At 36.1% G+C, this 72,089-nt stretch overlaps 1 protein-coding gene across 1 annotated transcript; it reads left to right on the top strand.

Annotated features, from left to right (window-relative positions):
* Nucleotides 1–34,312: 34,312 nt before the first annotated feature.
* Nucleotides 34,313–36,706, top strand: SLITRK1 (SLIT and NTRK like family member 1). Its single transcript, XM_041471245.1, has one exon. The coding sequence runs from the start codon at nt 34,599–34,601 to the stop codon at nt 36,675–36,677; it is 2,079 nt and encodes a 692-aa protein (XP_041327179.1). The 5' UTR covers nt 34,313–34,598; the 3' UTR covers nt 36,678–36,706.
* Nucleotides 36,707–72,089: the final 35,383 nt, after the last annotated feature.

Raw genomic sequence — 72,089 nt, 5'->3', positions numbered from 1 at the left:
AAATCTAGACTGTCATACATTTAGAGGTATAGAAATACCTATTTAAGTCTGAATGAGTTATCTTAAGATTTCTATATAGTCAAAGAAATAGACACCTTCAAAACGCAGCTCATCTCATTCTATCTTTCTATGATAAAAGATGTGTTCCCAGGAGATGGAAATTTCTTTTTTAAACACAGCTGTTCTACTGCCTGAAGGTTCACAGAATTTAAAAAAAAATAGAAGAAACAAGTAAACTTTAGAAAAAGTTTATCTGTATTTCACATCCCTTTCCTTTTTGATTGATATCATCTTTACCAAACAAATAAAGACTTCAAGGATGATATTTCAATTTTAAAAATTCACACATCCAAAGATGCTTGAGATATAACTGAGTTTCCAAGTTACCTGTTTAGGATTTGTAGATATAACACAGCAACAAAAGGAGATTCATCCCCTTCCAAAATGATAACTAGAAAAGGAGGAACAACTTTGACTATATTAAATGACATTAGTTATCTATGATTAGGTATCTGGTGGGACTCTGCAGGCTGCAACTTCATGTGTCCACAATGCCTTTATATGAACTTAAAGGCATTAAAAAGGAGAAAGATCTCCTGCCCATTTTATTTCAGTTGAGGTCCCATGTGCTCAACAAAGAGTAAGGGAAGAAATCACCCATAAGCATTTAGCTTCCTTTTAGATGCGCTAGTACATGAAAGATATTCTTTGACTGGTGTGATATCTTGATGACACCAGTTTTGAGAGAAAATCAGAGTGCTTGCATATCCTAGGCCGAGGATACTTGAAATGGCACTGAAATGGTATGTCTTTTGTTTAAGTTATTAATGCATATGTACCATATACGTTTGTGTATACACTCACATATATGAAGAAACTCTCAAAAATAGCCTAATAATATTGTGTGGATTAGCATATAATATTTTATAGTTAAACAACTACAGGAAGAAAGAATGTAAAACATGCACTTATATAAAAAAATGTGTTAGTGTACATTGCTCTGTGTTTGCAGAAAAATGGGGGAAAATATATATGATGAAAAAAAGATAAAAAAGTAACATGGAGTGAAGTGAGAGATTGAAATGTTAATGGTTACTGACTCCAGCAACTGGCCATTTGCAAAAGCAGCAGGGTGCTTTGCTGAGGCCAGGTTTGTGCCACCCACCCCCCAGCCAAGGGGGAGGAAGAGTTTTATTGTGTGGTGATGAAACCTCTGATCCACAGAAGACAGAGGGGGTGAGTACCCACCACTGGAGGCTACAAGCTGGGATTTGAACCAGATAAGGGAGAAGGCTGATAAGAAGCAAACCCTGCAGAGGCTAGTGGTTTTTGTCATGCAATGTCCTCTCTTACTGCAATTGGCTCACTCACACAGCTGTTTATATATTTACAAACTGATCGTTTGGTTTTGTTTCACTCTAATCCGCCCCAAGGGATCTTTAAACGAGAACCTGACCTACCCTTGCCTACAGGACCGGTTGAAGGTTTAAATTTACATACGGGATTATTCTTATACTTTTTCCCTCCCTTTTTTTCCTCCTACATTTCAACCCATTTAGGAAATAATTTCTTTGGTGTAGTATCCGTGTTCGAGGAAATACTAATCATACCCATGGGTGGTATAAATCTAATAAATTACATTTCTCATGGACTTGTGCAGAAAACAGGTATACTGCTAAATATGTAATTCTCAAAGAATTTTGGAAAGCAAGACAGCTATCACCATAGAAATGCTGAAATACTTTGACACATTCACTAGGGACAAAAGGGGTTTATGTAAAAGAAAAAGAACAGAGATCCTTTTTGAGACTTGTAGACTGTTGATATGGTTTGAAATGCTCAGTGTGTCAAACTTATTGATCAAAACATCCTAAACAACTATTACATTCTTTGAAAATAACACAAAGACCTCAGTAAAATGTATTGACTGGCCTCTTTTACTTTGAAGTCACAGACTGCTTCCTCATGGTGCATTGGCTTGCTATTTATTTTTCCTTGTAAGATATATTGACAACAAACATTAACTCATCAGGACCAGGCCAGTGATACTGAAGTAGGAATGAAACATAATTTTTTTTTTTCCCACCAGCCTGTGAAATGTGTGTGTTTACGTGTACTCATGTATCTATCTATCTATCTATCTATCTATCTGTAACTATGTATTTTCACTTTTGAAATTAATTCTAGCAATAGTAACAATGCCAAATTCACTCCATGTGTGCCTTGTGCTATACATTCTACCCTCAGTTTCTGGGGACTGCTAAGATTTAACACATCTATTGGTCTTCTCAGAGACCTTTGTGATGATAAAAGCTCTTCTTGGTTTCTGCACAGCTGATCTGCTAAGCTGCTAAGAGCAGTTCTCTAGGTTCTCCCTGTAGTCACTAAAAATAGGCGAAGTCCTCTGAATTAGTCCCTCACCTGCTATATAAGCACATGACTGTGGTTTTTGGATAATGAGGTAAGATGAAAAGCACATATTAAAAAAGACATGAAATACAGAGAAGGGAAGGGTGGGGAAGAGAGACGGAAGGAAAGGAAAGGAAAGAAAAGAAAAGAAAAGAAAAGAAAAGAAAAGAAAAGAAAAGAAAAGAAAAGAAAAGAAAAGAGATGTGATTTGTATATTGGTTTCCCCACCCTGAAAATAGGTTTCTCTCTTTCTCTGCAAATTAGTTATAATGTGCAGTCTGTTCTTGCAAACATTTCTGGCAAATGGTTGGATGTCTTCAGAGGTCTTCGGTGATCTTGATCCCCTCCTACAGTCCCTGCTCACTTTTCAGCCTCATTCCTGCATTTGCACAGTACTGTATTGTGCTTATTTCCAGAAACAAAAGCAAAGACATTTGTCCAGGAAAAATGCTGCCTTTACCTCCACATGAACCCTTTCTTCAGCCACAACTTATTCTTTCTCAGAGTTGTTATTACCAATGATCCTTGGCTGGCTCCAGAGCCATCCAGCTATTGGCCCCTATGCTCTGAGATTCTACAAGATTGATCTTCATGCTGTCTCCTTCCAGTAGCTTTATTAAAACTTCCCTGTGGAAATTTATCAACAAAATGGTAGTAATATCTGTAACTTCTAATTAATGTGATAGCATTGTGAGGAGTACTTTAAAGACATTAGGCATTAAAATGCAGACCATGATATCTGCCGAGCTTTTCTGTCCTGGGAATCTAGACACAATGGAGCCATGTCTAGCTTTAACCACTCTTCAATTATTTCTTTCAAGGTTGAGAACAAAATATACTCATTTGAATTTTTAAATTTGTTTAAATTTCTTTTTACTTAAACAATCACCCATAGGATTTTTATCATTAATTTTTGCACAACAAATCGATACAAAAGATTGTTTCAAAGTTACTATGGCATTTTCAGGAAAGTCTAGATTTTCACTAGAGATTGCCTTGCCCATGGTTGTCTATTTACTTCTCATCACAACATTTATAGATAATCCATCTCTAGCATCATCAGTTTTGGGAAAGTCATTGTTTGTTGGTAGAAGATTGTTTATATTTGAACTGTGTCCAGGTAGCATGATTAAATAAACAGTTTGGACTTTTTTCTATGTCATAGATGCTTACACAGATTAAACTGCAGCTTGAAAAAATCAGCTTGTTTTTAAACTGAACCTACAGACACAAATTCTGCAAGACATTTAACTAAATGCTTTGCTTCTTTTCCATGTTAAATGCAAAAAGCCTAAATCCTTTTCTCTACTGGAAAAATGATGAAAGAGTTTATTTTGAAAAACACAATAGTGAAATACCCTTAACAGCAAAATACTAAAAGTAGAAATATCTTTTCTCTTTGTTAATCAGTTTATTTCTGAAATGTTGAGATTCTTCTTAAACCTAGTGTATCAATGCTAACCACATAAAAGCTGCAGAGATTTTTCTCTCTTTTTTTCCCTCTGTGTCATCTCCTCTCTTCCATGACAGAGCATATTTTTATAAATAGGACTTTTATAATGATTTTCGTTTGTGGTAGTTACATTTTTAAATATTACACAGTCAGCATTAACAGAAGAACATGCTTTTAGTGTACAGAACAAGTGAGAAATTACTTCAGAGTGAGAGGCACATGCAGCAATGAGTACATTGTCATCTTGCTCTGTAAAAGGTGTGTTTCCATGTAGAAAATAAATCTCTGCATAATAAGTCTAAAAAGATGTTCTGGGTTTGTGACAGTTGGGTGCAGCCAAGGTATTACTGTGTACAACTCAGTTCATGTAAGAATCTGATGGTTCTTATGTATTTTTAATTAGCAGATATATTTGGAAAATGATGAAAGGAACTCCTTTGAGGGAGGCTAAAGGTGTAGTATTTGTAAGATGCAGTTTTTGAGAGGGCTATTCTGCTATTACTTGTTTAGATTACCACACAAGCTGTAAGAACAAGGCAGAGAATTCAAACCAAGGGTCATCATTACACAGGTCACATAGCAGGAGATGTAGATAAATGTTTAAAGAAAAGGAGTAACAATAAAAGCAGATGTGATATTCCTCCTCATATTCTTCCATTTCCCTTTTCATATTCACTTAAGAGGATTTCCTGAGCCGGATCTTGTTTTTCACATTGTCTCCCTCAGTGCTGGGATGTTTTGGTCAAACATGAACTTTCTAAGTGTACATAGTTTGTTGCATCCACAAGGAATTCTTTGTAAAGAATTTACAGGATTATTATCTACTGAGTGAAGAAATAATTATTGGGGTTTTTTAAATTTATTTAAATGATAGTGTGCCTACCTGTAGAATTAAAAATATCTCTTTCGTATACCAATGTATAACATTCTGCTGTCTGACATCATGGAGCCATTTCTGAGAAAACTTTGGAATTAGTTGTGTGCTAACTGGTACAACTCAGTGTCAGTATTTGTCACTACTGCTCCAGGATCTGTATTGATTTCAGAATGTAGCTTAAATGTACATTTAAAATTCTTGTTCATTTTGTCAGGAATATTTCTATTTTAGTTTTTAATTATTCATTGGCTATGCACTTTTCATCAGTTTTGAAGAGAATATTTTAAGTCCTCAATATGAACATCAGCTGCTACCAAAGTGGTTATATTTTTCCTTCTGGGATGCTCTCACAGCTTTGGCTGGCAGAACTACTGTGAATATATCCTCCTATGCATTCTGAGTCAGAGTAAATTTTCTTACATGTGGCACAGTAAAGCCTTAATTTAAAAGGCAGTACAAAGCTACCAGTAGAGTGTAGTCAATAAGAAAACCTCAGTTCTCAAACAGATTGGAAAAATTATCTTTAGTGATCTTTAAAAGGAGCTGTTAGAGAACCTATTACTACAGACTTCCATTCAGGGGAAGCTTTGATAAGAATTGACCTCTGAGCTCAACACTAAAGAGATTGTCATTATTTGTTAACTTAATGTTCTCTTGTTCTAGGTTAACTTCCATTAAGTGCTTTCTATGCTCTTTTTTTACCTCATTAAAATAATGCATTTCCATGAAGCTCCAAAATTTGCAGTACAAATTCACAGATTTCTCAATCTGATTGTCTGTGTTTTGCTAAACACTTGATAAAAATAAATGATATCTCACTTCTGAAAGACTGAGCTTTCCTGTGGCAGAAAAATGTACCAATATTATTTGTGATTTCAATACTTGAAGCGCAGGTTGTTATGATTTTAATTTATTGGACTTAATTGGCTAAAAGAGATTCAGTGTTAGTTTTCAAGATGCACATTAAGACTTTGAGAAGTTTTAAAGGGGTAAATGAACTGTAAAATATGAATGACTGTTAGCCTTGGATTACACTGCTTGATTAAGCTGATAGTAACTGCTGGTCATTTTGAGGTAAAATCAGGATCATCACTTCAGGTGTATGGAATATCAAAAAATGGTGCTTAGTTTCTCTAGTGCACAGAAAGTATAATAAAGAATCTTAATTGATGGTAATTGTATTTAACTCTAAAAGACTTCTATAATTTTCATATTGGTTAAAAATATTTATTTTTCTTCCTGGACTATTGTGTTCATTTCTCTTAACTGATATGAACAATTATAGCAACAAATGTTCCTCTGTCACCGTGGCTTTCAACCTCCTTCAGCCTTCAGATCCTGACAGAATTTAAACAGGACCCTATATAAAAAAATTAACCTAACTTGGCTTAATTGTTTTTTTTTCTTATTTGTCCTTCACGTAACCTAACTTGGCTTAATTGTTTTTTTTTTTTCTTATTTGTCCTTCACAGACTCCATTTTTGTACTTCATAAGCCTTTTCAGTTCCATGTACTTTAAAAAACATTATTCATATTGTCCATAATCAGCTGAACCAAATAATTCAATCCAATTCTTTATCAAAATTTCAGCTGCTCTTTCCATGTCTAGGAGTGAATGAAATCTAATCCCTTTTGTCTGAGTGACAATGTGAAATTAAAGCCTGAATTCACCATCTGCACCTTCTATTATCTATTTATACATGTATCTCCCATCACCATCTAGGCTTTGGTCACAGCATTATTCTGCTTTAATTTCCCATAAGATACAATGTAATAAAAAAGTAGTCTTGGCAAAGAATTGCCTTTACATTAAGTGATAACTGTGTATGTTTTGTGTGATTTGACCAGTGCCAAGTGCAGCCCATGTCTGACAGATAAAAATTCTTGCCACACTTCCTGTTTTCCATTGCCTAATGGCCTCTATAGAGATGCTGTCCAAACTGCCAACCTCATTCAGAAGGAGGGTGTATGAAATGGCCCACAATGAGGCAATTAAATCCAGATACTTGTTTAGACTCAAAAGGTTGCAGCAGATAATAGGAGCACTGTCTGATGCGCTTGAGAGGGAAGATCATCAGGACCATCTTGGTATCTAGGGGCCTGGAAACATGCTTATGAGAAGACAAGATGTTCCTCTGATCATTTGGCATATTCTCACACAAGAAAATATTTCATTTATGTTTTATTCCATTGTATTAGGTTGTCTTCTATTATATTTTCTATCATTTTGCCTAGTTCTCCTCTTTCTATCTTTCCTCTTATTCTCATATTCACCCTCAAACCATAATTTACCTTCAGAGAAAACAGGAAGAGTTTCCTATAAAACTAATAAGATGTTGAATTGTTTGACAGCATTTGGTTGGGAGGCAGTATTTTATTATTAAAAAGGAGAAAAAAGGAAAATATAAAACCTAACACAATTCACAAGAAATACCTTAAACAAGAATACAGGTTTCATAAGCGTGAAGGTGTTATATCCAAAACTGCAATCTGAAAACCACACACTCACGTGCCATAGATTTTCACATTTTCCCTATTTACAGGTAAATAAACCTGGGATGAACACAAAATAGACATTTTAACATGTTTCAGTAGTCTGGAAGTATAAATCTTGATGTGCATTTCACTCTGTCAAAGTACTTTTCATGTTTTCAATGTGTCTCCATTTAACAATACAATATCCAAACCATTCTGGGAGCAGTGAAAAGAACTCACATTTAGCATTGTGCAATATATAATGCATGTTCATTGTAGGCCTGTGAACTTTTCAATGGGACAGATGCATGCTGGTTTATATTGTTTTCTGCAGCATGTGGAACACATCGGTGGCTCACCAACGGCCTGCTTCAGTGTCCTAAGATTAATCTATAAAAGCCTTTTTCTACTCCCTACTAAAAGATCCCATCCATACATTCAAATGAATAAATAAATAAATATAGGGATGAAATAAATATATCTTACAGGGATACGCTAGTCTTTGAAGGACAATTGAAGAAAATATTTCAACATTCTCTCTTAGTGCTGCTACACCTTTTCCCTAAGTGTCCTGGAATGTTTATAATATTCTCTCTTTATAATACCCACAATGCTACACTCTTTAAAATCTCTTCTGGATGACACCACTACAAGTGTACATTACAAAACATTACTCTGTGTACATTACAAAACATGTGGGTATACCTTACTCATCCTCTGGTTTCAACTCCTATGACAAGACATCTAGCTACTTAAAGTATAGCTATATTTCAATACCAAAATATTAATTGTCTCTTTCTAAGACAATTAGATGGATAAGAAACAGAACCCATTCAGAGACATTAACTTGTCTTTTGATTGCTGGTGAAATTTCCAGATATTCTATCATTTAACCGTACAATGCAGCTAATATGGCTTATTAATGTGCAAAATATTTGTTAAGCCCAGGTAACAGATTGTGGCCAGATTTGTTTCATTTAATGTTTTAAAAGTTTTTTAAAGTAGTAAGGAATTAGTGAGAAATTACCAGATTGTTGCATCTACATTATGTTGTGGCAATTATATGGGGGAAAATTGCCCTGGGATGCATATTTATCTTTTACTCTTACAGTTAAATGTACTTGTTATGCTGTTACATGCTCAGAAATCCTTTATATTGCTTCAAAGAATCATGACAGCTCAATAGTTTATTCATGTGCCAAAAGAAACATTTCAAGGATGTTTATCAGCTGCAGCTAAAAAGGATAGTGCATATTTTTTTCATGTCTACATGATTAATAAGAGAAAAGTCCAGGTAAGTGGTCACAAACAGGTGTCCATTAGTACCCATGCTGTAAACTGAGTTCTCCTTTATTGCAGCATTGCTGGCAAGCTAAACTTCAAGGCAGGAAAAGGAAAAGAAAAGGAAAAAAACCCAATTCTCTTTTTTCTAGTATTTTTTTCCATGTCAGGCTTTGGAAACCACATCTCATCTTGAAGGAACAACTAATAAATATTTGTTGTCCTTCCCCACAGAGAGCAAAAAACCAGGAGAGAGAAAAAAGAGAACCAAAAATCATGCCTCATATTTTTGGCCTAGTCCAAACACAAATTAATATGGTGAAGAAAAGGAAAGACTTCTAACCTCTCCTTTTGGGGATTAAGCTGTGTTCTTCACATGTTGTCTGTTCTTCTCTCTTTTAGATTCCCTTCTGCACTTGTTAGAAAGATGAAAGCAAAGGAACAATTTATGCTGGTTTAGAGCTCTTGTGTGATAACTTTTACTGCCCTTATTCTGTCCAGGCAGCATGTCCAAATTTACTCTATACAGACCTTGTGACTTTTAAAAAGTCAGAACAAGCCATGGAAACTAACAAAATCTGGGGTGCTCTATTCTGGAGCCTCTTTGCAGCGCTTTTGAAGAAATTGACTCTTTTTTTTTCCTTGGATTTGTAATAGATTTCTTAGGTGGTGGAATATTAATGTAGCATAAAGTCTTGAAAGAGCAAAACCAAAGTTATAATTTCATCACTAGAAGCATCTTGGAAATAGAATTGGATATAAATGCTTGGATAGAAAATACATCTTTAAGTAGTTAGCAGCTCAGAGATATCTAAGGATTTAGTAATTTTTTTTCTTTTTTTAAATTTTTTCCCTTTTTTCCATGCTATATGGTTACAACAAAATTATTATGAAGTCTTTTTATTCTAGCTTTAGTAATACTATAGGGACTAAATATTATGAAAAATTTTGGAGGCTGAACCATCTGATATTAGAATATTTATTTTAGGTTGTGTTTATCGTGGGGCAAATATGATTCCTGGTGCACCTTGAAGGCTTTTTCCCTGTTCCTCAGACAAAAGAATTAGTTAGATAATGTGTCAAAAAGGGTTTTGTTTCAATGGAAGTTAAAAAAAAAGAGCAAGGAGAGAGAATGTTTATTGTTCTCTTTTGAACTTCATGTTATCATTTTATGACCATGATCTACCTAGAAAAATGTACTTGCTTTTATCTTTTTTCTATTTCTAAATGAGGTTAAGGAAATTATTCCTGAAACAGTGACTTTTTAAGATTATTGCCTTTAAACCTTTATAAATTACAGAAGTTATTTATAGAAAGACTCTGTATTTTAGTGGGTTTTTTTTAATAAGTCTATTACTAATAGCAATTTCCTATTGCCTTAGCAATAAATTTTCTACCATGTTAAATATAAGGTAATTCACTGACCAGAGGATACTAAAGAGATTCCATAGTCCTCTTAAAATAGAAGCAATGGATTCCCAATTCCTGAACCTTGTAAAAGATATGAACGTTAAGAAAAGGCCACAGGTAAAAATAAATTACAAAGAGTATTTTATATACCAATATCTATATAATTAATTGCCATAGGTAATGTTATAGTAAAGGTAGTTATAAAATTTTTAGCATTCTGTCTTAATGGTAATGAACTCTTTCTTCTGCTTTGACTAGAGACATTATTCTGCTGCCACCTGAATCTTTTTTTTTTTATTTTTGTGACAAGCTGTTGTTTTTCTCTTCTGTTTAGACAAAGATCAGAGATGTAAACATTGAGGATATAACAGAGTTTTGAATCCTATTTCTTCTGAAAAAAGTGCCTGCACAAGGAAATATTGCTACTCTATTTATTGTTATAGTCAATGAATGAATGATCACTTTTTTTTCTAACTCTTAATCAATAGATTTTGGAGTCTCTGCCTTAGAAAGTCTACTTCTACTCCATAATTGTTGTAGGTCTTTGAATTGCACCTCTCCTAATTTATTTTAAACTATTTGAGCTGATAGCATTTGTACATATGTGGCATTAATCACTACTTCATTATAACTGATTTATTGAAAAGAATATTACCATCAATCCATTCAATTAGAAGTTTGCCAAATAAAATGCAAAATTATATGGTGTCCTGGTGAGGGCAGCAAAACATTCAACATACATGCTCTTAATAAGTCTGTTGCTGTTCTGTGCAAACTAATTCTGAAATTACAAATGAGAGGAATGTATGCCTTTGATTTAGCAATACAAGCTAAGAAGGTGCATTTTTCCTTTTTTTTTTTTTTAATCACTGTCTTTGTGTAATACTAATGATAAAACTTATATTTTTTAAAAAACTTTACATCCTAAATTATAATGTGTGTGCAGTTGAAAACAGATTTGGTATTAATCTCAAAGGACAGTGGAAAAGTTGGAAGGAACCTGAGTTTTTTTCCTTCTTATGTCTTGTCTAATACACTATTAAAAATATTTGAACTATGTTTGGCTGTCTCCTACAAAACCACATTATAATTTCTTGATTTATAATAACTGTTAAAGTAATTCTTTGAAAAATTATTCTCCTTGCCAGGAAAATATAAAATGAGGAAGTGTCCTGAAAACAAAATCTCAAGACATAAATAAGTAAAAAAGTAAGGAGACCTTTACTCATCTTCTTGCCTTTTTATGGATCCCTCCAGTAAACTCAAATCATACATTTTAATTTTAGGTAGAAACAACTATCCGAAATGGAAGTCAGCTACTAGTTGACAAATATGTAATATTATGCAAACTTTAATGACAGTCTTTTTTTTTTTTTTTTCCTCTTGAAATGGAAAGAAAATTGAGCTATATACCCAGAATTTGTATATCCACATCTATTCATTTTGCTTATATTTGCTAAATATGACTTCATTTTTGACTGATTTCTTTCAAAATCTGTAATACATATGCTGAAAAAAGAGGGTTTACATGATACCCTTTTGTTAAAAGGAAAAATAATATTATGTTTCATGCTGAGCAATAAACAAAGAACATTTTTAGAGAAAATATGGGGTGCAATTATTGTTAAACTTATTTGTTGGGCTTATATTTGCAATTATCTCCAACATTCAACCTCAGACTAATCTAAAATATAAATTGTACTTTATGTTTAAAAAGTTATTGTTAAACATATTTTTTTGGTTTATGTTTGGAATTATTTTAAAACATTTAAAACATTCAGCCTCAAACTAACTTAGAGTATGAATTTTCCTTTATGTTTCAAATCTGTCTGTAGCTCTGTGCAATGTAAATGTTTTGATTTTTATGAAGTGTGCTCTGTTTAGGAGGAAAAGAAAACAGTTCAGATTTTTTAAAGTTTTTTCTTTAAAAAGAAGAGAAAAAAATGTAAGCTTTGGTTTCAAAAATACAAAATAGTCAGCAATTTAAAATGATACACAGTTATTCAGCTCTTAAAATGTCACTGTAATAGAGGATTAGTTGAAAATCTATTGCAAGGTTACTTCTTTTTCCTCTTTTTTAAACTTTTTGTTGTTGTTATTTATCTAACATTGTACACATTATTATTAAATAGCTCTCCTGAGGCTATTATTTGTAAGGGTGAAGAAGAAGAACTGTAATATATTTTTAAAATGTGTACAGATGTGAAGGTGTAAATCTTGGTATGCTTTGCATTCTTTCAAAGTTATTTTTGAAGTACTGCACAACATACTTCTTAAAGAAAGAAATTAATATTATTTGAAAAATTAAGATATTAATATTATACCTATATAAGTAAATAGGTAATCTGACATATAAAAGATAAAGTCTTGACTCTTATGCACCAATCTGCTGTCTTTCAAAATAAGTGGTAGGTAAACTGCTGCAGATTATCTGCTTGCCATAAAACTTTTTTTTTTTGATTGTTTTTCTAATCACATAATATTTTTACTGAAATTTCTAGCTGTGTGGTTTTCAGAAAAAAAAAAAAAGAAAACTTATTAAATCTAGCTAACTTTTAATATTAAAAATTTATATTTCTTAAGGACATAAAAAAATTAAGAGATTTCATGAGTATAGTTGTATAATCACCACACAAGAGTAGAGTTCTCTCAGGGAGAGTCATTCATCCTCCTGTTTAGACTATTACCACTGATAGCTGTACTTGCTCTCATAAAATGAAGAGCAAAGGGGTAGATGGACTTTGGGATAGCCTGTGTGTTAGAACTTCTCTGTGGAAAAGCAGACAAAGACTGAGCAGACGTTTTTTTTTGACATGGTGCTGCTCTGTGTTCTTCAGTGAAGGGTTTCAGAGAGGTGAGGGTACTAGAGGGATCAAAGTGTGTTAAAAGAGGACAGAAACTTTGTTGTAGAGGGCTCATTTGCTTTTTGATTTTTTGCAGTTCATAGTCTTCAGAAAGAGGAAATGGAGAAAGAGAGAAATGTAAAGGAGAAATTCTGCCAATGGAATCACAGTTTCTGTTTGTGAGGAGTAAAAAAAAAAAAAAAAAATCACATTTCACCCTCCAGTCCTTTTTTTTCTTTTTGTTTTCCCTACTGAGGTCAGTGGTCAGGACTTCAAGCTAGGTTTGTGGCTCTGAGGAAGACTGAAAGAAAAGGATTAGGTAAAATAAGATCAGTCATTGTGAAACCTGAGGGGAAAAAGAATTTGATTATTTCTGTCCAAATGAAAGGATGGAGTGGAAAGTATAAAAAGCCATAAAAAGGTTTCTGAAACACAAAAAAGAAATAAAATTCCTCCTTCCTTCCTTCCTTCCTTCCTTCCTTCCTTCCTTCCTTCCTTCCTTCCTTCCTTCCTTCCTTCCTTCCTTCCTCCCTTCCTTCCTTCCTTCCTTCCTTCCTTCCTTCCTTCCTTCCTTCCTTCCTTCCTTCCTTCCTTCCTTCATCTCCTACTATTAATTGATCGTTCTGAAGGGACTTTAGGCAGGCCAAGCTGGGATCATGTTGGCACATACATCTTCACAGATTGGTGCAAGAAATATATTTACAGCCACTTACAGGCAGAGCTATCCTATTTTTTTCTTCCATAATGCAAATCTTTTTTTCAAGACTTGTGGAACTGCCTCAGGCTGGGATTTGTGGATGATACACAGTGATAGATGGCAGAGGTTGTGACTCTACCATTCATGCTGGGATTTTACTTTCTCTCTATGTCCTTCTTGAGATTAAATTGAGCATGATCAGCTGGACAAAATGGAGCTAAAAATTAGAGCATAGCCATTACTGTTCTGTGGCCCGTGATGGTAACTAACCTTGCTAATGACAATGGCACGTGCTCTTCTTGAGATCTACCTGACAGAATAGTTGTCATCCCAGGAAAATGAAAAGATATGGGTGCTCTAGATAGGTAAGTCATTTTATTAAAATAGTCTGCACACTTCTTTACTTCACAGTCACCAGGTATTATGATGATATTTAGGTTTTCATTAGCATCCTCAGGGAAGTAAATATTCCTCCAACTCAGATGATTAATCTCTGCTTGTTTTCAGCCTTCCTTCTGACTCTAGTTTTTAATAAAAAACCACCAGTTTTTTTTTGATCAAACTGCATACTTTACACTTCTTTACCTTGCTAATAAGAAGAAATGTCTGTCTGTCCCCCAGCCCTCCTATATTTGCATTGATGGTGGTGTTTTACAGATGTTTTTACTATCACTTGCACTGAAAGTCAAGCATTTTAGCTTCAAATCTAAATTGGTGTGAAATCAATTCCTTGCATTTTCTTAACTTTTAAAAATTTATTTTGTTATGTATATAAAATAAAGCAAAGGTATCCACACACTAGCATGTAAAAAAATATACAGGAGAAAGCGTAACTAAACGCTCAGAGTTGAGTACTATACTTAACACCTTTGCATTTAACAATACAAATATCCTGTCTGAAAATGACAAACAAGGAGTCCAAATTATTCTGGGTGAATATTTTTAGAAGGTCATAAGGGAGATGATTGCTAGATCTTATTCCTACAGGAAACAGATATATGCACAGATGTTTTGTTACCTAGCAACATAGGGCCCTATCTGTTATTTACTCAATTTCTCTGATCTTACTATAGTCAATGGGGGAAAACATGGCAGACTTTAGGGATACTGAGTCCTGAATCTCTGGTTCAGCAGGTCAAGAAAGGAATGGAAAATGTGTAGTTGTATATTTGGTTCTGGATAAACATTATGAAAGGCTTACCTCCCTGCAAGAACCAATCCCTTATTAGCTAGTATTTCACAGGAGTCAAAAATGTGTTAAAAGTCTTTACAGATTACATGAGTAAGAAGAAAACAGAAGTCAAAACAAAAATAATTTTACAACTTACAACCCCAACCGTTGTAATTAAAGCCAGTAATTTACAAAAGGTTCTACTGAAGTGACAACATAGGATAATAGTGTCCTTTTATAGTCTTACAATGCAGTGAGTATCATAAGCAATACACTTGTAACAAAAGCTAATAATGTTAGGAAGCTTGTCAGAGAGTCATAACAGTCACAATTAGGAAAAAATATGCCTACATTTTTACTTTCATAGATATGGGTATGCTTCTATAGTTCTGATATCACACAGTTTTCTTTCTAAGCAAAGATCAATCATTAACCTCTAAAAAGAGAGTACAAAAATGTTGTGATCCAAAATTTTTTCAAATAAAGCCTTTTCTGTGAATTGACTAGGGTATGCTTGGTGTAGAGTTCCAGGAAATTTTAATTTCTACATGTCCAGGTGCCTGTATTTGTGGGTATCTTCTGAATGTGGTGGTTTTTTTTTTGTTTTTTGGGGTTTTTTTCCACGATGGAAAAGAGCGTTAATCCCTCTGTTATTTTGGGTCTCCCAAGGATACTGATGTGGTTTTGTGGGTTTTCAGAGAATCTTGGAAGCTCTCTAATCTTTTGCAAACTGGAAAAGTCTCCACAAGCAAAGACTTCAGACTAACTGTAGAATCTATGTTTAGTGGAAAAATCTCAATGACTTTGTATGTATGGTGTGGGTTTAGGGCCTGATCTTCCATCCATGTGAATCTTCTGTTTAGGACCATTTTTTATTGCTACTGCTGGACAAAATAGTCTAGAGGGTTTGTTCCTCAGATATCAGTCAAGCAACATACTGACACATGTGTTTTTTGGGTCTTGTCTCAGGCGTGTTTAATCAGCAGAAGTGTTAAAACATAATGGCTACACTGGGTTATTTAGGGTCTTTAATCCTTTCAAAGGTACTATAATAAGCATTGATGAATTTTATGACATTTTGTACAAGTACAGCAAACCTGATCTGAACCTGGAAATACATTATGTGGTTCAGGTGCCTGAGAAAACATGAGGCCCACCGAAATCAAGGATTACCTGAAGGATAAGTCAGTATTCAGCCCTGAAAAAGGGCAACACCTACCTAGCACCAAAAGGTTTGCAGAAACTTCAATAGGAGGGCAGAGCAGGCTTGTCACGTTGGTAGATGATGATGAATACCAAGATAAAATGGGTTATTCTTGAAACCAGCAGAAGCATTGAACCAGATCCATAGCCAAAACTGGCTCCCTACCTCATGAAAACAAAGCATATGTTTATTTAAATAATTTCAATTCAGGGTAAAAAGCAAATATTTTGAATATTTCTTTTCCCAAAGAAGACAGAGTGCTTTTCTTTATTTGTAATCTTTTGTATTCATTTAATTTTTGTGAGTGTATCCACAATTCAAAGCAAAATAATTTTAGAATGAAATTTTGACCTTTTCATTGAGAAGTCTCACACTAGGATTTTAAGGTTTAGAAATTTGATCCTCAAACACCTTTGTATTTCATCTAAATTAAATACTGCATGAATCAAAATAGTTAATTATTTCTGTTGTTAATCTGGTGTTTTCTAATGGAAAATTCTTAGGAATTTTATTTCCCAAGTGGAACTATTCATGAGACTGAAATTCTGGCTCTGGCACACTGTTTCCAGGGGACTTCTGGAAGCAGTGATATCAGACTTCTATCACTGCTGCTCTCTTGTGAGTGTAAACCCTAAGTACTCAGTAAGCAAAACAATAAAACTACTGAAAATGGCTAATACCTGCATCACAGGCCTTCATTGCCTTGCCTTTTAACAGTAATGCCTTCCCTATTCCTTATCTTTCTTTCTTGTTACAACATCTTACCTCCCTCATCAGTGCAAAAACCAAGGAGGGAAATTCTGCCAGGTACAGAATGCCTTTGATTCATATTAAATTGAGGAGAACAAGATCACACAGCAAATCTGAACAGCTGCTGAAGTGACACGGAGGTCCTGTGTACTTTGGAGAGTCAAGCATTGATGTAGCTGTGGTTCCACAGCTCATTTTCTGACAAGCAAGTTTTCAGATCAGGAGAAACAGTGGCAATAAGACCTTGCTTTGCTGTATCTCTGCAGCTCCACCAATACCTGCAATCAGAGCAATTTATGAGTGCAAAACCTAAGGCCATGTGACAATGTTTTTGTTCTTCTTTCCTGCAGTGGAGTTATGCAGCCCCAAAGAGTGAGTCCCCTGGCAGTACAAAGTTCTCCTTGGAACCTTTGACCCCTTTTTTATTAGGAACTGTGTTTTATGTGTTTTATGCAGCACGTTTCCTTTTTTTAAGTGTTTTGGATTACTGTTGCAAAAATTCCTCCTGTAATATTGTCCTACTAATCGGTAGCCCAGGAGGAAATGAAAGAAGCAACCTAGCAAAAGCAATCAAAATTCCTATAATCTGGGAAATAGTAGGACAAAGAATCCAAAACAAATACACTTAAGGATACACAGTGGATCCTTAGAGAATATGGCAGTTAAAGACAAAAATTATGAATATCTGCATCACTGTAGTAGGTCTAAATTTTCATCAGCTGTCCTACTATATTTTTTTTTCAGTTAAACACTTTGTTAAATCCTTACTACATTAGGAGGATAAGACCTTTCAGAAGGTAATTTTTTTCTTAATTATTTTGCAAAGAGACTATTATGTAGAGTGGAGAGTTAATTAAAAATAATTGAAAATTTCATTTAATTCTCAAGAATCATGAAATTAAAAAGAAAATAAGCTCTGGTTATTCTGCAAATTGAGAAGCGTAACACTACCCTGAATTACAGTAATGCAGTAAATTTGTATGGTGTGATGAATTATGATTCAACGTTTCAGATAAAGATCAGCTGGTAAACTTTTTTAATTGTACAATTTTACTGAGCAACGTTTGCCGCAGTCCTGCAAATAAGATCAATATTCTTTGTGCAGTTAGTTGGTAAAAGTTGGGAGTAGATGAATCCGTGTTGAGCCCCAGCTAGTGAAGATAATATTTTGTGGATATTGGCTTCTTACTACTACTGTTACCAATATTGATCTTGGCTAACCACTGCAGTACACTGAAATCAATTCAGCTACATTCCTTGGAGTCACCTAAAACTAGAGCACTCCATTGTTGAATCAAGTCCATTGACTTGAAATAGCTTTATTTGCACTTGAATGTTAACAAGACACAGAGATAGCACTTGAATGCTAACAAAACAGAGATAAATAGGGGCATTCCCCCTTCTCGTGACTCAGAAGCACACACAAAAAGAATCTGGTGGGGCTTGCCCTTGAAATAACAGGATCTGAAAGAAAAGAAATGTTTTCCTCTATGTAGTTTCCTTTACACCCTAGAGGCAGAGAGTGTGGGAGAATGTGGGTCTACATATGAACTGATTTAACTGAAGAAGGGACATCATGATCCTGAACCAGCCCTGGCTGGTGTTAGGTGTGGTGTGACTTGGTGACAGAAATGTGCTCTTTTCCTTGAGGTGCCTCGTAACCAAAGAGAGAGCATTTTGTAGATAAAGATCTGAAACAACCAGTGTGTAAGCATCCAGTGAGTATGTGTTACCAGGTTAGAAGTCATCAAGTATGACCACCATATGCCCTGTCTCTGTTCATTACCACAGTGTAAATGTTTCTGCTGTTCCTGGGATTTAGCAGTAGTATGAGATTGTTAAGGAATCATTGAAAAATATTTGCTTTGGACTGTTTTAGCTCTGTCCTTAGACAGTTATGCATTTGAATGTTTGTATTGTCTTCTATACTTTGCAAGTAAATAAAGTTGCCAGATAAAGAGAGACAGAACTTAGTGCCAACTCATATGCCGGGAAGTTACCTCACATATTTATCCTAGTAAAGCAATAGAGATCTGTCTCCACTAAAATTTGATGGTGATAGAGTTAATACATATTTTTATAGAAAACATTGTTTTGGACAATTAGGGTTTAATCTAAGGTAGAGTTTAGGGATTATTATTTATGCTATTTTATTTTATTAACCTACATGTATTTGTATAATATTTTTCATTATTATTAATTTGCATACATCAGATGCTTGAAGCATAGATGTATTTAGCTATTTATATACACATACAAAAGAGAATCTGTGAGTTACTATGTGTCCCACTAACAAATATATTTGGTTGCTTTGTTCCTCAAATAACAGAGTTTCTTTTATTCTGCTGTGCTAAAATCCTTCCTTTATTCACTAATCCACCTTCAACTGTGTCTTAAATCCAGCAGGATGTAGAGAATATTGAGACTATTGTATTGGAAATAATGCAGAATGAAGATTTAAACCATCAAAAAAAAAAAAAAAACAAAACCCCAAAACAAACAAACAAACAAAAAAACCACAAAAAAACCTAACCAAAACAAAACAAAAAAAAATACCACCACCACAGCCCTCTTGGGTAAAACCAGCTTTCCTGGACAAATGTCTTTTTGTTGGTTTCTTTTTTTTTTTTTTTTTAATTGTCCCGCTTGAATGGCTGTTAAATATTTTTAGAGCATATCCTGTACCTTCTTCCTCTATGGTGTACATAAAAGAAGATTTCTTAGGATGGTTTTCACTGCAGCTTAAAGCAAGCTCCCTTTCTGCACAGAATCACATTAAACTGGTCTGCTGGTACAAATCTTTGTTTTAGCACCATTTCTTTCAGGCCTGAATTCATTCCACTCTTCTGTTCTAGCTCAGCAAGTTTCTCTTTCCAGGTTCTTTAGGTTAGGCCATGGCTATCATGGCACATCCATCCCCTGAGTCTTAAAGTGATTAGCTGTCTTCCTGACCTGGACTAGTTTGTGTCTTTTACTGTGTCCTGGGATGTTCACTGCCAGTAAACAGAATGGGATCTCAACACCAAAGTTGTCCTCGGAGTAGGGATCAAGTCTACAAGATATCACTGGGCAAAAATGTTAAACAAAACAAGTATTTTTAATTTCTAACTTGATACCATTGAGATGTAGTATTCTGCCTGTTTCTTGCAAGTGATAAACTGTAATTAACTTGTTTATTGATAACTGCCAAATTATTTTGATTACATCTGATGGGATAATGTTGTTTAGCTTTCTTATTTGCATATGTTTTTGAACCAGAGACATCAAAGTTACTTCACATCTGTTATCAAACTGAGAGGAATACACACTTCTATGCAGATAAATAGACAGGATTCCTATCCTTCTAGCAAGTATGTTTTGTTGTTGCAAACATCTGTATTATTCCCAGGCAATATTGTTACTAAGAAGTCATTTAAAAATACTTTCCTTTTATACATTTTAGTCTTGAAAAAATAATTACATTAGTTTTCCTGGACAGTAAAAGCAGTGGATTAATATCTGTGAAAAAAAAATTTAAAAAGCATCTAGTTCTTTCTGGTATTATCCCGCTAATCAATCTAATTCTTGATCTAAAGACATTCCCTAAGCTATATGTCAGTTTCTTTTTATATGGGTGAGAAACACAGGGCTTCATGTATTTAAAATCTTATTAGATTAATATTACTGTCTTAAACCATATTTTTTTATATATTGCTGTTGTTTTGGTTTTCCTTTCCTCCTTCCTCCTGTCTTCTTTCCTCTCTGGCTTTCTCTCTCTTTCACACACCTACTCACTTTCTCTCCTTAACAGACAGAAGGTCACAGGAAGAGGAAAAGTGACAAACAAAACTCCCACCCAGTCAGAGTCTGCACCCTGTGATTTGCTCATTAGTTTATTTTTCATATTCATTTAGGTTCATTTTTTATACTATCAATATTGTTTTAGCAATCAGTTATGCCAAATGCTTAAGAAGTTTCATAAATACAGTAAAAATATTTAATAGGCAGATTTTAGCAGTTTATGAAAAAAATACATAAAGATCAAATATTATTGTGCATTTCTGTCAGAAAAGAGATGTTCTAGCAATTATTCTTACTTTCATTTTCAAACTCCTGCCTGAACTGAAGATGGCATCACCAAGCCAAAAATGTCCTACAGGCCTTTCTTCACATGGTTCAGAAATTTAAAAAAAAAAAAAAAGAAAAATTCTCATGCCCCCCAGGACTTCATTTATCTTGGTATTACTTTGACTGCAAAGTACTGAACATCTCTGTTTTCCCAAGAATTCTCTGGGAATTGTGAATACTTTATGTGTTTTAGGATCAGCTTTCATATTAATTATGCTACAAAACCAACCTTACCAGACCCAAAAGAAAACCTCAGACCACCCAGAACCAAACACCAAAAATCCAGACAAAGATGTTTAAAGACTTGGAAACAGTTGCAAGAAACTACAGTGTTATTTGGGGGTTGTTTTTGCCATTTACAGAACCTGCATTTGTAAAAGGATGATTGTAATATAAAGTCTGTGCTTGTGTATCCTTATAATATTTACAATGGATAGATAAAATTACCAGGTTTAAACTTTTGTCAGTAGCACATCTATACTGTTTGTTGTTGTTGTTGTTGTTTTTTTGTGTTTTTTTTTTTTTTATCAAGAGAACTTGTTCAGTGATTTCCGAAGGCTACCAAGTGCTTTGCAAAGAAGATAAATATTATTGCCCTGAACTACATGCAAAGATCAAAATCACTTTTTAAACATCAATGAAATAAACATCACATATCTTCTCCTTATTTAATGACTAGGTTTTTGAGCATGTATGAGTAACTTATATAAATTCTTAGCTCTTTTTCAAGTTGTCTCTGACTTCCAGGTAAACATGTATGCTTGTTCTTTGGTTTCATTCTAGCATATGTAAATGTCAAATCTTTGGAGTAAGGGCACATGACAACAAACATTTTCATTTTAATGGTCTATTTTCTAGAAAATTCACATTAGTGTTGAAGTTAACTATAACTATGATGATGTGGACAAGCTTGAGTAGTGGGCCCCTGGGAATCTCATGAGGTAATGTGCAAAGTGCTGCACCTGGGCCAGGGCAACCCCTGGTACAAACACTGGCTGGGAATGAACAGCTGGAGAGCAGCCCTGCTGAGAAGGGCTTGGGGGTGCTGGTGGCTGAGAGGCTGGACATGACCCAGCCATGGGCACTCACAGCCCAGAAACCAAACGTGTCCTGGGCTGCATCCAAAGCAGTGTGGGCAGCAGCGACAGGAAGGGAATTCTGCCCCTCTGCTGTGCTCTGGTGAGAGCCCACCTGCAGGGCTGCATCCAGCACTGGGGTCCCCAGTAGAGGGGAGACATTTTCTCTCTTACGAGAAAATGTTGAATAAGTTGAAGTTATTCAGTCTGGAGAACAGAAGGCTCTGGGGTGACCTTACTGTGACCTTTCAGTACAGAGAGAAGGCTGACAAGAAAGCTGGAGGGGCACTTTTTACAAGGACATGTAGTGATAAGATATTACAAGGACTAATGTCTTTCAGCTGGAAGAGGGTAGATTCAGATTGGAAATTAGTAATAAGTTCTTTTGCTGGAAGAGTGTTAAAGCATTGAAACAGGTTGCCCAAAGAACCTGTGAATGTCTGGAAATGTTCAAGGACAGGTTGGATGGGGTCCTTGAACAGCCCAGTGTAATGGAAGATGTCCCTCATCACAGCAGGGGTGTTGGCATTAGGTGACCTTTAGGATCCCTTCCAACCCAACCCCTTCTGTGAGTCTATGATCTTACATGGTTTTGTAATAAATCCTAATTTTCAGGTTTCCTACACCTTTATCAAACTGAAACTATTATTTTTTATCTATATATTGAACTAGATATTTGGAAAATAAAAACACACTATTAAAAAAATGTCAAGAATTCCTAGTCTGCTGAAGAAAAACGTGAAACTTGTCGAGGAGGCCTTCCTGAGTGATGTTTTGCCTTTTAGCTTCTTTGTAAAACCTTGAGAGCTTCTAAGCCATAACAAAATCCCATTATATCTACTGAGCTAGGTGGTAATAGCTAAATTATAGTTCTGTATTACATGCAGACTGGACAGAGAGACCATAATAAACATTGTACTATACTGGATAAATTGTCCATCTAACTGTATATCCTTTTCTTCACAGTGACCAATATTAATTAAGGTGTTTTTTTGCAGCAGCACGGAGGTGTAGCTTGTCAGCTTAAAAGAACAATTGAAAGATTGGCCTATTTTTTGTCCCCTGTCCTTTGTGTGATTTTTCGTTGCTGCTGCTGCTTAAGCAGATTACACATTGGATGTTTCCACGCAAATTTACTAAAAGGTTGGCATTTTAGTGGTTTATCTATTTATTAATCATTTTTTAATTAAGAAAAAGAACACATTCATCTCTTAAGCAGTAGCTGGAATCTCCTAGCAACAGCAATGTCATTAAGATGTAATTTCTTTTTTTATTTTTAAACATTACTATTTTAAATATTCTTGACTCTTTAGACTGTATGAATTTAAATACTACTTTGCCATAAGATTGAGATCTTAAAAAAGATTGATTTCTTTGGTGTTAACAAGATTATGCTAACTTATAAAATAGATAATATTTTAAATGTTTGTAATAAATAGTGTATGGAAGAAAGTGCTCCTAAAGATTCACACAAAATCATAAATTGAGTTTTGTAATAATTAGGAAAATTGCTTTCCAAGCATAATTTTAATGAATCAAGATTCAGAATAATAAAGCTACTGATATACATAATATAATCAATAAAATTCATCTTCTATGACAGTCATCAACATAACACTCTTTCTTTTCACCCTTCATTTCTCTCTTATATGTTGGTAGAGCTGTAAAAGAGAAAATAAGTGAACAACCCTCTGCAATATTGAAAGGTAAGAAATAACAATGTAAGTCCTTTTGTATATTTATCCTTTCAAAGGAAATTTTGAAGGTACAACATAATGACTTGTTTATTCCACTTCAAAAAAATTTCTTATTTTTATATTGAACTACACCTGGATGATAACTTGCTGTTCAACTCTTCTTGAAAGACAGTAATGAGTGAAAATATTTCAATATTCTTTTTGTTCAAAAACAACTAAAAAACCCCCAGACTTAGAAAAAATAAAAAAGTTAAAGCATGACTATATTTTTTTCAATAAAATATTTTTTATAAACATCCTCTTTATGTCATTTAATATCTTGAATGACCTTGGCTGCATCTAGATATAGTCATCAAAAAGGAAGCTGGTTTTAGTGTAAATTGATGTAGACAGTTAAGGGTCTTTGAAATAAAGTGTCATGAATAATACTTTCCCAACACAATTCATTCTACATGTTCTGAACATATTTTAGTGCAACCTGAATGGTTAATTTCTCTCTATTGACTGTAAAGATGCCTTGGTGGATACCTCAGAATGCTAAAAGCTAAGGTCAGAATGCTAAGCTAAAATCACCAGACTGCTGAAGTGTTCCATCTTAGATTTACTTCAGTTTGACTTTTAAAAGCTAAGTTTAAAAACAGCAAAATATTTTATTTATTTAAATATGTAATTACTACAGAAAAATGTTGCAATCTCTCCTCACTTTGCTTCTGAAAAAAGGGGGTAGAAACTATAGTAATTAAGAAAAAAAGGTTTAATTGAAACTTGAATTTTTTTTCATATCCTGGCAATAATAGCTAAAAAGAAATTAATCAATTGTTCAAAGAAATGTATTTTTTACCCTTTAATCTCTTTAGATTCAGAAAACCACCAAAAGAAGGGGCTGTTAGTCTGAGTCCTCATAGAAAAAGCCTAATATTCTCATCTCTTTATCACTTTGCTTTGGTTTCGCTTTACCTTTACTTGACCTTCCATTGTTAGAATGAAAGTACACAAGTTATTGAGTCAGTCCTCAATAACTTGAACTTTTATGATGAGTGTCATGGGGAAGGAAAATGAAAAGGAGTGTCAGGGAGAAGGAAAGTGCATCTTTCAGCACCGACCCAGTGTGACCTCCTGCAGGTATTTTCCAGTTGTGACCCAGGAGTCCTTTAGCATGATGTTCCACATCCATAGAGAGGGCAGCACCACTACATTTTAGTGATGTGACTCACATCCAGATGCTGTAAAAATAAAAAAGTGCAGTGACTCTGTTGCTGGAGGAGTATGTTTGGACTGTGGGATGTCTGCCTTTGCAGAAGGGTTAGGCCTCTTAATCTCTCTTGGAATTAATATATCTTTGTGAAGGTTCCTGAGATGTCTGGTGGAGTGAACCACTCGTGTGTACAGCAGAGCAGGTTTATGATGCCTGCTGACTTGGCCAAGCCTCACTGATGTGGTTCTGCAGTGCAAATGCTGCACTCTGTGCACCAAACAAATTATCTGTTTGAGAGCCAAACATGGTCACATGCATCCTACTGGACCATATAATACAGACCTAGTCTAGAGCTTAGGATTTTTTTCCCAGTTATAAATACTGAAATTCTAGGGTGTAAATAAATATTCATGTGAATGAAAGTAAAACAGTAAAATTGAACGTTATTTCCATCATGAGATAAGTTATCCTGACTTTCCTCTACCTCTCAAGCAGAGAACATGCTAGAAAAGTCCTTGTATATCCAAGTAAGCAAGGAACTTCCTTTCAAAGGAGAGAGTACAAGACTACTTAATAGACAGTGGCCCAATTCTTACTGCAAGTATTGCAAGCAAGCATGAAAAAAGCTATTTTAAAGTAACTTCTGTAGAAGTTTTGACAGGTTTAAGAATTTTAAGTATCTATGTAGCTAATGGAGTAAGTATTTATGTCATTTAAATAAAAGTCTTGCTGACAAAACAGTGACCTATTACACCCATAAAACTGAAAAAGATTGAAGAGAACATATTTCGTATTTGTTTGCCTGGAATCTGACCATAAGCATAACCATTGTGAGATACTTCATTTTGTGATGTCACTAATGGCATAACCAGCAACAAAGTCTGAGCACTTGGACACAGGTACATAAACTGTACATTTAAATGCAATCTGTAACTGCAAGAGATAAAAGGAGACTTCTGTGATGTAACTATGCAAACAGGGTGCAATCAAATTCATGTATAAGGCATAAATTGAATAATATGAACAGTAGTTATGGAAAAGGCAGGAAACATGACTGGAAAAATGAAAAAGTTTTGCTCCTGGAAACAAGATAATCCATACTGGAAACAGACAATATTCACTCTTTCTTTTTTCAACCTCCCTCTTTTGGGGAGGTTGTGAGAATCATCAAAGTACCATGGACATATTAAAAAGGAAAGAAAGGTAGATGACTCTTGATTTTTTTTTCTGTGGACTAAACCCTGGACCTCAGTATGTAGTCATCCCTATTAGGTATATGGATCATTCATTGGCCATCTCAGCAGCAATGCTGACTTGACCCTCTCATCAACTCAGGAAGGACAGAACTGTTTGTAGCCTGCAATATGAATCAATAAAAATTATCATGGTTAAATAAAAAGCCTCAAGAATATAAAATTAGTGCCTAGAGGTTAGTGAAGGCAGTAAAGGATATCAGCTTTGCCCATGGAGAAAAAAAAATAACCAACTACACCCTGAAACACCCCTGCAATACCCTAGCTTTACATCAGAGTAATACATCCAAAATCATTTGGGATGCTGCGGTGTAAAATCCTGCACTACAATGATTAATCGGGTCACCAGCCTCTTTTCCCTTATGTCTCTAAAACGTTATTTAATTAAAACTAAAATGTCATGTGGGATTGGTCCCAGGGTATGGTTTCTAGGCATTGCATAAATAGGAAGAAGGTATTATTCTATTGTTAATGATGTTTCATCTACTCAGTCTTTCTCCAGTCTGCTGATGCACAGCAATTCTCTTTTGAATATGCAGACACCAGAGCATGCTGACTTAATAGATAATTTCAGAAAAGTTTTCAGAAAATTTCTATCATAAAATTCCAATTCACATTAATTGAAGGAAAAGGGAAAAAAATTTCAACAAAATATGATTATGGAAGGCCATAAAAGTTAAAAATTCTGGTTTCTGATATTCCATGCTAATGAAATAGACATTTCTTTTTTTTTTTTTTTTTAGACAAAACACAACAGATTAAAAAACAAATAAGATTCCCATCAGAACAAAACTTCTTATATTTTAATCAACCCAAATAGTTTATTTCAGGTTTCCGTTTTGAACCACACTGAAAAGTGTTACTTTGGTTTGCATCTTTACCTGGTTTTTTTTTTGTTTTTTTTTTTTATAACAGAATAAAGGAATTAATGTTTTGTGAAAACAAAACCACTTCTCCAGAGTTCTATGATTAAACAGGTTTGTAATTTTTTTTGCATGTTTTTTAGATGAGATGATGATTGTGTTTCACATGTTTTAGCATTCAGCTCTGAAATCCTTATTTTTTGAAATCTGAATTCTGAAGTAACTAAGTCAGGAAAGTATCCTGTTTCCTGAATTAAAATAATTGCATTACAGGGAATTAAGATGTGAACTAAGAAGAAAACCAAGGTTTGGTATTACTGTCACACCATATAACTACATAAGTCCTCCAGAAAGAAAATGACTGGCATATGAAACCTTTGATGCATAAAATCAAGTCTGAGAGAGAAGGAGAAGGATGCAAGAAACCTTTTGTTTAGTTTTGTTTTGTTTTGCTTTTTGAATAGGTTTTTTTCTATAAATCAGTAGTTCTGTGTCTATGAAATACTGGGGTAGAAGGCAGGGCTGAGCCTTTTGAGACTTGGGTCTATTCCTAGTGCTATCAACGGCTTGACATGTGACCTTCCCAAGGTCAGTGCTTCTGTTTTCCAATCTGTTGGGCAAATAAAATTATATAGTGCTCCCCTCGAAAAGCCTCTGAGATAGGTTGATAAAAAACGAAAGAACTGGGTACTACTCTTACATAAGATTTGACTTTTTTCAGTTATATCCCTGAGTAATGATGGTAGTCATTCAGCCACCATGTTTGTTCATCACAGATTTCAAAGCACCTTTGGGCTCCCACTTATAATATCTTCCACTTCCTCAAACTAGTTAACTGAGGCATGGGAAAGAGAAATGAGTTGCGCAGAGTCATGTCAGCAAACTATTGGTGGAGGCAGGTCTTTGCCTTAGTTCTTCATTCTGAGAAGCATTTTTCTTTTCATTATTAAACAATGAAAATAAGTAGTAGTTAGAGAGAGCAGAGACATAAGCTCTTATCTACTTTTTTCCATTTATATGATCCTTATGTTGCTCTGAGACTGTGCTATGAAAATGGCTAAGAAAATAATTAATTATTGAAACACGTTATAGATCTATTATTCAAGTTATTCAGTGGGATTACTTGTATAAGCAATAGATTGAAAGTTTGGACAGTTTTTTTCCTGCAGGATTTTTTTTTTTTTTTTTGGTTGAGAAAGGTACTTTTTTATATCTTGTCTATATCTAAATGACACTGATTTTTTTTGTCTAATGTCTCATCAGTAAAGTTTTTATAAAATGATGAAAGCAATTTTTAACTAACTTTAAATTGTATGAATGAGTGTTACTAAACTACCTCAGTCACTTGAATATGTTGCAAAGTAACCAGCTGTTTGAACTTTTTGCTTGTGTTCAGTCACATATGGGACACTCTTTGGGAAAGAATGAAATAAGCAAGCAATCAAAACACAAAGAGGTCATATAGCAAAACTGCAGTACTATATTGTGTATTGATCACGTTGCATGAAATTCATGTCTTGAAGGATGTTGGGAATTGTTGTAACAAGGTACTTAAAATGATAATGCTGGAATCTTAAGAAAAAGAATTTGCTGAGATTAGACTATGGTGCAAATGTTATCACTCCTTATTAAAGGCTGCAATGTTATACTAGTACATTTCCTGTTATAGCTGGCTAAAAGAACAAATATTTCTCACAGCTCCAGTTAATTTCATTGTAATGTTTTTCCCCAGCCTATGTCTTTTATCACATAGTGAAGAAAGAATTCTGTGTACTTCAGTGCTGCAGTGTCGAATGCTGCAATGCCAAACTTAGGAAGACAAAGCCTGGAGTGAAATCCCGGTCCCCAAGTCAGGCAACCAACCATCTCACGTATTGCTCTGGGAAAGGCAGAACTAGGCCTTCATGTCAGGACTGAGAGCATGGAAGATGCAGCTGGGAGGACATTTCAAGTGAAATGCTGCAGTGAAATCTCAGTTCACCTTCTGGGGTCAGGGCTGCAGCAAAACTATCTCTCTCCATCTGGGCTCTTCAACTTGAAATTCTCCACTGAAAACAGACAACCCACTTCTGTTGTGTCAAAGTTTTAAAGTGCGTGTGTGAGTCTTTGTGTGTATGTGTGAGAGTGAGTTTTGAGATGAGAGGAATAAAAGGGGGTGGGTGACTCAGCTCAGCTCCCTATCACTCTCCTTCTAACCAACAGCACAGTGGACAGAATATACTTTCCCAGAGAAGACACAGGGTCAAATCACTACTAATTCGGAAAGGGATTAATGCTACTCCTTTAGTAACCCTTACATTTGAACAAAAGGCCACTCTAGAAGACCACAGGCTACAGGAAAATAAAGAGAAAATGAAAAAGAAAAAATAAAGAGAGAGGAAAAAAAAAAAGAAAAATTAATGAGAGAGAAAAAAGAAAAATTAAAGACAGAAAGAAAGATAAAATATGTCTGTCTGAATTGACTCCTTTACCAAACACCTATTCTGTATATTCTCACTGACAAGTATAGTAGCTGTGGGTCTTGGTCCTTTTCTAAGAACTGCTAGAACTTCTGGTGCTTTAAGGACTTTAATGCAAGCAATCATAGTAGAAACTGGGTCAGAAACTCAGATCAATATATATAGTTTAAATAAAAAATTCTGGTCAGGACCTCGGCCTGGCCTGCTCGCTAAATACACCTCTTTCTTCCGCATCACCGGGATTTCAAAATGAAATGACTACACAGGTTTTATGGCAGACTACACACAAGATGGATGCAAAATCTGTCCATCTTTCTGACTCCTATTTCCTTTTCTGACACCTAAGGTTTTAACCTTTTAAGATTAACCCTGTGACCTATTCAGCCACTATTTCCAGCACAAAATTACCTCAAGGTCTGATGACAATGTATACTGGAGAAGAATGTTGATGGGTTTTGCTACCAGCTCCATAATCTAAACATCTGATATGTGAAGTATATTCTGTCAAGCTCAGTCTCACATGAAAGCACAAAGCAAGCAAGTCCTCCCAGGGCTGTGCACACCCTGGCAAGTGCTGTAACTCATGCTCCCTTACTGCCTTTCCATGGTTCAAGTGATCTCAAAATTATTTTTCCTGTAAAGTAGAACAGCTGCAGCAAGAGGGTTGGTAGCCCGGTGTTTGAGGGTATGAGCCAAGAAAGAAAAACATGTGGGCTGGCTCTTACACTGCAGAAGATACAGAATTTTTTATTTTCTCATCATGAGCCAGTCTCCTACTCACTAGATAGAAGTAGGCAAACCACTTCTCTAACTTTCTTTTCTTTTTTTTTTTTTTAGTCATCATCATACGCCACTGCATCATTTTGCAAAGCTCCGTCTGGTGAACATACCACAGGGAGACTTGGAACACACTCACATGCCATTACCCTTAGAAAAATGAAAAATGAAGGAGAAAATTATCTGGTTTTGGAAACCTCATTAGGTCTCATTGCAGTTTAGGTAGAAATCCAGTAGCTATGTCTGAAGAATGGCCTGTGAAATATACTGAGATAGAAAATTCTGTGAGGAGATCCTGATATTAGCTTAAACCCTTCTAACCTTAGTTAGAACTTGTTTATCTGAGCCTGTTTAAAGTCATTGTATACACTGAGAAGCATAGTTTCCTCAGGAGCTGCAGCATATGGCGGCATCTATGTTAACTACAAGCCTGAGTTAAATTCCGCTGTCAAACCCTGAACAGAAACATAATTTCAAATTAAGTAATGATCCTATAACTCTTTTATTTGCTGGTCTATCATGATTTGTAGTGCACAAATGTTTACATGCATATGTATATATATTGTGTGTGTGTATCCACACACAACATCATATCTACATTGTAGGATGTCTTTATACCTCCATAGAAGTAATGAAGCCAGTTTTACAGTACATAATAAAAACACTGAAATCAGGATATCTACCATAATAACTGCTTTCTTCTCTAGAACTTTTGCAGGTGGTCTGAGTTCTGCTTTGCAAGTTCCACAGTGTCAGATGAAGCAACTAGCTTTTTAACATGTTGCAAAGTAGCACAAATATACCCTTACCCAGTGTTACTTACATAGCCATAGCAACAGGGAGATGAGAGATTGCTGACTGGGAAAATGAAGAAGTATCCCACTACCTTTTCCTATTTCAAGTAAATTTCCATATTATGAGTAAACCCATTTCTATTCAAAATGGCTTAATTTGGCTTGTATGTGGTTAAATATGGACTTTACACCCAGAGGAAAGGTATAAGTAGTCAACTCATTGTTTTAGGCTTCTAGAATTTGCAGACAGAAACATGAGGTAAAAGATAACAGTCAAGGACAATATACTTGTATGCTCTTTCCCTTATCTGATCTTCTGGATAATTTAGAGAGGATTATGTGAGTTCTGTTTATACAACCTGTGTATGGGTTGTAAACTGGGATGCATATACTGAATTTTAAAGACTCAGACTAACTGGCACTTCAACGCGGTATGGTCTCTCACTTTACTACACTCTCTAAGTAACAGAGTAAAACCTTTCAGCTCCCAACCAACCTGACCCATTAACAGATATTTCCTTAAAACTCTTAAAGGCAGGTCTCTTATCCTTAGATACATGTTTCCAAACTTGATTCAACAAGATGAAAAAAATAGAAATTTGGGATTATGACACTGAGTAATGACAGATAAATTTTCTGGGTCTTTCTGTGTAGTTTGCCTCATAGAATAAAAACCTCCAGATATCAAATCTAAAATGGATAATGCCTTTTTTCTTTCACTCTGAATTGTCTCCTATATGTTAACTTTTCATAGCAGATGCTCTCTAAATACATATATTTTAAATATAAGACATCAATCTGCAAAGTATACAGTTGAAAATACAATGGCTTTCTTAGATAAATACTCCTTTGGAAGATACATAGAATCCATAAACACTCCTATTTCTTCTGGAATATTTTTTACTTTTTGGGTTTTAACCACTTTGAAATTCCAAGTCCCCAGATGGCTTCCACCAGCTCCCACATCTCAGCAGACCCCTCGTAAGAAGCAGGTATTCTGTCCTTCATGCTTTGACAACAGGTCATTGTCTCCTTCCATTCATTCAATTCATACTTATTTATTTAATATCTTCCTCATGTTCAGGTTCTCTGGTTTCATTTTGATTGTTTTTATGGTGCCTAAGCAATTTTAATAACATAAAGGTAAAGATGCTTGGAAGTTTTATTCTAAGGCAGGAGGAGAGCAAGTCCTCCTGCCCCACATCCCAGTGAGTCTTCACCAGGCTCCAGATATTCAGTCTTTCCTCTGCGAAGACTTTGTTCACAGTGATCTTGTCACTGCTGCTGACACCAAGTAAATGTGTCCTTGACCCCCGCCCTGATCCTTTTCCCTTCCTCTGACTGTCCTGCTTCACTCTGTGGATTGTTCTAGGACTTCCTTGCCTCCAGTTCCCCTTGCACTTTCAAGCTGCAATTTTTGATCAATAGAAGGTTTCCAGACAGCCTTGCACTCCCACCCTTCCACCCTGACATCACTGAGAGACAAAGTCAAAGAAACCACGAGGAGAAACTAATTAATGTGCCCCAATGTGGAGCCAAGTTTCCTTTTCTCTTTTTCTTTTCCAAGTGAAACCAACAATATGTTTCTTGTGGTGCTTTCTGTCTCAGTGGCATCTTATCTCTTCTAGCCCATTTGTAATTTACTGGATAAGCTTTTTCAGGGTCAGGATTTCTTTCTGTCTGTTTTGTTTCCTACTCCTGTCCCATTTCCTACCACATTTCCCCCTCCCTCCCTATTTGCTGCCCACCAGAACAAACCAAAAGACCAAATATTCATCCTGGGGACTTGAAATGGCCACGGTAACTGTTGTAACTTGTCTGTGGTCTAATCACATTAATTTGATAAGATCATCATCGGCAGGATGTCTAATTTATTTGCAAGCGGTAGCCAGGGAGAAGCTTTGACCAAATTAACATGCCGCCGGGACCAGGGGGTGCAGACTCCATATGGCTCTCTGAATTTTCCTATAAATAACCCTCCTCCAGCCCACTCCCGCGGTTACATCCCTACCAGTATGCCGCAAAGTTCACCAGCGGCGCCGGACTCGAGAGGCACAGCCCCGGGCTGCAGGAGGCACCAGGGGGCTGGGCTGTTTCTCCAGCCTTCGCGGGGGTGGGGGGGTGGAATGGAAATGGTGAGAAGGAAAGTGTCGAGAGAAGAAGGGGTTTTATTTCCACAGAGAGTATATAAGGAGCATCCCTAGAGAAATATCTATGCGTGGACATACACTCATCTCCTGATCTTTATAGAGATAAGAATAACCGTCAGTTTCTACCCTCCCCTGCCCTCCTTAAGGGAGACACTACACTCCGTGGGAACAGGTAGCGTGAACTGCTAACAGTGCAGCAATCCCCTCCCCCCTACCTACCCTCTTCTCTGTGATCATCTAAATTATGAAAAATAGAGAGTGCATTAATCCACGGTTCGACATTGCATAGAGAACACCAGCAAGAGACAAAATCCAGCATAAAACACTCTAGACTGCAGGGGAGGAAGAAACGCATTTAAAGCAACGATAAAAATGGCGTGCAGAGTAATTACCTCAAATTGCTATTCGCTTGACACCCTGACACTAATTCTGTTCAAGTCATTGGGAAATACAATAAGGCAAACGAGCTTTTCTCTCCTTCTTGTGCAGGTGTGAGTGTGTGCGAATGGGGGCAATAAGGAACCGGTCGGGAGGAGGGGAATGCTAAACTTTCCATTTTAAAAGAAAATAAATAAATTAAATAATCCATTTAGGAGAACGCATCTAAATAGATCTACAGCTTTTAATGCCAGCGTTTTTAACGCTTGCCCTGTACGTGGATTGATTTTTTTTTTCCTCTCCAGCATTCCCTCAGCAGATGGATTTTTGCCACTGCAGCTCAGCAGAGGGTGTCAGATCTTTCAGTGTGCACCAGGTTGAAACGAGCAGAGCCTCTTAGCAACTCTCCCTCTGCGTGCATGTGAGTGTGTGCGAGCGTGCGGCTCGGCAGCAGCGGAAGAAAAAGGAAAGAAGAACGAAGCGAGGGAGCGAGCGAGGGACCGAGGAGGGGAGGCAGCGCTGCCGGCAGGGCGAGGCGAGGCGCGGCGCGGGCGGACAGGCGGGCGGGCGGCCCCGGCCCCGGCCCCACGGCAGCTCCGGCCACCGGCGGGCATGGGCAGCCGCGCACCGCAGCAGCGGGGGCAGGCGCGGCGCAGCGCCGGCGGCTCGGGGGGGGGCGCCCGGGCGCTTTCAGCACCGCGGCGCTGGACAGCGCCCGGCGGGCGGCGGGCGAGGAGCGCGGCTCCGCCGCCGCGCGGCAAGGTCAGTCCGCGCGGAGCCGCGCACCGCGCAGCCTCCGCGGCCAGCGCCGCGCTCCCGCCCGCGCCTCCCTAACATGCAGCGGCGGCCGGGGGCCAGCAGCACCGTGCCGGTGAGCCAGCCCGGCCGGCAGACCTCCGCTTAGCTGCCCGGCAGGCGACAGGGAGGGCGAGCGAGGAGGGGGATTTTTTTTTTTCTTCTACTTTTTTTTTTTTTTTTTTTTTTTTTTTTTTTTTTTTTCGCCTGCCTTGCAGTACGTGCCTGGATAGTTTGTGGATATAATTACTGACTGGAATCTGGGCTGTTGCAGTTGTGCGTGGGGGGGAGAGAGGAGAAAAGAAAGCATCCCCCCCCCCCTCCGCCGACCCTCCCTGCTCCCCCCCACACATTTTTTTTTCCTCCCCCTTTGCTGGTGGTTCGGACATTTAATGTATTGAATGAACTGGAATTGCTTTCCGTGTGAGGAGGATGGTTGCTGTTACTTTGTGATGAGATCGGGAATGAATTGCTCGGTTTAAAAATGCTGCTTTGGATTCTGTTGCTGGAGACGTCTCTTTGTTTTGCTGCTGGAAACGTTACAGGGGACGTTTGCAAAGAGAAGATCTGTGCCTGCAACGAGATAGAAGGGGATTTGCACGTAGACTGTGAGAAAAAGGGATTTACCAGCCTGCAACATTTCACCGCCCCAACTTCCCAATTTTACCATTTATTCCTGCATGGCAATTCCCTGACTCGACTTTTCCCTAATGAGTTTGCTAACTTTTACAATGCGGTCAGTTTGCACATGGAAAACAACGGTTTGCATGAGATTGTTCCTGGGGCTTTCCTTGGGCTGCAGCTGGTGAAACGCTTGCACATAAACAACAACAAGATCAAATCGTTCAGGAAGCAGACTTTCCTGGGGCTGGACGATCTGGAATACCTCCAGGCAGATTTTAATCTGTTGCGGGATATTGACCCGGGAGCATTTAGGGACTTAAACAAGCTAGAGGTGCTGATTTTAAATGACAATCTCATCAGCACCTTGCCCCCCAACGTGTTTCAGTATGTGCCGATCACCCACCTCGACCTCCGGGGAAACCGTCTTAAAACCTTGCCTTATGAGGAGGTCCTGGAGCAGATCCCAGGCATTGCTGAAATCCTGCTAGAGGATAACCCCTGGGACTGCACTTGCGATCTGCTGTCGTTGAAAGAATGGCTGGAAAACATACCTAAAAACGCTTTGATCGGCAGAGTGATTTGTGAAGCTCCCACTAGGTTGCAGGGCAAAGATTTAAATGAGACCACAGAACAGGAGCTGTGTAAAAAGAACAGAGTAGATTCCAGCCTAGCTGCTCCCCCTGCCGAAGAAGAAACCTGCGATCCTGGTCCCATTCCAACCCCCTTTAAAATACATGGCAAAGAAGACCCTGCCACGCCAGGATCTGCTCCAAACGGAGGTACAAAGATTCCTGTCAACTGGCAAATCAAGACCAAACCCACTGCTGCCGTGTCGACAGTGAGTGCGAAGAGCAAACTACCAGCTACCTTTTCCTGCCCGCACATCTGCAGCTGTGATCAGATCCCTGGCTCAGGTTTAAAGGTTAATTGCAATGATAGGAATGTGAGCAGCTTGGTGGATTTGAAGCCCAAGCCCTCCAACGTGCAGGAGCTGTTTCTGAGAGACAACAAAATACACACCATCAGGAAATCCCACTTTCTGGATTACCGAAAACTTAATTTACTCGATCTGGGCAACAACAATATTGCCACCGTTGAGAACAACACCTTCAAGAACCTCTTTGATCTCCGATGGCTCTACATGGATAGCAATTACTTAGACACCCTCTCCCGGGAGAAATTTGCTGGGCTGCAAAACCTGGAGTATCTGAACGTGGAGTTTAATGGGATCCAGATGATCATGCCTGGCACCTTCAATGCGATGCCCAAACTGAGAGTCCTCATCCTCAACAACAATCTGCTGAGGTCTCTCCCAGTAGACGTGTTCGCCGGGGTCTCACTTTCCAAGCTGAGCATACACAACAATTATTTCATGTACCTCCCGGTGGCGGGGGTGCTGGACCAGCTCACCTCCATCACCCAGATCGACCTGCATGGCAACCCATGGGACTGTACTTGCCCTATCGTGCCTTTCAAACAGTGGGCAGAGATGCTGCGCCCCAAGGTGATTATGAGTGACCTGAGGTGTGAGTCCCCTGAAGATTTCTTCAAGGAGGATTTTGAGTCTCTCTCCAACGATGTGATTTGCCCTCAGTTAAAAATCTCTCCCACATTAACTTCTACTAACAAAAACAGCACCGGGTTGACAGAGACAGGTACTCACTCCAACTCCTACTTGGAGACCAGCCGGGTCTCTATTTCGGTGCTAGTGCCAGGGCTTCTGCTGGTTTTTGTGACCTCTGCCTTCACAGTGGTTGGCATGCTGGTTTTCATCCTGAGGAACAGAAAGCGGTCCAAGAGGAGGGACGCCAACTCCTCTGCATCTGAAATCAACTCCTTGCAGACGGTCTGCGACTCGTCCTACTGGCACAACGGGCCCTACAGCGCCGACGGGGCCCACAGGGTGTACGACTGCGGCTCCCACTCCCTGTCGGACTGAGGTTGCAGGCGCGGCGGGGACGGCCGCCCCCCGGAACGGGCCCTTCACGCGCCGGCCGGGGACAGCTCTGCACCTCCGCTGCCACCTTTTGTGAGAAGCGAAACACACAGACACACGCACGCCCTTCCTCACGACCCCCATAGCAAGCGCCGAGGCCCAGTGGGCGGCGGGGGGAGCCCGGCGCAGGAGCGCATCCCTGCAGCGCTGCGCAGCCCGGCGCGGTGCGCGCATCCCCCGCCCGTGCGCAGCCGGAGCAGCGGCAGACAGAGGAGGAACAGCTTCCTTCGGCTCCGGCAGGGCGAAACACGGCTCCTGGTTTTGTTGGGCTTTTGTTCAATTGTGTTGGGGTTTGATTTGCTTTTTTGCCCTCTTCCCTTGTGGGCCGACCCCTTTCCAAGAGGCCGGGAAAATTAGGGGAGCAGAGGACTGGTGTTGGCCTCCTCCTGACGGCAAGGCAGGAGTGGAAAGTTGCACGAAGGCATGAATGTAATGTAAATAAATGACTCCGACTCCGAAACAAACAGACAAATGAAGAAAAAAAAAAAAAAAAAAAAAAAAAAAAAGTGCTGCATGGCTCGCATGGATACAACGCACCCCAGGGACGCTCCAGCCCCCGACTGGAAGCAGCGTCTAGTTCACACCATCATCCCTCTTACCTGATAAGTCCCTTCGTATCAAACCTTCTATATACGAAATACAGTATAATAATAAAAAGTGCCATTTCGCCAGTTTTTTTTTGTGTGATCAATAGGCAGTAGAGATCGTACTTTTACTGTGGAAACAAATTGTAAAGATTTTATTTAAGACATAGTTGCATGAATATTCTCATTGGATTTTTTAAAATTTTTATTTTTATGTCTAGGTGGGAATTACTTTGCTGGGAGAGATTTGCTTTGTTGATAATGGGTTGTGTTTCATTTTTTCAGGGGAGGTGGGGAGGGTAGGCTTTGGTTTTGTTTTCTCTCTCTTCTTTTTAAATATACATAATCAATATTGCCTTTCCATCTGAATGTAAAAATTAGTACCCTTGATTTCTATTATAGTAACAGTGTAAACATACAAAAAAAAAAATTCCAAGGCAGTTAAGCATGACCAATTAATGTCACTCTAGCGCTTAGGCTGCAAAGTTTAATGGTAGAAAATTCTGTGCTGTTGTAAATCTTACTATAACTTGAGGAAAACAGAACTGAGGAAGCAAGTGAAACTTACTAATTCTATTCGAGGATTTTATAATGGCATATTTTTTCAGTATTAAAGTGAAAATGTTTTCAACTCCGGGTCCTTACCATTTTTCCAGCATCCAATTCTTGCAAACGGGTTACTTGGGTTTAGGGGACAGAGCCTCCTTTCAGTGCTCTGTGTGTGTGTCTCTCCCTCTCTCCCTCCCTCCCTCCCTCCCTTTCTTTCCCTCCCTTCCTCTTTCTCATTCATACACAGGCAGAGGCACAAACAGCCTTCCTTCTCCCCTTTCCCAATGTAAATAACACACAGAAGTTTCCTGCCTCCCTCCTCCCCTCTCCCTCCCCTTGCCTCTTTTTTTTTTTTTTTTTTTTTTTTTTCCCTTTTCCCTAACGAGGCGGTGAATCCCTTTATTAATACTGTGAATCTCATGCTGCTGCCGCTGCTGTCACCGCCTCTGCTGCACACACTGCAGATATATTAAGGATGTTAGTGGGAATTCGCTTTAAGTGCCTCTGCCCAGCTTGGTCTCATTAAGCTGGAGCCTAATTTCCGCGGCCAGAATTCCAGTCCGGGAGAAGCTTGCCCGGTGGGGACAGCTGCGGGCGGCCGGGCTCCAGCAGCTGCCGCCAGTGGGAAAAACGAATTAGCCCGCAGAGATTTTCCCGTTCTTGCACTGGGTACCTCCACTCTTTGATATTAAAAAAGCTAAAAAAACCACGGTGCAGTGCTGCAGTTGGACTTCAGGCAGCTCGCCTTTGATCCCCTTCCTGTACTGGAAAGTGCCCCTAAACTCAGTCAAACCTGTAAAGGCGAAAGTCTCTGCAAATCACTTGTAACTCACAGCTCAAGTCCCAGTGGAGATATGGAGAATTTCAGTCACGTTGCTCCTGGCTTTCTCCAGGCAGAGAATCCTTTTAAAGAGTAAAACACCGTAAGGGACTTGCTAAACTTCAAATGCTGATTTGGTTTGCTTTATAGAAAATGCCCACCTTTGGGATCTGTGAGGAGAAAATGGACAAACATACACGTTGCAATAGGTATGCGCTTGAAAGTGAGGCAGTTGCCTGATTCCAGGTATTCATGAAGAATTAAACACGGGGAATACATAATTCCTCCAGAATCTTTTATCACTGTAGAAAAATCTGCAGTCTCCTAGAAAATACCTTGAAGTTTGGTTGTGGAGCTCTGAAAATGGCATGGCCTGCTTAACTATACAAACCATTCTTATTTCAAGGTCCCTTCTTTATTCCACCTTGCTGCTTCATTAGACAGATTGCTCTGCCAGGACGCTCTGTGTAAGACAAAGTGATGACAGTAGAGGCACTACCTTGTCATTGTGAAATCCACTGTTGAATAGTTTGAGAAGAAAAAACAAAAGCACTTGCATGTGAGCCAGTAATTCTGTCCTTGGGAGGCCATCAAATTTAGCTTAGAAATAGTCCAAAATAACCTGTTTAGGTATGAGATTGTACACCCTTAGAAGACTACCTAAGTCTTGCTGCCTTCTTTGTGATATTGTAGTGACAAAATTGAGTAACTGAGAAAATTGAGAACACATCCCCTGCTAAAAAGAATAATAATTACATCAGAAGCACTGTAATGGAAGTTAAGATAAAATGCACAATAAATTAAAATGTCAAATCACTGCCTGAGATCAGACATGCATGCATTTCAGATAATAAAATGCTAAATATGCAATTTTAATTTGTCATCATTGAAAAGTAGCATAAAGTTGGAAATTTGTTCATTTAGCTTCCTAAAAGGGCTAGTTCATTGGCATACCTATATAGAAATGTCAATTAAATTGAAATGTTGAAGACATGTATTTATCACTCAGTTTCTAGGTTGTGGGTAAATGACAAAATAGAATTTTCTGTGTCATTTTCTGATTTTAACATTCACAGGATTCTTTCTTCCATCTTGCAGACACTTGCCCTTAAGAAACATAGATCACCCAACTCTCTGAGATGATGTAATAATTACCAGGCCTTGAATTACAATGCTTATCTTAGTTATGTGTTTAACACTTCCATGGTTATTTTTATCAAAAAAAAAAAAAAAAAAACCAACCAAAAAAACAAACCTCAACAAAAAAGAAACATAAGAGAAAGCAAAAAAGCAATGTTTTGAAGAGGAGTGAAGTTCTAATGTTCAGTTGTACTGCTTTAACAGCAATAACCAAAAAGTAAATATTTTATTTGCTGATAATGACTGTCATGATATTATTTCTAACACTGGAAGCCTATAAGATATCCATGCTGTGTCAAAATGGGCATTTTTTCCCTGCTGACTTATGAATCTTGTAACTTCAAGTACACTTCAAGTATATACCATTAAGTTACTTATCGCTTAAACATCACAGCAAAGGCATTTCTGCTCTTTCAGAAAAGGCAGAAAAGAAACAGATTTATTATTTAGTTAGTTAAAAAGGGTTGTTTGTGGTTTGTTTTTGTTTCTGCAAGCACTTCAACTAAGAATAGCTAGAATTTAAACTGTTGCCATAGAAATCCATGCCTTTATACATGGTAGCCTCCTGCATTCCATTGCAGAAGAGTGAACGGAATTCTAGAAGCAGCCTGAAAAATGTTAAATTCATACCCAGGGTGATGTGTGTCATTTTCAGAAAAAGTATGCTGTCGGAACTGCATAGAAATGTGTTATTATGTTGCTTTATTAAATGTATTGGCTGTGTCAGGTTATTTTATAACTTCAGTGCGGTTGCATTGAAATACAGTTTCAGATCTGATTGCAAACTAAGTGATGTAATCTTTGCGGGGGGGTTTGCTGTTTGGTTAGAGTTAGAGGGTTGTTTTTTTTTTTTTTTTTTCTTAGTGTTGTTTTTTATTTAGTTTTGGGAGTTTTTTTAGCAAGAGTGGGGGCAGATGTCATCTGATGTAGAAGAAAAGGCTTTGTGTACTAGTCTTTACTCAGGTAGAAAAGCTGTGAACTACGCAAAGTGAACAATTCACATTTTTTCAGGCTGGTGGCAAAAATCATTAGGGTGAAAATTAGGGTAGAAAGAGGCTTAAAAATGCTCATCCTTCCCAACAGAATAATTTCTACCTTCCATTATCCATGAAATGATTTTTAAGTCTCACAAATATGAACATTTCCCAAAGACAAGTAACTCAAAGTTACAAACTCTTTCCCTTTGTATTTTTGTCAGTGGTTTCTTAAGTTGCAAAAGACAGCAGGAATTTGTTTGAGATTAAATGAAAAACCTTTAAATCACTCTTTTCCTTTTCTGTGAAACCTTCTCCAAGGCTTCATCTGGGGTCTTTCTTGGAAAATGTTGCACAAGATATAGTCAGGTGTTCAACATCTTTGTTTTTTCTTATATTTGGAGTTTGAATTTGCATGGCAGTTGTTATGTTCTACACCAAACTCCATAATTTTTTAAACTATTTGAATAAGTCAGAGAGATTTTGGCTACATTTTTATACACACGTAGTCAAAAATGGGCACTCTTAGATGTTAAAGGATCTCATTGAGTAGATCCTTCTGTAAATGAAATCCTTAGTAAAGTTCCCACAGATGTATGCAAATAAGATGGGAAGTAGGACAATTTCTGTGGCTGAATAGTATTCAATGTGCATGTGCAGTCCAAATTTGTGGTACTTTTTGTGATTTATGGAACAGAAATTTCCAGGCATTGTGCAGGACTTCAGAGTATTTGACTACTGCACAAATGTGGGTTTTTTTTTTTTTTTTTTTGTATTTGGGAAGAAATAAGAGAGTGAAGAATTAAGAGCTTGTGTTGGTAAGATATGGTTGTCCTGATAACATGCAGATATTTCTGTTATCTGTTTAAAATTATCAATCTGTTTAAACTATATTAAAATTATGGACACGACCAATCAAAATCACAAGAATCATTTTATTTTACTCAGTTTTCCCCAAAGCAATGTTAGCTCTGGAAGAAATGGGGACTAAAAATGTTGCAAACATATTACATTACATTCATTATGATTATGTTTAGCAATGGTACCTTAATGGGTTAACTTGTAACAGAAGATGATATTTAACATAATATCTGTGAGTTCCAGAAATCTTTATAACTGTATCTTTTTGGGTAAAGAAATACAAATGAGATCCCTCAGTATTACTTCTCCAAGGTTAATTACCAGGTCAATGAACATATTGTCATGCTTAGTGATTCGATTTATTACTTAAAGTTTCTGAATCAATTTTTGTGAATACTTCCTATATACATTCTTGAGTCATGTGAGAGAGGAACAAAGTGACCAGAAAGTCCCCTAGAAGGAATTAGTGTCTTGCATCATACAATTGAAGATTGAGATCGAAAATTCACAGCAAAAAATGGACAGAAAAAGCCCATTGTAGAATACACTCGGTTGACTCTAGGTGAATGGCTGGTTAAACTACCATTATTTATTGGTATAAGTGGCACAAAGTGCCCTTGGCAGAAAGCACTGGCTCCACGGAAACATTGGTACCATCAGTACTAATACCTCAATACTTCTCCTGTTCTATTAGGTAGTCAGACTTATTCCCCTCAGCTACTTTCCAGCTAAGCCACTGGAACAAATTCCCTTAGCTATTAATGACTTTTGATGATGTCATGAGCATTCAGACAAACCCCTCAAGCTTTGGTCTCAAAGCATGTCTAACCATGGGTTGTCATATTTGGTTTGTGTTACTTTATTTCATTTCTGAATCAATTGCATCTCTTGCAAGTGGAATTTTAGCAAACAGGACTCACTAAAATGTGACTTGAGAAAAATAAAAGAAATCCTAAGATAATGGTTCTTTTTACTTTAAATGAGGATTCAAATAGTAAAGTTGGACTGGTACAATATAGAATTCTATGCAGAAGTTAAGAAGAGGTATTGTCTGGTGGAAAAAATTTAGGAATATGACTCATTTTCTAGATTACTATCTGACCTGGAATTAGGTGGTATATTTCTCACCTAGTTTGATGGGCTTGAATGAGTTGCCCTAACAGTCAGTAGCGCCCTAAGAGGTGCCCTGGAGTATCTGAGGTATGTGCACAAGACTGATAGACATAAAAAATGAACTAGAGCACACTAGAATATTTCTGGAGTGGCACCTGGACTCTAGGATACATTAGGGCATTTGAAATAAGAGTAGACATCTGTGTGGGAACAACTGAATTGAGTTCTTGATCTACCCTGAGAGCCTGGTGGGTTGGTTCTCTTGGTGCGCATAAGTATTTTGAAATATCGTGATTCAAATAGGTAATTTGAAATATCTTGGTGTCTGATGTGCTGACAGAAAAGACTCAAGGCTTGTAGGACACGTGATCAGCTGGGACCCAGGCAAGGTACTTTAAGACACCACAAAGGCACTGCGTGTCTATGGACAAGCAGAGGAGTAGCTCGATGAGTTAAAGGTAGCTCAGTTACATACACCTGTGCTGCAGATAATGAAATGCATTTGAGAATTAAACCAAACCCTTGAAACTACATTAAATAGGTTATATCAGAGATGATTTGCTGAGACATGACAATTTTTAAAGGATGACTGTTATTTTTTAGAGATTATCGCTAGATAACATGAGATAGATCCATGCGTACCTCATACTCTTTCCATCTGTTTTTCTAACTTGGATTTTATTTTTGTCTTTCCAAATTGCTAGCTCTTTGACTTTGGGATTACATCCTAACAGTTGCTTTTGGATGGGACACCTATTTTAACCAGTGCCATTAGAAATTGCTCTAGTATGTAATAGCTATAATAGTAACCTCTTAAAGTAATATAGGGTTCAGGAAGCAAAAGTATAACAACAGCAACACAAAAATCCTGACAGTTACTGCTGATATCATAATAATAAATAATGGGTTCTTGGGTCAAGCTTGAAATACAAATGAGGAATACAGTACTCCAGGGTTATAGTCATTATTGAAGTCATTAAGCTCATCATGATGAAAGATAAATGCTACAAATAGATGTGAAAATGCAGTGGAAAGTGTTTCAGAAAAAAGAAAGACTGGTTTATGAAAATAGAATGCAAAACTGTTAAGTGGATTGTCACAGGAGGTTTGAAAAGAGAAAAATATAATTTAATTATGGACACACAGTAACAACTTATTCACATGAGAGATCTTTAAGGGCAGACAGATGGTAGGCAAGTTTTAAGTGCAGGATGTAGAATATGTAGCTAGACTCTAGAGACTATTACTCAATTGCCCAGGATAAATATGGCACAACAAAGTTGGCAGCATTATGTACTGGGCACTTTGCAAGCAATAAGGACTTCTAGACAGAAGTGCCAAAATGTAGCTTGGGCACAAAAGGGGAGAATGAAAGTACAAAACAGTATGGGATTTTTTTCCACTGTTGCGGTTTGGGAAGCAAATGTTTTGAAAGGAGGTAGCTTGTTTATAAAGGTTGTTTTTTGAGGTGTCTTTATTGTGAAGTTGTCTCTATCTTAGCTGGCTTGTTAAGGAAATATTGACAAAAGGCGTGGTGAAAATCATGGTAGTTGAAAAAAAGTGTGTGTATGAAATTATTATCCTTGTCTGGAAGCATTCCTCAGAAAGCTAGGTCAATGGATAGATACAAACAATTTTCTAAATTTTGGGGTACATGTTCACTGTTGCAGTAACCTTAGACCCCTACCAAAAATTGTGTTCTGCCCAATGATATTATGTGTGGCAGGGAATAATAATATTATTAATAGTAAAAATAATTAATACATCTTTTATGTTTAAAGGTTTTCTCATTTGGGGTCTTGTTCATTCATTTGTTTTCTCTCTGCTTTTTTTTTAAATTTTTTTTTCTTCTGTTTTAATTTAGATATATGTATATATCTCAATGTAAGAATATGATTCAGAAACAAAGCATGACAGAATAAGAATGAACAAAAAGAATGCACTAAATACAGTGTTAGGCCCTGCAGATTTGCTGAAATTTTTCAGAAAGAAGAGCTGCTGATCTGAGCAACAGAGTGAAGGATGTTATTGACATTGGCTAAGAGCACCCATGGGAAAAAGAAGCATGCACATTTTTGAAAGGTCTTTCTATGGCTGTGCTGCTATTAATGAAAGATGATCTTAACTAACTAAAATTTTAGTGTAAGAAAATACTCCTCTGCAACTATATAAATCAGAATGTATGTTTAGACTAATGATTAGATTGTTGATTTGGCAATAAGGCAATATTAAAATTAAGCTGAGAAGGAAGTTGTTCTTATTACAGATCCATGAATTGCTGTCTGACCAAACTTATTAGCTCAGCTGCAGACATGTGTATTAAATTAAGCCCATTTTTCCTCTGAACAAATTAATAACATTAATAAATTCCAATTTGAATAATAAATTCAAGGATTCTTAGCTGCATTCTTACTGTACCTGAGCATATCAATTATGTTACATGGATGAATTAGGAATGAAACAAAAGGGAAGAAAAAATTTATTAATGAGGTTTAGAAATATGCTACATATTTTAAAGGACCAGTTCTGATTAGAAGTGTTACATCATTAGCAGAATTCTGGTCAGATAATGTAGTACAGTTGATTTACATGGAACTTATTTCTATAGGTGGGTTTGTGAAAGAAATACATTTCTCAATACAAAGCAAAAAACTTAAAGACATTTAGTAAAGAGTGATTATTTTAAGAGGGGTTGATACTACTAGTATTTATGGAACTGTAATCACATCTAATATGATACAGAAAGTAAATGGAAATTATCAAAATATGTGTTTCATCAGAACATATATTTTTGTAGACAAAATCCCATTCACTGCAAGTTTCTATACTTTTCAGTGAATTAATACTGTTTTTCCAAATGTCAGGATTTACTAAAATAGGAAAAATTGCTCTTGTAGGGAGAAAAAAGGCAGTTACAAATCTCTCTTCTGTCTGGATTTATGAGGAATCAATGCAGGATCATTTTTTCATACAGTAGTGAAAGAAGAAGAAAACTTAGAAAACGTAAGTGTGAGTCATAGGTCCTTTTGCATCAGACTGAGTGCCCCATAACAGTTTGACTGGAACAGAATCCTTTATTATGCTAAACTAGCAAAACCAGAATGTGAGTAAACTCACACAGTGGAGCTATAATCCATAATAGATAATCTATAGTGGAAAATTCTTAACTGTTCTTTCATAACTTAGCTCTTTTCCATAGCTCTCAACTAGCTCGGTCCAAGACAAAACTGCTACAGAAGGGACAAGCCCTTGGCAATGTGAACATGAGCCAATTTGTACTTGGATGTTGAGCCTATGATTCAATTCTTGTTCTTGCTCATTTAGAAGTGTGAATATCCACAGTCTATCTCCTGTGGTGTCAGCATTTGGGCCAGAGATTCATAGATGGGCTTAAAATTGTAGATTTTGTAGTTATTTTTATTGTTGTTTTCCTTTCTGCTTTCTTCAGTTTATTATGCAATTCCCTCTCAGAAATCCTATTGTATTTCTAGAACAGCCTTCAATCTCCCTGCCTATCCCTCTGACTGACATTGGACAAGTAGACTAGAATATAGCAACGAGAAATTTTATTTAATGAAATAAATTTTAAAAACATTTTTTTTCCTACGTGTACTAATATTCTTTGTTAGACTACTGGAATGGTTTTTGCTTTAATTTAAATTGCCAAAATTATGACCAACAGCATTCATATACAATCCTGTACTCTTTGAATTCAAGGCAGATTGGATTCTAAAAAGGGTTTCAATATCATTTGAGATGTGCATGCTTAGGTGGAATTCAAAGCACCCTGGGATACCTGAGGTGTCTGTCCATGGTTAATACATCTTCTATTCTGAACTGGCAGCTGGAATTCAGGCAAGATACTTTAGCATACCTTAAGTGTTACAGATGATTATGTTAAAGCCTTTTAAGTGTTCCCTAGCTGAAACGTAACAGCTGCATTGCGAGCACATGGATTTGCACATCGCAGCCTGTAACTGAATTGCAGCTTCTAAGGTTGGGTGAGTTAAATCACAGCTAAGCTATTTGACTTTTATATTGCTAGAGATAAGTGTGATGAATCTCACACTTGTGAATAACATTCTGAGGATGAAACTTTCAATTAAAAATAAGAACACACATATAAAAGAAGGCAACCAAAGAGTATCCTTCAAATATTTTTTCCATGGTCAAATCACATTTTATTAAAAGAAAACCAGAATTTTATAGACAATACACAAAATTGATTATTTTTGATAATGTTTGCTTTTATATTGGGACACAGATCTATATATTAACTTCTAAATTTTTACACCATTTTAATATTCAATCTTACATTACTTCAAATCAAAAAGTAGGATAATATCCTAATAACAACAATGGCAACAATAAAAATAAAGCTTTTTTTTCCTACTTCCCAAGAGCATTTCTCTGTTGGTTTCAGGGGAACATCCTCAATTTGGTATCATAGAAATAGATAACAATAAACCAAAATATATCAGCCAATTTACTTTCAATATATCATGGTACATTAACTATGAAATAAAATAAAAATATATGCACTATGGTCGCAAGTAAACATGTTTTTTTTTGTTGTTTTGTTTTACTAATGCCAGTCCAAAAACATCAGTGAATACAGGAGAAAGGTGAAAATAATCAAATCTAATTCCTTCCTTCTTGAAAAAGCAGCCTTATTAATTAATTCAGTTGCGACTGAAAATTAGAAGCCATGGACTTTGTTGTAGTATCCGCGTTTGTAGAATGAGTCTAGTTCTAGTTAGAATCCATAAAACACACAGATCAATATAACCACAATTGACACTAATTGACAAGTCAAATTGACAGTATTAAGGCAGAGGTCAAGAAACCAGATACTAACTCTTTTTTTCTTCTCCCTTCCCTCACTATTACGAATGGGTTCTGACAAAAGTTCTAACTTTCTGAAAACATGGGTTATATTAATCAGATAAATAGATATGCCTATTAAGATATTTTCTGCATTCAGTTGTGAAGATAAATTTCAGTGTACTCCTTCTGATGAAATTCCCACAGCTTTAGTGTAGAGTTCTCCTGCTGAGCAAGTCACCTTTGTCTTTCTGTACAGTCAGTGGGGAGAAATGGGAACTGTTCAGGTTCATGTGACATTTTGGGATGCAAAGAACATTTCACCTGTAGATATAGACACTAAATTTAGCTAACTAAATAATGTCATATGGGTGTAAACTGTTGTGTCTAAACTCTTACTACAGTCATCAAAGGAACAGACATTATAGAGAATCGAGAAAATAGAAAATAGAAAATAGAGAGTGTCTCAGATCAGTTTAAACAGAACGTAACACAAAACACAACTTTTAAATGTGGTATTATTTTGGGTTTCCTGGGATATCCAACATGGCCTTCCGCTGCCACTTGAGAAGCTTCCAGTTCTTTTACAGGTTCTGGTTGGTGTCTGTGAACCCCATGAGTGTCCTAGTTATCCAAGATATCCTGACAACTCAAACCTGCTGTTTATGCTTTGGCCAAGATTAAGTTTTTAATTGACTGTATGTGGAACTTAGATCCTTAGTTCACATTTGGACGCCTATGTTTGTAAGTCTGAATCTCTAAATAAGCCTTATCCATATTTAGAAAGAGATAAAGCATGTTTTAAAAATTTTATTTCTTTCCATTCACTCTAACAAGAATCTAGGGCACCTAGTCTAAATATATGACTACAACCATAAACAGCTGCATTTCCTCAAATTAATTCCACACTTTGAGTCTTTGGCTTGGACCATCTATTCATTTGCTGTAAAATAATGGAGTGTCAGTGACCTACCTGAATGGAGAGAAGAAGATTCAGGTGTCTGAAATCTCCTTTTTACCCCTTGCCCCGGCAGCATGGAATTCTGGAAAATACCAGCCTCATAACCATCTGAGTTCTCAGACCCCCAGGGAGTCTTTTCTCATTTCAAAGAGTCTGTCTCCATCAAGAAATTGCCCTAATGAGCACAGCTGTCCTTGCTCTGGATTAATCTTGGTGGAGAAGGGGGCAGGGTGGGAAGGAGGAATAATATAGAAGTTTTAGCTCTTAATATCTCTGAGATATAAAAAGAACAAATTAATACATGAAAATACCTGGAAGTCTTTTCCTGTCTTAGGAAGAGCTCATATATGCAGAAATATCATGTTAATTCTAAAGAAATCATGCCTATAGCTGATAATGAGAGCATTCTTTTGCTCCTTTATTGCATCTATGTAGTATTTATTGCACAAAATTGGATATTGTTACCCAAAATTCCATGCTGAAAAAAAGGTTGAAAATTCCTTCTGAAATTAATATTGAAATTATAAAAAGGATTAGTAGAGATCTCAGTAGACTTAAGCACAAATTGTTTAGAGGACTCAAAACTAATAAGAAAGTTCCTTTCAATGATTCAGAAACAAATTGTAAAACACATTTTTAAGTCAAAGTCACTAGAAATATCTTCAGATTTATAGTAATTGACCATATGCCCTGTTATCTTCTGTCAGATTTAAAAGATTGCAAGAATCAGAGTTAAAATGAGAATGAATTGGCTTAAGTTATTTAGCTTATGAATCCTAGTGATTGTTTTAAATAAATTTACTGTTGTCATTTGCCTTCTGTCTCTCATGAATAAGGCTGTACAACATAACCACTATATATAATTTATAGATAATGATTTGGAAAAAAAATCAACTCCCCAAAAGTCTACATTGAAATAGAATTTTCATTTGAAGAAATATCTGAGAAGGGTGAAGCAGAATGAGGAATTTCATGCTGGAATTTTCACTACGTTAGGCAGTCTGTGTGCAGCAAACAAAAACAGATCAAGATTTTATTCCTAATTGATTCTGATTCCTGGTAAATTATGCATATGAACATAGTTCTACGTTCTATGTTCATAGTTCATAGTTTAATTATTTTTCATGCTAATATAATACTTCCAACCAGATATTGTACGTGACTATTGTGTTTACCATGACACTATCTCATCAGATTCAGTGTGTTACTAGAATTTTCATTGACTTGCCCTGAAGAATGGCAGAACAGTTTCAATTTATTAATTTTACTCTTATTTAGCCATCTCTATCAAAGTAAAATTTCAAGCTTGAAACTTTATATTTTTGAAACCTTATTATCACATAATTTATGTAACAAGGTGTTTGTAAACTGGGTAAATCCTGATGCAGTTTTTTAAACCAAATGTTATATTTCTACCTGTTTCCCAGTATTTTCAAATAGTGATGTGGAAAACCAATTGGAACACATAGATGAGTTCTTCAAAAGTATGAAGGAACATTTTTGTTGTGTTAGTTCAACAGGCATTGAGATAATAATAATGCATTAGTGCCCAACCCAGGAGTTGCTTTACAAAATGGAAATTTTTATTTTGTACTCCAAGTTTGAGCAGTCTGCATTCTCAGACCACATGCATAGGCAAGGCTAATTCAAAAGCAGTGTCACTTCAGTACATCTATATGATAGAAAATCATCTCAAATAAATAGAGTTTCAACTCAAAAAGCAGTAATAAGATTGGTAATAGAATGGAGAAAGGTAAAAAAATGGCATAGCATTGAATTTTAAAAAAATTAAAATTAATACTCTTAAAATTGAACAGGATTTAACTTCTTCCATAATCCCTTTCTTCCTACTGGTTTTTACATAAGAATGTTGTTTGACATGCTGTTAGTGTATTACACACCCACCCACACATAAAATATGGTAATCTGATTTTACTTTGATGTATAGTTCTGTAAATTGGCATTCAAATCAAGGAGTGTGAGACTCACTAATAGTAGAATTGACTTATGCCTATCTATGGTATTTTACATTAATGGGAAAATCAGTATAAATGAGGTCTAATCAAAGTTAATGCTCCAGTTGATTGGCCACGTTAATACCACAGTCTGGTATCCATTGCATATTCAAAAATTCCATGTATTCAGTGCAAGAAATGCAGTAATTATGGGCAAATTTTTAACCAATAGATTCTGCTTTTAGTCAATTCCCATGGCTGAATTATACTAAAATAATATCTAGAGCGTATGTTTTGAATTAGTTCTGATAGTTATGAATATTTTGGCTAATGGAGAGAAGGGTGTGTTCAGAAACTAAGTTGCTTCTTCTTATTTTGTGAACTGAATAACTGTATACAGCTAAGAAATGTTATTTTTTCATGTCAGAATTGTGAAATAAAACAACTAAATTAGGACCCTAATGTATGTGCCTAGAACCATTGATGATATTTTAGGATAACTGAGAAATGTACATAGTGATGGCAGGTGTGCACAGGTCTGAAGAGAGCTTCATATCATTCTTATGAAAAAGATGGAGACCAGAGATCACATCCTAGGACACCTGAAATGTCACTGACGCCTATGTAAATGCACTTGAATGAAAAGTGCATTTACTTTACTGACACTATAATCAGTTTGTTCAAAATGCCTGTCTCAAGTCCCTGAACATTAAGATCAGGACTGGGGCTATCTCCTATGGTAGAATAAGGTCCAGTTTGAGACCACTTGAAGAACGCATATATATATGTATATATATATATATATATATATACACAGAGATCTGTTGTATCTGATGAGGTGCATCCCTCAGGTGGATGCTGAGGGAGCTGGCTGATGCAGTTGCCTAGACACATTGCTCCCATTTTTAAAAAGTTCACCAAAGAGGAGCTGATCAGTTGATCTCATTTCTGTGCCTGCTAAAATCATGAAGCACAAACCCCTGGAAGGTATGTAGAAAAACATGGAAAACAAGGAGAAGATTAGAGAAAGGGAAAATTGTCTTGACCAAGCGATTGGCCTTCTGTTGTGGAATGACTACATCAGTGGACAGAGAGAGTGCTACTGTTGTCATTCTGTCTGGACTTCTGTAAAGCCTTTGGTACCATCCTCCATAACATCATTGTCACTAAATGCAGAGGTGGACAGATGGACTATTAGATGGATAAGGAATTGGCTGGGTGGCCATGTCCAAAGAGTTACAATCAATGACTCTATGTCCCAGAGCAAAACCAAGCAGTGTCCTTGAAGGGTCCATACTGGGACCAATACAATTTGCTGTCTTTAGCAATTACATGGACACTGGGATTGAATACACCTTCAACAAATTTGCAGATGATATCAAGCTGACTGCTGCAGTTCATAGGCTTGAAGGAAGGGTTGCCATCCACAGAAACCTTGGAGAATAGGCTCATGTGAACCTCATGAAAGACGACCCTGATCATGGTAAGGCAGTTGAAGCAGTGATCTTTTAAGCTCCCTTCCAACAAAAACCATTGAATTCTACAACTCTATGCTCTAGGATTCCTACTCAGGACTTAATATTTTAATATTAATTAGTTTATTCATTAATCAATAACAAAATAAATGAGTGATTATTATAAAATAATAGAAATAAAAGTAATGAAAAGTAAACATTTTATGTAAGCATGCTATTTCTAACATGTTTCATTGAATCACAAAAACCAGCCTTCAGAAGGCAAGACAGCTAGATGCTTATACAGAAAATTAGTATACTTTTACATCATAAGAAAAATAAAATTTTTAAAAAGCATTAAAATTTATTGTTTAGCTTTTGCAAAGAAAAATTTCATTTAATCTAGTGAATTCTTTCTTGATTAAATGTTTGAGTCTGAGAATGAAAACAAGGTAATAGAGTTTTGGAAGAGCTTTTACAAAATCAGCAAGATTTGTGGCACAAGATTTGTGGCAAAAGAAACCAGCATGTATTCCTGGAGATGGAAGTGAATGGTTCTTAGCAATTCACCATCAATTCAGATGGAGTGTATCTGCCACAGCATGAATTTATTCCAGAAGACTGAGAGTTTACAGAAACGGTGTCTGTCTGTCCATCTACCTATCCTTTCCTGTTGGACACCACTAGGTGCAGAGGGCTAGTCTATGCTCTTATTGCTGTTCACTGGACATTACTCAATGCAATGTGCTGGTGTGTTCTAGGATGCCATAGGAGTTCTTGAAAGGGATGTTGGCAGTTCTTGAATACTAAAGGGGTAGAATGATGCTACATAAAAAAAAAAAATCACAAAAAAAAATCACATTGATAATTGTAGATATTGAAACCAGTTCTGCCAAGGTGCCAATCTAGTGCTGAATAAGTGAAAGAAGAAGTTAGAACAAATAATGTGTTTTAGTTTCGAACCTTTATTGGATGCATTTATGTTATTTTGTAGTTTGCATAAGTGAAAGAGTAAAATACTTAAAAAAAAATAAAGTGTGATAATTCTCGAGGCTGAATAAGTTCATCAACACAGATATTTAACATTTAATGTATTTTTCAAAATAATGATAGTTTTATTGTCTCAGATAGGCAGACAGATTTTTCACTTTAATTCAAAATGTCTGTCCCAGAAATCACTTCTCCAGGATAAACCATGGCATATGTCTCACTGCCAGGCAAAATTTTTAACACAGAAAAGCATTAATTTTTATTCTACAGACCTGCAAACATAAGGGAAGATTACATTTTCAGATGAATTTCTGAATTCAGCTAACCGAAGAGCTTCATTTTATAATACAGATTATAAATTGTGCTGGCAATTAATCTGTAATGTGACTAATCCTTTTTATTATCTTAATAAAAAATAAAATATGTTTCACATTCTCAGTGGAAAAGCATTTCAGGAGTTTTTAGCACAAGAACTCAGCATGCTCATGTGCATTCTCCTACACTCATCTACAAGTTAATACCCTGATCTTGCAATAAATGTCATGCAGGCAGAACATGGCTTTTAATCCCTCAGCACAACTAAAAAACTTATATCTATGAGGGCTTATTTTAAAGGCAAATGCTTTATTTGAGTGCTTTTACAACTAAGGAAATAAGACGAAACTTGCAGCCATGAAGTCTAGATTGATACCATCAATCTTTGGTTTTTGTTTGCAGGAAAGTCTGTCAAGAAAAGCAAGTGTGTTCTCTTGGTATTTTAATGACTAGTTAAGTAGAAAAGTAGGTCAAAGGTAGCCCTGTCCTTCTGGCACTTTCTTCACAACCATACAGCTGAAAGCCTACTGAAATGAATAAAGGCATGGGCTAATATTTGTTACTTGAGTTGGATAATTTTTTGATAATTATAATTATCAAAATATTAATATAATATTAACATTATATTAATATTATATTGTATTAATATGTGTTGGAATCCTGCATTTTTAACAGGTATTTAGCTGAATTGAAGTTAGATAATAATATAGGCCAAAATGATTAATAATTTATTGTTTTAAGAAAAGTAAATAGATATGTGATTATAAGTAGAAATGAGCAGACACTGGCTTTGCCAACTACTAGACATTCCTCTTTCAAAGGTTCCATGGTTAGAAACATACTTCCTCTTTCCAGGTGGACAAAGCTTACAAAGCTTACAGCTGAGTGCAGATGGCATTTCTACAAACATGCTAATAGCTAGGACAAGCAATGCAGATATGTTCTTATAGTAATCTATTCTTTTTCTATTTGAAAAATTCTGCACATTATATTATTTTTAAAATATTTTTGTTTGTATCTACATTTAAATTCTTTAGTAAGTAATTGAACAAATCTGTTTGCTTCTTTAGTTAAAGACTATCTCTACTGGGATGATACTTAAATAACAATTCACATACTAATTTATTGCCACACAAGAAGGATATGAGAAACTTTTTCAAGGACTGAATATTTTTATGCTTAAACTGAAACTTTTTGTTTTTTACTATGCAATACTATACAACTACGATCTGTTACTTAAGCATGAAGAGGTTTAATTTTGTGCAACTGATAGGAAGAGTTTACATGCTTGCTGAAATTTGTCATCTGTAGCTTAAAATCTTTCATATACCATCATTTGCTCTTCTACTGCCCACACCATTGGTAAATGTAATTTTCCTATTTTGTTCAGAGGATAAACTTGAAATATTTTGAATAAATATTGGTAGCTGATGATAAGTCAATGTTTCTCCAGCTACCTGGAGCTTGTATATCTTCTTCTGTGCAGCCAAGTTCCAAAAATTGAAGTAGATTAATCAAGGATTTTTCCCTATTAAAAATAATAGTACCATCTACTGAAAAAGCGTCAAGTTCCCTTTTCACCTGTACCATACTCACTTTCAGAGTGATTTTATAATTTGATGACTCCTTTATATGCTTAGTTGATTTTTTTGCCAGGACTTGGTTTCATATTCTCCTATAAAATTTTAATCCATATTTTAGATATACCATAAAATGGAACTTCTAGCTTTCAGCAGCTGATGCATTTTCCAGGACAGTGATAATGCTCTGTTATTTCCAACTTTTAATGTACTTATCTGTAAATATAATTTCTAAAATAGAAAAATATATCAATTTTGATTCAATTTGAGTGATGGTCATATGTGACATTTAGAAGGAAAAGACTGTGAAATTTTATAGGTGTTTTTCTGCAAACCTGGGGCATTCTATTTACGCAGGTGGAGAAGTATATATGCAGTAAAAGGCAAGATAGGCCCAGTGAGGAGTAAAACCACAGTTTGCCAAATATTAAGTTTTATTTGTATGGCATTTAACTTTTTTACAACTTCTCTGCTTCTCTTCAGTCATCTTAATGTATTGATTTTTACTCATACAATGTAGCTAATAGACTATCAGAACTTAATTTTGGTGAGTAGATGCATGTAAAACTGTGAAGTTCTGATAAAATAGAAACAATGAGATGAAATAGTACCTTCAAGAGAATGAATTTTGTGTTCCTAAGAAAAGTCAAATTTTGAGGAAAGCATTGATAAAATTAGCGAATATAGGGTCCAGAAATGAAGAGGCTTTTGAAACCTTGATTTTTTTTAAATTGGGAATCTACACAGAAATAATTATTTTCTGTGAAATTGTTGATCAATTAATTTTAAGGAATTACATAAGTCTCACAGCTCCACTCCTTTTCTAATTTCACCTTTAGCATCCTCTGTTCCCTGTATTAGATTTTTTCTTTATTATTTTTTTATCTTAGCTCCTACAAGTTTGTTCCAATCATCACTAATCATCTTAGTGATATTAAAACAGACATATTTTTGTCCTAAGTTGCATAATGTGTTTGGCTGAGAGAAAGGAAATATATGTTCCAGTCAAAGCATGACTGCCCCCATGACATGGAAAAGAGCAGCCTCTCTTTCTTGTTTAAGAGAGAGAAGCATTCAGTAGCCCACACCTAGGTAGGTCTGAAACAGCTCTTCAGGAGCCTCCAGCATGCCAAAGGACTTTGTGTGGTGTTGGATTCTTACTGGTGTGTGGCTGTTGCATTCCTAGATGTGTGACTGGGAAATATTAGGTACCTATTCAGTCTGTAGTCATTTTGTAATAACACCTAAATTTGTGTAATTTGAAAGGTGAATCTCATCCTGAGAGACCTAAGTCAAGATATTTAAGGCAAAAGCTATTTAATCATCTTCTCTACCTGAATTCTTGACATGAGGATACACACTCATGGGTTTTCAGTTGCTTTCAGAAAGATGAGGGATCATCCATTAGATGTTCTTGTCTAGAATCCCTTCTTCCTATGGAAATAAGGCTATTTTTAATATAAAGTTATCTGAATTTGAATTATAATTAAAGAAGCAAATATAAGGTACTTTGGTTAGTATTGGAGATAGGGAGTTATCTATCAAAAATAATGTATTTGAGGGTCTTTTTAGATCCATACAGAGTTGTTTGATGCTGAAAATAAAAATTAATATATGCAAAGAGTGAGGGCATTTTAAATACTTGATTTTGGGTGATTGCATTATTCATAGGAAACAAATACTCAAATAAAATGTGTCCTTAGTCCCTGTCACACCAAAGATTTTAGAACTATGTGATGAAAATTCACAGCTGGGGAGACAAAGGAAGAAAAAGTAGGATTTATCTAAAAATCCATGCATTGTTTTTGTTAAAATAGAAAAAAAAACACGTAGTTTTTATGTGTTCAGCATTAATAGATTCTCAGCTGGGTTAAAATATATTGTAAGTATATAGTAAGCTCAGTGACATGTATATAGAGGTACATTCGTGTTCTTATTTTTGTGGTTAAAATAAAAACAGAGTAGAGAGAAGCCATAAAGTGCCCAAGGCTCTCATATTGTTATAAGTCTGAGGAGAACAAAGTGGTCTGCTGAGGACACCTGTCTTTCTGTTTCTGTGCAGAACCATAAATCTTGCACTTAAACTTGGAAAAGAGAAGATGTTAACAAATCTCAAAAGAACTTAGTTCTGTAGTAGGAGAAAGGAAACATGTCCAAGTCATCTCATTGCAATTTACCACAGCAGAAATTATTTTACTCCTAATTGGCTTCCACTGCAATAACTTCACCTGTTACAATGGTCAGCCTAGTGCAGAGCCAGGACTGGAGAGCTCCTTTGTCAGTTTCAAAGGACTACAAAACAAATCTAATGATAGAGATTGATTATTTCCTATTTCTAGAGAAAGACCATGTTCTTAAATAATATTTTCTGTCTAACTTCTCAGGTTCTGTAGTGATGTCAAATGATTTTTTTTTTTTTTTTTTTTTTTTTTTGTATAAACACAATACAAAAATAGATGTCATTAAAATCATGGAAGGATGTGTGGATGTGTCATTAAGAAACCCTTTAAATGCTGACATCATGAACACTGATTTTTCAAAGACATTTGGAAGGTTTTGTTAAATATTTCCCTTAATGTCAGGAAACAAAAGAATCTGTGCAACATTTTGAAGTGTAAGTATTTGAAGTCCTGCCTGGCATGTCCAAGAATAAAAAAAAAGTGATTCATAGCTTAGCTCAAGTTTTGTTTCATCATCTGACTTTGCTATGTACAATATCTTCTCTTCAGTGTGTTAGGTGGCACCATACAAGTAGGAGAAATTATCTTTCTGAGACTTCAGGTAGAAATATTTTCTGATAGATGTCATTCTCACCATTTATTCTGTGTAGTTAGATAGACATGCCAGATGTGTGAAAGGGAGCTTTTGCTGTTGACAGTGAGGAGTGTGCCTCCCTCTATTGACAAAGTAACAAATGCTAAGTTTCACTGCCAATCTTCTGAAGACCGTGCATAAACTTTATTGCAGGTATACAATAGAGGCAAAAGTGTAACATGAGCCTGTGCCCCTATGCAGTGCATGGGGGTGTATGCAAAGAATTTTTCAGGTATAAGAAATACCAGAATTCAGAACATCTGAATTTAGTATGTGTTCTGTTACGATATACTTAAATTGCTAGATCAGAAGCCATTGACATTAGTAACAGTCTTTCCAATGTTTACAGTAGGTATACTATCAGGTCTACTATACATATGTACAGATTATATGTGTGTTATGTACAGAACTTAACTGACTCCCAAACCAAACCTATCTTTACACAAAGGTCAAACTTAGAGAATACAATGACCTCAGTCTGAAGACTCCCATCATTTCAATGAAAAACGAATGAGATCCTTTAATGGTAGAGACAGAATGGTATTCTATCAGAGAATAAAACAGTGACTAGAAAGACTGTACATGTATTTTGTATGTGTAAAGTATACTACCTACCACAGAAGTAGATTCTCAGAGTAATTAATATTGTTGATCAATAAATTACCTTTTGAATCACTTGGGCACCTGAGCAGTATGCTTTTTGTCTGTTTTCTGTGTATTTTATCTGCAATTTATACCGGTCTCATCAAAGTGACGTTAAATCTGTGCATATTTTTCATCACATAACTGAATTTTAAAGATATTCATTATTTATACATGAATACTAATATTACATGCTTTAATTTTATAGTGCTTACTAAGGAATGAATTGTTTTGTTGAAAAGATTTTATTTTTTTATTTGCATTATGGTAAATGTCCTAGGCAAATACTCTATTTATTCATTTGAATTTCATTAGCATACACATTCTAAAATATTTGCCATATACAACTATGCAGGTTTTTTGCATAACTTTAGTCCATAAATAAATATGGACAAATCAGTGTACAAATAATTTTTTTGGTGATAATTGCCAGGAAAACAAAAAACAAAACAAAGAAAAAAACACGACCATCTGCACAAAAAATAATTAGATGCTTAGAAAATTTTTGAAGTTATTTTTGAAATTTTCAAAGCATAAATAAAATATAATTAACAGTATATATATATTCTAACATTCCATTCCTTCCTGTAACCACTTATACCATTCTTTATAATAAACCATTCTTGGATGACAACCTGTGACACATGTAAGTTACCACTAAATGTAAATTGCATATCACTCTTAAGGGAAGGAAAAGCAAGTATAAAAGCATTGTCATTTCTAAAATATAGAAGGACAGAGAAATGAATTTTTAGATGTAGACAAACCATGTAAAAAATAACAATATAGAGAATTAAATGAGCATAGTTCAGTCTTTGTCTACAGATTTGTTTGAATGTGATGGCTATACAATTTAAATATCTATTGCAGATATATTAATGCAGAAGTATTAAATTTGCTTCTTTTATAAATTGTGTTTGTAAGTTTTAAAATTGTTTCTCTGCATAGTATTTTTTCACTCTGTGGTTTTTTAGCTATTTTTTCCTATCTCTTTTTACCATAAGAATGATGAAAAAAGAATATATGTTTTTTTATACCTGGTTTCCTGAGAGTAGGCACCATCAAACCATGTTTAGTTATTCAAGGAAGTGGCCTGATTTTCTGAAATGGTAATTCTAATGGACTTTTTAAACACTTCTTGAACAGTAATGATGGGGGGAGTTTGTGCATTGTTTAACTGTTGTGATAAAGAAGTATTTCTATATTAAATTTGTTTCTATGATTTTAGGATCAAACTCAGCATTCTGAAAGCAGTAGGTGCTTTTCCTGATCAATCTGGAAGTTGAGATCGTAATTTTAGTAAGGTAAAATGTTTGCTTGAAAGCTAGGGCTATCTGCCTTGTTTCTTCTCTTTCAAACTCCTCTTTCATTCTTGCACCATTTACAAGTTATTAAATTTTTCATTGTGCAGCTTGTGCATCTCCTGCCTGATCACTTGCCTTTCCTGGTGTCAGGTCAGCAGTTTCAAAAGCAAGGCCAGCTAAACAGCTTGTGTGTGTACCAGTTCTGTCCACAGTGGAACAGAGCTACTCAAACCCCATTTTTGCAGGTAACTTAGCAGAAGAGTTGACAGATCGTTAGACAGCTCTTGAGGCCAAAAAGTACCAACAGCACTGTTATCTTTTCATGAAGTAGAAGTATGATGGATCATAGTTGTTTAAAATGACCCCAGAGTACTTTTGTTTCAATGCAGCAACCTATGGTTGCTTGACATGCTCACAGCATGTACAAGTCCATGCTAAAGAGAAATTAATGATTTCTGTTAAGCTTTTGCTTTTCTATATATATTTTGTGTAGTAATAATAACTTAGTTGTTGAAATAATTCAGAAAAAATACTGCTAGCCTGTTAGACAGACTGCAGTGTCAATACCCATACACTCACAGAAATACCTACTTTGGACAGGTTTCCTAATATTCTTTGCTCTGAGATGTAGAAATCATATGTTACATAACGCCTTTTTTTTTTTGTTTCATGCATCTGTGGCAGCATTTCAAATGAATTTTGATATAATGCTCATCACAAATGGCACAGAGCCCCGCAGGTCAGCTTCTGCTGCTTCTGCAGAGCTCCATACAGGAGTAGCATAATTTTTAATGAACCTACACTGGCAAGATTATATAAATCTGATAAAATAATAAAACCAGCAATGTATGTGACACAACATCATTCTGCTTACTCAATCTTATCAATGTACAAAATGGACAGACATCATGAGAGTCATATAGATTTTAAAACTGGAACAATTTCACAGATATCTGACCTGACTTATTTCACATCAGCAGAACTTGACCCTTTCATTTGCGTATTATCTCTATAATGAAGTAAATCAATTAGACCAGAGAGTTTAGTATAACACCAAAAAAATCATAGCACAAAGAATATTATAGTTCCACAGTGTCATGTGGTTTATTATACAATACTGTCATAGTGCATGGCTGAAGAAAAGACAACAGTTTATTAGTTTATTAATAAAGTTAAAATATCAATAACATTTTGAAGCATAGAGTTTTTACTTTGCAAACCAGCCAAAAATGGTAAACATTTTAATGGGTATAAATCATGCCAAATCCATTGTGGGCCTTTCTCTCCCAACCAGATATGGAGAGAACTTACTAAATATCTGCTGAATACATCTGCAGATAAGACAAAGTATTCATTGTAATACTTCAATTAGAAAAGAAATTAACAAAGAACTTTAGGAATTCGTCACTATCTACCTGTTATAAAGATAATTCTCCATGATAAAGTATTTATCAGCTGATACATAAACCAAAACCTAATAATCTAAAATCACACTCAGCAGTGATTTAAGATAACCCTGTAACGCTGAACTGAAATGGATTTGAAGTGGTCACAGTGTTTATTTTGGGGTCACAACTGTCAGGACAGTACCTTTCAGCTGAGTGACATCTTCTTAAGTTTTTCAGGCTAAATTGCTGAGGCTATATTATGACTTTCCCTATCAGATGCCTCCTGCTGTATTTATTATGAAGACTGCCAGCCAAATAATGAAAAACAGTTAAGAATTTTCTGACAACATCTTTTTCCCAAGATATATGCAGTTTTTCCAAATTAGATTATCCCAAGAAACTTTTTACTCATAAACTCAAGGACTCTATGATCTAGTTTTGCATTTTTTCAGAAGTTCCCTAGGAGATGACTTAAAAAGATGTTCCTTTTTAGAGAAGCCCAGATGAATGGAAATTAACTTTCCTTCCTTGTGCTAAGCAAGGCTAGCAGAGGAACAGAAAGTCATGCATGGCTAACACTGAAGTGTAGTATGGATCTATTTTCTACATAATACATTGGTGACATTTTTCAGAAGCTGTTCATTCAGTTACTCCTGTAGTGCTGAGGTCTGTGGATCTTTTTATTTCCCCGCATGTCTTACAGTCATGTTCACAAGGATCATCCAGGTGCTGTCTTACCTTATACAGGCAGATGGTAAAATATTATGTAATTTATTATGGTTTTTAGAAATTGGATTTTATTTCCTTTCCCTAACCCTATATGGACTTTTATATCCGACTGTACAATTGTGACAAAAAAAATCTCTACCAATTTGGATAAGTAAATCAGTTTTTCCTTCCCATTTTCCCATTGAATTACCTGTAACTGCATTTTTGGAACTAAAGAGGCTACTATATACATATATATGCATATAGGTAGACATACAGATAGGTAAACAGACACTCTGTGTACATGTGGATGTCTGCATAGGCAAAATAAAAAAAAGATTAAAAAAGAGTAGGTTAATATTTAGCAAAGGAGAAAGAGTTTTTAGGGAGTTTAAATCCTCAAAAGGTTTAGATTTTAGGAGAAAAGCTGTGCTTTAGTGGTTTAATTTTCAGTACTTACAATGAAAATACTGTTCTTGAAAATATGCATCTCCACACTCTTTTGTGTTCAGTTATTTCCTGTCTGACTTCTGCAGAATTTGGGATTCAGAGCTGACCTCTCAACAAAGCTCTGTGGCAACCTGAGTTGTCATGTAAAGAATACTCCTTACAGTAAGGAAAAAACCCCAGAACTTATTTAGTTGTTATTATAAAAAGTACATAAAAAAAATAATACATAGCCATGAAGAGTGAAGCTTTTTAGAAAAAAAAAGAAATATATAATCCTTTGTATATAGAATACAAACACTAGTAAAAGCTAGCATGTGTATGGTCATGTTTCTACAGCAACATTTGCATTTGAAACAACTTATATTGGCACAGTAATTGTTTTGGGGTTTGGGTTTTTGTATCTTTTTTAACATTAAAGAATATGTATGCATGAAAGCTCACAGAGTATTTGATAATAAAAAAATTATGAAAATGGAAATTTTATGAACACAACTGCAAAACTATGGTGAATTCCTCCAAGTGGTACAGCAAGAAAGAGACTTTGAAATTTTACAGACTGCAGACCTGTGCCTATCAGGTAGAAAACAGATGCATCACAACCTAAATAGTCAGCTGCTGGAAATACAGTGTTTCTACCGATAACACTGATGTTGGTATATAAAAGAAAGATGTATCTGGTTTTTAATGATGTGCAAAACAGGTGCAAAATACTTTTTCTATGTGTAAGCCTGTCCAGATGGTACTCATTAGATGCAGCAACAGATAATACCCTTTCTGACACTTTCCTTCCTCATGTATCAGTTCGTGTCCCAAAACTGGAAATAATGGACTGTTTAAAAGGAGTCAGACTCAGAAGTTTCTGAGAATACACATTATTCCCCACTTGCATGCTGTGGATGACAATTACTGCAAATGTGCGAGGAGGTTCAGGGAAGATTCAGGACTGATTTTTCTCTTTCCAGCCTTTTTTTTGGTAGATATTCACTGAATTGAATGGTTGTGGAGGGAAAGAATTGTGCTAGGGGACAACATCTGATTGACTTAATTGGTTGTAATTTAACATGTGAAAGTTAGACATCTAAAATCTGAGCCAGGCCTTTTTGAATCCCTTTATAGTTAATGGAGAAAAATGGGTTCCTCCAGGGATATTCATCTGTTCTATCTTATGATGAGGCTAATGACTCTCTAGAGGTGCCTGTTCCTTTCCATTAGCTATAAAGGGAACAACCACAGTCATAGTACTCCCTAGGATATGGTGGGGATATTTTACTTTAACTGGGCATTCTCCTTGGGGAGAAAAACTTGCTATAATTTTTTTCTCAATGCTCAGTATACTCAAGATTATGTTCCAGCTTGTTGAGACAACACCCAATGAATCAGTTTGTGCAAGTGAAACTGAGAACAGTTTCACTGTTTCCAGGAATCTTTGTAGCATGAGAACAACTCTTGCATTCCAACATGCACACACACACACAAACATACACACACACACGCAAACATACACACATGTTTAGTGCTGGATTAAAATTCAGCTTTTACAAATATAAATGAGGGATAGCCAAGAGATAGAATTAGGATGCCATGTCGGTCTAAGGCATAATGGCCTGGCTGCTTCTTGCTCGCTGAGATTTCACACAGTTCAAATGAGCAGGATTTTTATAGGGGCCAGCAGCCGTACTCAGCATGAATATATTTACATGATTTGGCATCAGAAAACATAGACATACCATCTCCATACTTTTTATTATTCTGTACTCTGCTTTTGTTCAGTAGCAATGTGTCTGAGCTATTGCAACACTGTCTGTGAACTGAATATGTCTTAAATTCCAGAGGGCTCCTGCAGAGCTGTGCCATGGCTCAGGCAGGGTGATGCACTGATGAACCTACCTGGCTGCAAGATCTCTCAGGCCAATACACAGATCAGGCAAGCCTGTCGCTGCCTGTGGCCAGCCATAATCACATCTCTCATCTACTACTGACTCACAATCAGCTGCTACTTCTAAATGTGAAATTGAATTCCTGAATTTACCATGTTGTAGCCTAAGAACAGAATAAATAGCCATTTATTAGACCTTATGTTTTCCCTAGCAGCCCCAGTTTATGCCTACAGAGTATCTTCCTTCTTGACAGGACTGAGCAACTCAAACCTGTCCAAAAGTGCTCAGTGTCTGGTGTGATCTCCATCATTTTCTAAAACAGAGATGATCCCTCTTTTTAACAAAGTAGCCTAATGCTTAGAATTAAGAACTCTGGAAGATAAAGGCAAAACCGAGCCAAACAAAACCATGTATTTCCTTCAGCATCTGAGGGATCCAAGGTCTTATAGCTCACCTGCAGATAGAGCTTTCTGGACACAATTCTACTGACTTGTCTACTAGTCTGAGATTCAAAAGGGCTGTGATTCAGGCACCAAGGACTAGACTTATAATGCAGTCTCCATCTCCTTCCTGATGCCCTTCTTTCTGAGGACATCCAAGTCTCCCCAAGGAGTGGACTCTGGTGGGTGGATTGTGAGCAGCAGCTCACAGCCAGCTCCCTGGGGCTCTTTATGCTCAGGGCTCCCTTCTTGTCTCATAGCAGAAGAAATCCAAGGCTAAAGTAGGGACAAGTTTTGTCACTCGACTGGCAACTTCCAGCTTTTTCATGGGAATGTGTGTGGCTCCCTAGGCCTCAAAGGCTTTTCTAGCTGGAATACTAGAAATATCTAGGAAATATCTAGTCTAGTCAATGTAAAATTCTCCTCACAGACACTGAGTAAAAATTTCAAAATCTTTAGCACAATACAGCTAAGACTGTAGGGGAAACATTGAAATTCAGATACTTCTACCGATCCCTGGTACTTACCTTTTTTTTTAATAGTTTTCATGTAGCTTTTTATAACTTTCACATAAACATTCCTGCAATTAAAATATGAACAAGTAGGTAATGTAGGATATTGTGAAAGAAATAAGCATTTAATAATTTTAATATTGTGTCTCCATCACAGGGTAATAATCAAAGTATATTCCAAAATCTTGATGATTAGTGCATGTTTCTTAGTGGTGCAATTAGGGCCGATTGTATTCGTAAAGAAAAGAAAATACTATGTATTTTGATTGTGGATCACTATCTAAAAAATTTTGTTAACATGTAGGTCATTAAGTTCCTGCTAATCTGCTAATCTATGGCAAAGATAAACTGACAAAGTCAGGCTCAGAAAGTTGGGGTTCAGCCAGGAGAAGACAAGGTTGTGTGGAGATTTCACAGCAACATTTCAGTAAGTGAAGGGCACCTGCAGGGATGATGGAGAGGGACTCTTTGCAGACAAAGAGTACTGTAGGGATGGGACAAGGAGTAATGGAGTCAAATTGAAAGAGGGAAAATTTAGGTTAGATATTGGGAAGAAATTCTTTACTTTGAGGGTGGTGAGACACTGGAACAGGTTGCCCAGGGAGGTTGTGGCTGCCCTAGCCCTGGCATTGTTTGAAGCCAGTGTGGATAAGGCCTTGAGGAGGCATCCCTGCCCTTGGCTAAGTGGGTTGTGACTAGGTGATCTTTAAGGTGCATTCCAACCCTTTAACATTCTATGATTTGACAGGATCTATCAAGGTGAAATAAAATAGGAATCTTAGTCTAATATACTAGACAGAAATGATAAACATTCTCTGCAAGATGGTAAAGTGGTAAAGCTAACTAAATTAACAGTTCATTTGAGAAAGCACACTGCTAGATATGCTTGAATGATAAACTAGAGTCTTATTATCTGAATTTAACAATGCTGGAAAATCCTTTAAATACTTTGCTTTATTAAGGTTTTAAAATATAATTTTAATTGAATCAGCCATGTTTGTATTGCAGAAAGACAAAATTTTATTGGTGAAAGGGCCAAAAGTGACCTGTAGTGAAGAGATACACTGATCCAGACAATCCCTTTTTCATGCTGCTACTACTGGCAGCAGCATGTTGAGAACGTGCTTTTATTTTGAATTTATCTGAATTAGTGAGAGTCCAGATTGCTCCAATTTATTTAGAAGAAGCTTAGTTCCATTATAATGGTTTATCGCTCATACAGCAGGGTCTGTAGATGTCAAATCTAGTAATTATCACACTATCTTGCTTGGCCTCTGTTAATAAAACCAGAGCCAGTTTTCAAAAGGGGATGAAGCAAGAAACATTGTTTTTAATCTGCCTGATCTGAATTTTCCACTCTGGAGGGCAAAGCAGAGGGGTGGGGAAGGGGGGCTGGGGGAGAGAGAGTGAAAGAGAGAGAGAGAGAGAGAGAGAGAGAGAAGGGAAGGCAGGAAAAAGGGGAAAAAAGAAAAGGAAAAAATAGGGTCTTGTTTCATTTTTTCATGGAGCAATTCCTTGAGAGTTTTTGAACATACTTTGCAATATTAGAAGCTTATTTTATCACATAGAATGGCTTTTTAGCACTAATTCAGTATTTCCACTATTACGGCAGTGAATAGTCACAAAACATTTTGCTCTTTCTGGCACCTGAGTGAAGCTGTGACTTATGAATATGCTAATGAGTCTGCAACCAGAACTGGCTGGGGTTCAACACTTGCACACAATTAACGCTCAGGCTACCAGAACTGCTGGGAGGCTGACTGCAGAAAGTAATATTTAGATTGATCAATTCAACATAATGCACTTTGTATACAACAGAGGGTTTAAAAATAACAGCTGAAAGTTATCCTTTGAGAACACAGAGAAATTTTTACCTTTAAGTCCTTTTCATTAAAATTCTGGATGGTAATTACCCAGTTTAAATCCTTGGCATCACAAAAGATGGTCCTTGTAGCACATTACATATTTGAATGCAGGAAAATAGAAGCATATACTAATAATGAATACTATTTATTAATGTTTAGGCTGCATTTCCCTCACAACATCCACGTGTCTGTTAGCCTTGAATGCCGAAAAGCAGTTCCTTTCAGTGCATACAGAAATGCCTTCTATATAACATCTGGAATTTATGCTTTTAATATTAGGAGAAGCAATACTGCTTATGGGCAGGATATATGAACTAGGCATCAAGCATACAGGCAACTGTTTCCACTTACAGCCCATTTCTGGAGTTAAAACATAAAAAACCATATCCTTAGAATTAGAAATCTGAACATCAGTATCAAAAATTTAACTTACCATGATTCACTGTGACAATATAGGGTTAGAGAGTAAACACATACATTTTCAGAAATGAGCACTCCTAGATTCTTATGCTCTTAAATGAGAGGTGAAAATATTCTGTATTTATTATTTTAGTAACTGACAGATATTGCAGAAATTTGAAATTGACTCAGTTTCCATATCTGGACAACCCCTAAGACCCAGAGTATTTAGAAAACAATTAATATATATTTTTAAACTTATGGTATAGCTTTGGATGAAAGAGCATACCTATTTTTAAGTTCATTCACAAATAATTCTTTGTTTTATTTGATTTTGATATTAATAGGTTAAAAAAGAATATGGTTTTACCTGGACAATGAGAATTGATATCGAAATATCCTCTAGATGCCATATATTTTTGACAGGCAACTCATAATTAGAAAAAATACAGCCGTAAATAATTTCTAACAATTCCTATAGTTTTGAGTTTTGCAAATTCTTTGCTCCCAAGCAAGCATTTTATCAGAAATGAATGATATGCCATGCTCAAAGGGCACCCATATGAGCTTTCAGTTTCACAGAAAATGTATCAGAAAGAAGAATTATTTTTACAGGGCAGTGTAATTCCAGACACAGTGAGAGGCCATGCTAGTGCTTCTACTTTGGTATTTTTCTGAGTTACAGACAGCAGCAATTTTTAGTCTTGCATTTCTTAATGTAACTAGCTTAAATCTCTTATGATATATATTCTTCCTAAAACCTGATCTTCTTTTTTTTTTTTTTTTTTTGGTTTTACTTATCATATTCCATGGCAGATGGTTTACTTCTTCTTGTGCAAACCCAAAAAAAAAAGGTACTTCTGAGAAATCCTTTGAGACAAACATACAAACATTACTGTGTAGGCTTACACATGATCATCACAAACAAGCAAAAACTTATGTCAGAGAAACAGAAATTTGCACCTGTGTCCTAACAATAACTGTTTATTCACCAGTCTAGTCTCCTCAGTTTTATTTTTGAAAATATGTTGCATGTGTAAAAGAGCAGCGCATTCCATTAATTTCTTTCAGAAGCTGCAAGTCAGTCAGCCTTACCAGAAAACGCTCTCCAAAACACCTTGTAAGTTGCTGGCTTTCCAGTTCAAATGTGTCTGCACAATACAGCTGTTACTTTGTGACTATTGAAGTAAATTTTAGTACTTTAGAATAAGAAAACAAATTTTTTTTCTGACTGTCCTGAGAATGTATTGTTCCAGTAGTTATTATTTTACTGTGGTATGTCCGTGAAACATACATTTGACATTTGCAGGTTCAGGTTGCGAGGATGTTACCTTGTTAGTTGTATTATAAGCAAGATATGTAGCTTTAATACCTTCCACTAATACATAATAATATGTGAAAAATAAATTTTGAATTGAGTATGGAAAATGAGGAGTTACAGGGAACAATATCACACTCATTTGCAAAACCTTAAGTATTTTTTCCCAAAGAGTAACATTTAAAAAATAACAAGAAAACAACAGGAAACTTCTCTGTGTTTTCCATCAGTAGGATTACTGCTAAGCTAAGAATACCCCTGCTCCTTTATGCCTTTGTGTGCAAGAGGAGCAGTATGTGTTTTAAGAATTGTCTTTAGGAGAAACACTGTTGTGTTCATGCTTTTATTTTTTTTCCCTTGAATTGAGAAGTTTGATAACTTGGTTTGTCAGATTGGTGTCTTCCAGATCTCTGATGTCATCAGGAGAATAAGTTTTAAAAGGGTTGAACATCTCAATTGCATTAACAGTAGTCATAAAAAACCACTTTAGGGAACGACAGACAGCACAAATATAACTGCATGTAACTATAACCCTGTGAGAAAGAGTTTAATTCAAATATCTACATACATAAAGGTGCATATGATAGATATGCCTTAAATATACAGTCTCAGGACTGACATCTGAACTAAAGAAGAAAAATGCCTCATGGTTGTTCCATGTACTTCAATTTTTTGTTTCCTGTGCTTTAATATTCACTACTGCAATGGTGTGGAGAGCTCAAAGGTAACTTACACACTCACAATTGTAAGAACAAAGGAGGTGAATCAAAGACAGCAGCAAGATGCCTTTCAGCCTCAAATATATCTCTCAGAACAAGTATAACCTTCAGCTCAGCCAAAAGATCTAAGCCTTCACCCGGTTTAGCTTTCTCAGATGTGTTTCATTTAGGTGTTCTTGGCTTTTGTTTTCTTTACTCACAAATCCAAGCAGTATTTTTTTCCCCATTATACCACAGATGGAAATAAACGTCATTAAAGGGGATTAAAAAAAAAAAAGAGTAAAAGGATCCAGTTCTCATGGTAGATCCATGTGTGTTTCTATGTGTGATATACAGATATATAGTAAGGGTTAGTAAAGATAAGATTTCACAGACTGTCACAAAAAAACCCCAAAGACTCTGGTGGGAAAAGAAAGTGATTTTTTTTCAAGTTGTCTCACAGACAAAGATCAAAAATTTTCTTTCATTGAGAGATGAGAAAAAAAAAAATAAAACAAAGAAGCAATGGTACACCTGTCTTCTACAGCTTAATTGAGGGGTAGCTAATTATATAATGGCTTCTCAGAAAAAAAATCAAAATTTTATATAACTCCCAGATCAAGGTCACACCTTAAAAACGTAAGTAATTGAAACATCTCTACTTAGCTCTCAAATTCTAGTTTGTAAAGAATTTTAAAATCATTTTGTAATCTCTTATTCCAGAATTATAATTCCCCCAAAAAATTAAAATCAAAGTTCAAAAATTAGTTAGGAATGTACATCTCAGTGAATTTAAGAGTACTCTTAAGGTATTAACTTTATTATATGTGAAATTATTTATTTCAGGCTGCTTGGACAGTTAACACTATTTCTTTGAAGTAGAATAATGATCATGTACTGTGCAAGATAAGAAAAAATTTCTTGGTGATCTAGTGCTACAATTCTTCTCTGCCTTTATTACAACAAACAAAAAAATTACATTACAAAAAACTGGTTAGTAAGAGAAAATTCTCCCTCCCCATTAAGTTGATACAATACCTGAGCCATAAAACTTCCACTGGTGTGGTATACTTGCACTTTTTTATTTTACTGTTGTTTAATTATTTGAGCACTGTGCCATAAGACATGAAGCTAGAGATAATAATTTTCTACCTGACTGTCAAAAAGATTCTTAGAGGTTGTGTAAAATTAAGGAAGTAACTCACCTTTCAATAGACTGAACAGGTTCTTTGAGAGGAGGTTTCCCCATCTGTCAGGCTGCCTGTTTGCCATTTGGCTGTAGGCAGAGGCCTTAACTCTGTACTTACAATGTCTTCTCACAATACTTACAATAATAAGGTCAAAAAATAAAATTGTGTAGCTTATAATATACATATATTTGAAAATGCTTTTTTCTCCTTTTTTTAAAGTTGACCCAGTGCTTTTTTGATGTTTTGAATTTTGTGATTATACAACAATTTTGATAGAAATTTTCTGTGGGAAGACTGAGGATAAAATACTTTCTTGTGTACCTCACTTTAAATTCATGTATATTTAGATAAGATGCCTGCAATAGAGACCTTTTAGTTTGCTTATGTAATAATAAGAACATGGTTAAAGATTTCTTGTATTTTCTGTCAATGATTTCAATAGTAATGGAATGTAGGTATTTCAATATTACACTGTCTTGATATTTAATATTAAACATCATTGTATAAAAGACAGAGGAATTTCTATCAAGAACAATTTTAATAACAAATTTTAAAAACAGATAGTTTGCAAATGTACCTTAATCACTTTGGTTTCATGTAGTTCAGCCATTAAAACTACTCAGCAATAGCAACTGTTGAAGAATTGGTTAACAAACACCAGAAGTCTACACTGAAGAACTGGTTGCCACTAGGGTCTACTGGGAAGACAAAAGAGGCATCATTCAAAACCCCTGAAAACAGACCACCACACTACCCTGTGTTCATGGGAAAAGGTATGACTGTATGGAAACAGAAGGTAAAAAAGTAAAATTCCTGCCCAATTATACTTGTCTTGCTGATGTCACCTTAATTTAATGAAGAATGTTTGTCACTGGTTAATAGCCAATATGGTCTCTCCCAGCATGCAAAATCCTGTAATACTTCCCCAGAAGTCTCTGAATCCTTCCACAATCAAAGTAGAGCCCAAATTATGCAATGTATACACTACATATCATGCTGCAAAAATATACCAGTCTTCATGTTGTTATTCACTCTGTGAACTGTAAAACCACATCTATTTTGTCATTCATTCGCAGGACTCAGAGGAGACCCAGGACAGAATAATATGCAAGAGGAATGCACCTTGCCTTCCCAGACCAGCATGTGTGATCCACTCCTCCTTTTCTGGTCTTTTTAATTCTCAGTTGAGCACTACTAATGTAGCCAGCATGAGTGCTGATTCAGTCTTGCCTAAATCACAGATCTCCCCTCTAATGAACTGCTGTGAAAGTTTCTTGGCACTCTGAAGATTATCGCTGCTAAAATCATCCCATTTCCTTTTGCTGTCATAGCTTTTCTACATGCTGCCAATCTACGAGTTCACTAATTAAAAGTGATAATTCTTACATGGCAGTTTCCTTCTCTCAAGATCCAAAAGGGAAAAAATGTATCTCCAAATGGATGTACTTACAATCCAAGTGTCTGTGTGAGTACAGCCTCAGTAATGAAAAATGCTATGGGCTAGGTGAGGCAGTTAAAGCAATAAGATAAACAAGCAGAGAAGGATCAGGATGGGATAACAACTGAAAAAAAATTCCAATGTATAATTGGTTATAAGTTTTCTTGCAAAATTGGGTGCCACCCAATTTTT

The sequence above is a fragment of the Pyrgilauda ruficollis genome, unplaced genomic scaffold, assembly GCF_017590135.1.
Source record: "Pyrgilauda ruficollis isolate IOZ18807 unplaced genomic scaffold, ASM1759013v1 scaffold26, whole genome shotgun sequence".
Lineage (NCBI taxonomy): Eukaryota > Metazoa > Chordata > Aves > Passeriformes > Passeridae > Pyrgilauda > Pyrgilauda ruficollis.
This window is presented reverse-complemented; position numbering and strand designations above follow the sequence as displayed.

Excerpts from the sequence above, each read along its gene's own strand:
- SLITRK1 (XM_041471245.1), top strand. The coding sequence starts at position 34,599 with ATGCTGCTTTGGATTCTGTTGCTGGAGACGTCTCTTTGTTTTGCTGCT.